This window comes from Pyxicephalus adspersus, chromosome 8, assembly GCF_032062135.1.
Source record: "Pyxicephalus adspersus chromosome 8, UCB_Pads_2.0, whole genome shotgun sequence".
NCBI lineage: Eukaryota > Metazoa > Chordata > Amphibia > Anura > Pyxicephalidae > Pyxicephalus > Pyxicephalus adspersus.
The window spans coordinates 36,684,222-36,747,843 of record NC_092865.1 but is presented as its reverse complement, the minus strand read 5'-3'; the positions used below and the strand labels follow the sequence as shown (position 1 = coordinate 36,747,843).

The 63,622-nt window shown below is 36.7% G+C and overlaps 2 protein-coding genes across 2 annotated transcripts; both read left to right on the top strand.

Annotated features, from left to right (window-relative positions):
- The first annotated feature begins 3,060 nt into the window (after positions 1-3,060).
- Positions 3,061-25,081, top strand: SLC25A24 (solute carrier family 25 member 24). Its single transcript, XM_072420034.1, has 10 exons — positions 3,061-3,372; positions 7,592-7,718; positions 8,422-8,509; positions 11,754-11,865; positions 12,954-13,112; positions 13,914-14,063; positions 15,403-15,510; positions 16,336-16,503; positions 17,966-18,116; positions 20,356-25,081. The coding sequence occupies exons 1-10, from the start codon at positions 3,190-3,192 to the stop codon at positions 20,529-20,531; spliced, it is 1,422 nt and encodes a 473-aa protein (XP_072276135.1). The 5' UTR covers positions 3,061-3,189; the 3' UTR covers positions 20,532-25,081.
- Positions 25,082-28,647: 3,566 nt separating this feature from the next.
- On the top strand, positions 28,648-31,994 carry LOC140336725 (C-reactive protein-like). The gene is made up of 3 exons (XM_072420033.1): positions 28,648-28,763; positions 30,319-30,377; positions 31,110-31,994. The coding sequence occupies exons 2-3, from the start codon at positions 30,323-30,325 to the stop codon at positions 31,670-31,672; spliced, it is 618 nt and encodes a 205-aa protein (XP_072276134.1). The 5' UTR covers positions 28,648-28,763; positions 30,319-30,322; the 3' UTR covers positions 31,673-31,994.
- Positions 31,995-63,622: the final 31,628 nt, after the last annotated feature.

Below are 63,622 nucleotides of genomic sequence, written 5' to 3'. Positions count from 1 at the left end.
GCAGCAGCAGAGGCAGAGTCAGAAGAGGAAAGCCAAGTTTCAGTGAGAGCCAGAAAGTTCAGAGACTTAGAAAGGAGAAGGTTGTGTATGGAGTACCAGGTTGTTTAAGGGATCTCAGAGGCACAGTCCTGGGACTTTATTTTTTATTTTGGTCATACATATTGGGATCAGGTCCTGTTCCTACCCTGCCTGATTTCTCTTCCTTTTATTTCCTTCCATTTCTCACCCCTTTTATAATATGTTGTTGTTGATTTTCCTTTGTTTATTTATAAATTAACCATTGTATTTATTGCTGTGTTATTTTTTAATCTAAACTTTACTGCTGTACTTTTATATCTTTTTTCGCACTATTTAATAAAATTTTACTGAAACGAAAAAAAGGCATAGTGCTATCACTTACCAATGGTCTGATGATTTCTCACTTAGACACAAAGATAAGTGGTGACCAACAACAACCTGGTACTCCAGTTACCTCACACATTCCAAAAACATGCAGTTAGGGTAATTAGCTTCCCCCAAAATTGACCTTAGCTTGTGTTAATGACATATGACTGAGGTAGGGACATTAAATTATGAGCCCCTTTGAGAGACAGCTAGTAACATGACTATGGACTTTGCAAAGTGCTATGTAATAGGTTGGTGCTATATACTGGATAATTATAATGGAAAGTTTGAATAAAAATGCCTCAATTAGTAAAAGTTGGCTTTTTCTGCCGCATTAAATCTTTATAGTGAATGAAAAATGTCCTGGTATTTCATGTTTTTGAATGCTCCAGGCTTTTAAAAGATCCATCCGATTAGAATTCCTTCTGATTCCTCTGCTTAGGTCATTTTGTAATGCCTGCTATTAGCAGAGATGTAAAAAGAGAGGTATGAGGATATGAGTATAAGAAGCAGGGTAAATGGAGGGGGTATAAGTAAAATGGTAAAAGGAGAGGGGTATAATCAGCAGGGTAAAAAAGAAAGGGGTATTTTGAGCAGGTAAAGTAAAGGAAGGAGGGGGGTAAAGGGAGGCAGGTATAAGCAGAGGTCTTTAAGCGGAGGTGTATAAGTAGAAGAGAAGTATAAAGAGAGGGGTATTAGCAGAGGGTGGTACAAGGATAAGTATGAGGACATGGGTATAGGGTGCAGGGTAAAAGGAGAGGGGGATAAAGATAGTGGTATAGGAAGAAGGATATAAGGAGAAGTATAAGAAGATGGGTAAAAGGGCAGAGAGTGTTATACGGAATGAGCACAAAGAGAAATGTATAGGAAGAAGTAAAAGTAGAGGGGTAAAGGAGGAGGCTTATAAGAGGAGAGGTATAAGGAGAAGGCTTTAAAGAGAGGTATAAAAAAAGAGTATGTATAGAGGGGCAAAGGTGGGGATAAAAATAGAAGGGGTATAAGGTTAAAGGACAAGACTTTTATGAGAGGTATAAGGAAAGGGACATATGTTGAAGTTACATAGTAGGTTAGGTTGAAAAAAGACAAAAGTCCATCAAGCTCAACCACTAGGGAAATAATCATATCCCAGACATGAAACCCTATAAGACATAGTTGGTCCAGAGGAAGGCGGGGTTCAACAGGAATTTGCTTCAACAGGAAAAAATCTCCTTCCTGATTCCAAGAGGTATTTGGATATTCCCTGGATCAATGGACTCTGTTATTTTTACTTTAAAGCCTTAATACCCAGTTATATTCTGTGCTTCTAGAAAAGCATTCAGCTTTTTCTTAAAGCAATCTATAGTAGTTGCTGAAACTATTTCCTGAGAGAGCCGATTCCAGATTCTCACAGACCTTACAGTGAAGAATCCCTTCCTTATCTGGAGCTTAAACTTCTTTTATTCCAAATGCAAAGAGTGCCCTCTTGTTCTTTGTATCGATCTCAAATTGAATGATGGGGAAGAGAGTTCTTCATATGAACCATTTATATATTTATACAGGGTGATCATATCCCCCCTTAAACGTCTCTTCTCAAGGGAGAATAGATTCAGTTCAGCTAATATCTCCTCATAGCTCAGCTAGTTGCCCTTCTCTGCACTCTCTCCAATTCCACAATGTTCTTTTTGTGAACCGGTGCCCAAAACTGGACTGCATATTCCAGATGTGGTCTGACCAATACTTTGTACAGGGGCAGGATTATGTCTCCATCTCTGCAGTCTATTCCTCTTTTAATACAAGAAAGTACTTTGCTAACTTTAATATTGCAGCTTGGCATTGCACGCTTTTATTAAGTCTATGATCTACCAGGAGCCCCAGATCCTTTTCCATTTCTGGCTCCCCCAAATGTATTCCCCCTAGACAGTATGAAGCATGCATGTTGTTAGTCCCCAAGTGCATAACTCTACATTTATCTATATTAAATATCATTTGCTTTGGCTGCCCAAACAAACAATACAACAGTACAGAAGCACAAGGAAGTGGTAAGGGATGGGGCTATAGGGAGAGAGGTATAAGAACAAGTCTTTTATGAAAAGTGTAAGGAGAGAGATATAAGGATAGAATTATATGGAGAGGTATCTGAGGGAGGGGGTGTATGCGGAGAGGTATCTGAGGGAGGGGTGTATGCGGAGAGGTATCTGAGGGAGGGGTGTATGCGGAGAGGTATCTGAGGGAGGGGTGTATGTGGAGAGGTATGTGTGAGGGAGAGGGTATGTGGGAAGGTAGGTGTGAGGGAGAGGGTATGTGGGAAGGTAGGTGTGAGGGAGAGGGTATGTGGGGAGGTATCTGTGTGGAGGGGGTATGTGGGGAGGTATCTGTGTGGAGACGTATCTGTGTGGAGGGGTTATGTGGAGAGGTAAGTGTGAGGGAGGGGGTATGTAGAGAGGTATGTGTGAGGGAGGGGGTATGTAGAGAGGTATGTGTGAGGGAGGGGGTATGTAGAGAGGTATGTGTGAGGGAGGGGGTATGTGGAGAGGTATGTGTGAGGGAGGGGGTATGTGGGAAGGTCTCTGTGAGTAGAAGTATGCAGTGAGGTATCCATGGAGGGCGGGGTGACAGGAATGCAGCCCCCCTCCCCTTTCGTACAGGGAAAGCCCTCGTGACCCCGCCCATTCTCCGGTAGGCCCCGCCCCCTCTCTGGGCGGTGCCCTGTCACTCTTTGTACATATTTGTGTAGCTGGCCTGCTCTCCGTGTTGGTGCCCAGCCCTCCTGTGTTGCCCTGTCCCCGGACATAAGTGGACATTTCCCCGCTCATCCTCATAGTTGCAATGTTTGTCCAAATCCGGAGATCGTTGCTGTGCTCGGCTGTGTGTGAGGGCTCCGACCCGCAGTCTAGGTACGCCGATCTCTTCCATACGCTGGACGTCAATAAGGATGGCAAGGTGGACATCCTGGAGCTGCAGCAGGGGCTGAAGGCGATGGGTATGGCGGTAGCGGCCGGTGCGGAGGAGGTGAGTGATCCTATGGGGAGATCTATCACTTTGCCCTGCTTTCAGTGATCTTGGAGGTCGGAGCTGTCAGGCTACTAATAGTCCGATCAGTCGTGTTTATCCCCCCGGTATATGATGGACCCCTAACCTGTAGGTGATCCCCGGGTTTTGGGGGTGTGAATGCCGGGTATAAATAGAGGAGCAGGGTCGGGGACTCATCTGCTCTGTATGGGGTCATTGCTGGGATCTCCTCTCTGCATATTACAGAGCTCCCAGTCCCTGCAATCCTCATTGCTCAGTGTATGGGGCGGGCAGGTTATACGATCCTGTGTAGGAGCAGAACAAGCCTGGCTTTGTGCCAGAGTTATAATGGAGATTGTGAAATGATCTAAATAACTAGGTTTGTAATTCATGTCATAGAGGAGCCTCTTCATTCTCAGGCCATGGCCTATATGGTAGCATAAAATCACTCTCATCCAGATCTACAGAACAATAGGTTTACAGAATCATTCTGCCCATACACACATAGATGCCGCTGAATTTTCATAGATTACAGCTGTGCAGCACATAGGACCAATCAGATACCAGCCAAAATCTGATCACATGATCAAAAATTGGAACACTGACAGCTTTGTACCACTTAATGCAGCCATCAGTCACCCAAAGCTTTTCCCCTGCGCAAATAGAACAGCAATTCCCAATGAACCTGATCAAATGGGTCAATTGTTGATTTTTGTTTCCTTCAACGTTTGTAGTCACATGTAGCCTCTAATCTATTAAACACATGTAATGGTGTTGGGCCTGAATAAGGCTGAACTGACATGGAGCAGATAGCTGGCACCACCTCACCCCCTTACCCCTGCAATCCTCAGCAGCAAGCGCTTAGCCACCTCTAACTTACCCTTTCACCTAGGTAGCGAGGGGTGGGTAAAAGTATGCAGACAGTGAAGGAATGGCCTCTAGCTTCTCTTAAGCTATGCAGTGAATTTTACTAAAAGTACATGCATTGGCTTTTGCACAGCAATATTCAGTTATCTCCACCCCATTCATTTGAATGGCCAGCCAAATGCAGTGCATTGCACACAGACATTGTGCAATCTGCAGTATCTTTCTGCTGTGATCTTGGGGTGCCATTAACAATATAAATATATATGCTTCATTCCTAGTTATTATAGCTGTCCTCAGCTGTTTCTAGCTGGCCTGTTGTCAGCTGTTCTTCCTAATTGTCCTGCGGGATCAATATCTGCAGGGAGTGGTAAGGATGGGCACATGGATGTGACTTTGTTCACTTTATGGAACTTATCAAGTTATAAATAAGTATGACGTACAGAAATGCATGTGTCATGTTATAATGGAGCAAAGCCTTCATATTTTTTACCAGTTGCTAAGGAATGATTTGTTAATGAATGAAAACCTATGTGCATTCTTTGCAGAACACATTATATTTACCATAAAATAATAGTAAGTTTACTATTTAGTAGGCCCAACAAATACCAACTCTGCCTGGTTAGTTTGTTTGAAATGAATACAGAATTGCTGTTTCCTTAAGGAATCAATAAGGATTGAAAAATAGAAGCTGCTGGCTTTGGGAGATCTATAATTGCCCTGGCTTAGAACAGGTATATGCTTATCAGATGTCAGGGCACCTAAAGTTCCTTTTACCCTCTTATTTGATGCCAGCATAGTTCACTTGGTAGACCGGCTACAGGACTCTCATTATGTTTTAGGTGTCTCCAAAGGATCCTCCACTGTAGTGGGAAACCTTTTATTAGCCACCAATTAAAAAATCTTTTATTTCAGTTGAGACTGAGTATTCTTTCTTATTATTATAAGGGTTCTTTATGGGTAAAACAGTTGAAAAAAGTTAACCTGCAACTGCAGAAACTAGCCAGTAATGGCTGATTACATATTATCATGACCGGTTCCCTTTATGTGCACCCTAAAATAATTATGTTATGTGCAGCTCACTAAGATCTCTGGCCAGGAAATAACCCCTGGTGAAAGGAAAGAAAGACTTGTGTATAACCCCCTGCAAGAGTCAAGATTTTTTGTGACCTCAAAATGATACCTGTGCTCAACCTTTTTCTTTACATAATCTAATTGCTGTGCAATAACACTGTTCGACCCAGAAATGTTTTTAAGCCATGTGAGAAGAAAATGTAGGCCAGTGGAAGCCCCTATATTGTGACCCAACTGCTCATCAACCACCCAAAAACCTCCGGGTGGTTACTAAAAAGTACCATGTGTCCCCATATTTACTAGAATTTGGAAGCAATCCCATAGTTTTTCAATGTTCATATCATCATTGTTCTGTGCAATGCTTTGCTTAGAAGTGTCCAAGAGAAAAGCAATCTGAGAAAAAGCTGAATGAATGATATAGTCAATGTAGGCATACTTTATTAGAGTTTTATTTATATATATATATATATATATATATATATATATATATATATATATTGCAGTTTGCAGAGACTAAGAAGTATGCATTATGCATCAATTTCCTATTTGAAAAATGTTGCCATTCATTGTAAGAAACTTTAACATTTTCTGTTCTACAAGCAGTAACCTGCCTCACACACCTTTTATATCAACAAAATGTATTTTACTGTTAATGTATTCAGTTTTCATGCAGCGAGTAAACAGACTTGCCTATCCCTGCATTGGGTTGTGATCTGATATCAATAAAACATAAAACTAAGGCCCTCTGGCCTATTGTGTGATATCAATCAGTGTTTTGGCTTCATGAATGTGCACTTTGTCATACAGCGAGCCACACAAAAACTGATAAGGAGCACAGTTATATACAATAGAAAAATATTTATTCCAAGTAGGTGGACAAGTTTTTCTGTAATTTTCAAACTAGAAAATTAAATTCATAAAATACTTAAAGTGGAACCAAAGTCCTGCATTGAACATTAGCAATTCAGGCAAGTGGTTATTGCAGTTAGGGACAGGCAATGTGCCTTCTGCTATTACATGTCTTACCTGTCTGATCACGTCGGGAATGTGTAAAAAGCTGAGCTGCACATGGACATTGGAAGCTTTAGTTGCCAGGGAAACTCGTCATTTCCGGCATCCCTTGCATGTGCTGGGGATGGATTAAGAGGTCCAAAGAATTGTTGCTGGACAGAAGAAGAAAGAAAGATGGTGGCACCCAGTGAATTAGCTGTAAAGTTTACCCTGTATTAAACAGATTAAATACAATATAACAAAAATGTTACTGTGTGGATGGATTAGGATTATGCCCTGTATACTTTGCTAAAGTTTCTTAGACCACAAGATGTGACGTCCCACACTAGGTAAATATACTTGTCTTGGGAGGAATACAGAGGCTGCTATGGCTGACATAACAATAAGGACTTCTGATTGTCCTAACCTACTTTATAGTTCTAAGTAACTGAAGTCAGTTTACACACAGAGATTTAATGTTGGAAGGCCAGTATTTGTAAAGCAAAGTACATTTATGTACACCTAACTATGGAAGACACATGTGCGACTAAGGCTACGTACACACATTAGATGATTCTCGTCCAATTATCGATTTAGGGCTGATATCGGCCAAGAATCTGATGTGTGTACAGCACCTGTCGTCCAACGCTGTTCATGGATTCGTCATGGCTAATCCATCAACAATGAACGACTGCAATACAAGTAAAGGGGAGAGAGTGCAGCGTTTTGCCTCTCGCTCGTTCTCCCCCCTCCCCTCTCCATAGATCACAACGGTGTTGTATGTACAGTGCTTGTTCATGCATCTTTGTCTTTCCTCATTGGAGGAAAGACAAAGATGAGATTGGACCAAAGTCTAACGTGTGTACACGTGATGAGCTAATGAAGAGGTAAGCAACGGATTTACTTTGTTCCTTCTCCTCCATACAGTGAATGAATTCTTATCTCTCCCTTATTTCATCACCTCTCTGTTCTGATGCTGGAAGCAGGAAAAGATGGCCGGTATGGGCTATAAAACGCTCAAGTTGTAGCCTTTGTAGGGTTTATAGATACTCTCCTTGTGACAGGATTGGTGCCTGCTGATTTAGCAGCGCTTTTGCATGAAGTGAGTCACATTGACCATAAAGTGCAGATTATTTCTGTTGGATTTTAGTGGCTGAATGGAGCAGATTTAAAGAAAAGGAGAAATGAGTATATTGAGGAGTGTAGGGGTAAACTAATACCTGCATTGTCCTTATATATTAAATATTTTAAAAATTAACTTTTTTTATCTCTCTGTTGTCTTTATTTTCAGAAAATTGTAGCAGCTGGTGACACAAACAAAGATGGACAACTTGACTTTGCAGAATTCATAAAATATCTAGAAGAACATGAGAAGAAAATGAAAATTGCTTTTACCAGCCTAGACAAAAACAGTGATGGTGAGGATACAGATAGTTGTATGCATCTTTAATATATGCATTTATTTAAAGCCCAGCTCCAGGTTTTTTTTTCTTAGGTTTAGCTTTTAATAGAGTGACGGAACAGCTGTTCCCCAATGTCATTCATCAGTCTTCTATAGGAAAACATAGTGGCACGATGCTGGCTCTTATTACCCCCTCCTTTGACCAAAACGGTGCTGTGTGTACAGTGCTTGTTCATTCTATTGTCACTGGGAACGACCACAAAGGATTGTTTCCTGATACAGAAATGGGAGGCTTCTATGGAATCTGTGTGAGACCTAACTGAGACATGTGTGGGTTTAATAAATGTTATTTAAAGCTCTATTATTGTGTTTTTGTTCTAAGTGTAAGTTATTAATTATTGGCTTTTCTTAGCTGCCTTAGGAGCTGTAGCAAATGCAGTAAATCCTAGCATCTGCACAACAGAGAAATCTTTTCTAGTTTTGTGGAGTTATTATATTATCGTTATCAGTCTGATTTATGTAAACTTGTGTCCTTCTGAACCAAACTGATTAGATGGGTTCGGGGTTTATGACGTTACATGGGAATGTACACTTTTACTAACAATAACAATGATTGCAGTTAGTTACCCACGATTTAACAGCTACCTCCCAGAAAAACTGCTCTTTATATAGACAGTCTATTCTTTCACTCATTCCTTATTTTACCTTTATTATTACAGGAAAGATTGAGGCATCTGAAATCCTAAATTCTCTTAAGGCTTTAGGTATAAAAATTTCATCAGACCATGCTGAGAAAATCCTCAAAAGGTAAGTTAGACAGCTTTATTGCAGCCTTTCCATCAGTACTGACAAATGACACCTGCAACATGACATTGAAAGTTCACCTGTACCTGTAGCCAAAACTTTTTTTTTTGCAATCAGGTATGTAACTAGAAACCAGTGGGCCCATCAGCAAAATATTGAATGAGGAACCCCAAAGAAAATAAATGATGCACAATAGGTCTCTCAAGACATAACCCTACCTATTATTATGGACAAGATGACCATAGTGCAAAATAATCTCCCTTCCTACACTAAGTATAAATTAATATTGGAAAACTCCTATTCAGTTGACTTAATTTGAGCAAGCACAACTCAACCGAATGTGGGCAACACTCCAATCATGACTGTGTCTATGCCAGTGTGCCTTGACTCTGACAAACCCTGCAGGCTTAGTGTAGTCACGTAACAACAGTCCCTATTGGAAGAGGTACCTGCATCTCCTATTGTGATGACCACTTTAAAATGTTGCATGTCCCATCATTTTCTGTCTGGCTGACTATGCTCACAAGGACAAATAGAATGAATCTTCCTAGCGGGAAGCAGTAAGTTAGGTTTTATATTTTCCTCTACTCCATCCAAAACAAAAATTGTCTATACATCTTCTTGGAGTGGAGCAGTGTCCTCCCAGCCCCTTTTAGCTGGGCGCACCACCTGGCACTTTTCAGCAAACACCCGGATGTTTTTGAATGGTTACTGATGAGTTGGGTCACAATACAGGGTTTGCCACCCGCCTACAATTTCTTACCACCCGGCTCAATAAAAATTCTGGGTCTTTCCAACTGAGGATTGAGGACTGAGTTGGAGTATGACTAACAAAAAATAAATAAACTGTGCAGTTATGCTGGAAACGTTTAACCAGATATCCAATGCATTTTATTTATTCTCCATTGTTATGCTACTGAATATTCCAAGACTTAGTTTTGCATATAACATTTTATTAAACCTTTGTCAGATGCCTTGAGGTACATATTAGTAATCATCAACCAAAGCTTGAAGTGCAATTTATTTCATATTTTGGCATTTGATATTTCAAAGGCAGGTGTTTTTTTTCCAAGCAGTGAATGTAACATTGTGGCAGTAATTGATTCCCACCAGAGAATGTTGGGGGAATGTTACATTCTCTGTTTTAAAAATAGAGCCTTTAGTGTTATTTGTTTGAATGCATTTTTCTGTTGGCCAATTTAGAGGTTTTCATTACTGTTAATGCCTTGACAATCACTTTCGTGATTACCACTACTATGTTTAACTTCTTCAGAATGCAGTGTTGCTACATATTTGTTCCCAAGTTCACATGGTAGGTAGCAGGAACTAAATATTGAAAACAATACATTCCGTGTCAGGAAAAAACACATTCACCACGCCCCTGCCTAGATATGTCATTGATGCAGAAAAGTAGAAGATGAAGTTGGGTTTTCTACGTCAAGCACAGGTCAAGAAATTATATTAAAATTCATATTCTTTATTTCCAATTAACTGGTTATTAAAAGTATGACAAACACAAATAAAAAAGCAACTCTCTGCTTCTAAACCACACTGTTGACCTAAATGGCTCCCTGAAAAAAGGGGATTGTGTTGATTTATATACAGACTAGGTCAGGGGTGCCCAACAGGTGGATTGCGATCTACCAATAGATGGCAAAGACAACGCGAGTAGATCGTGGAGCCCTGCCATTCAAAATAGACTCCACCGCGCACAGGAGTTAAGCCCAAATACCGTTTCACCATGACTGATGATCATTTGGAAGTCTGTTTGAGGTTGGCTACCAGAAACTACTGTCCAAACTATGCAACTTTAGCCGATTCCATTCAGTTTAAGACGTCATCAGAGTAAGGTAATGGCCAAAATGTAGACAATTGTGTTGTGCCATATATGTTTATGCTGTTATGCAAGGTAAACAATATATATTTTAAATATAAAGTATACTCGCTATATATATATAACTTATTGGTTATGTGTAAACTTGGTGATTCATTCTTATTTGTTATTAGCATACATGGTAATACCTATTTCATCTTTGGCAAACTTGGAACCTACCGATAATTGTGCTTGTGTTAAATACTGTGAGCATTCCAACAATATGTTCTTGTGGAATACTTTCTCCTGCAAGTTTAAGGTTGGGATTTTTTTTTTCTTTTGATGTTTTAGTGAAAACAAAATTGTTTTTTTTTTTTTTTTTTTTTTTTTTTTTTTTAATTATAATTTTTCTGAATGAAAAGTGTTAGTATGGTTTTAAAGAATGACAGACATACCCACAGAAAGGCTGTAGTAATGTGCTGAATATTTTAAGCTGCAAAATGTTGGTTTGTGACGGGTTCATTTTTTTATTTGTATTTTTTAACATTATGAAGAAATGGCCTTTTTACAAAAAAGTAATTAAAGCAGATCTACTGCTGAAAGATTATGTAAAATTTAATTTCTGAACTTTGCAGAGAATGCTAACTATATGGCTTACGTCTGACCTTTCCAGCTTTCAGTAATTTTCTGACACACCTAGAACAAGCATGCAGATCACTGTGTGACAATTAGCTGAACTCAATACTCCAAAATGGGTCAGTGATTCAGGAAGATAATAATGGCGGGGTATCAGAACCATAACCAAGGCAAGCTGCATATATCAATGGGTCAGAAATGGCATTTTATATAATATCTAAGTGAAAGAATTTGTAGGGTATATCCACGTTAGGTAATTAAACTACACAAAGGGTAGGGAGTCTGTGTGTGTAACTATAAAATATATACTAGTGGTTCTTTTGAACTCCCAAATATCCATGTTTTTCCCAACCTGATGGTCCCTATGTTTTAGTGCTAAGGGAATACCAGCAAAGTGTTACAGTGAGTTTTGTAAAGTTAATTTAGGGGACCTCTTTAGGCTGTTATTTTGCTGTTATCCATTTGACTGGCACTTTAGAAGGAAAGGTCAGAAATGACATCATCTATACTCCAGTGTAAAATTATCCCTTACAATGAATTTCTCCTGTTTTGTCCATTAAAAATGCAATTTTAAGCATGTTGTTACCTAGCTTTATGCCTAACTGCAGCTGAAAAAAATCAGATCACTAGACTGGCATAAATCTAAGGGCTTGATGAACAGAAATACTTATCATTTTGTCCGCAAAACAGATCATATACTTTATATGCAATGTAATTACCATATCTAAGATTATGACTTTAGAAGAGTGTTTCAATTTGGGAAAACAAATTTTATTTAGTCTTTCTTTCATCTTGCAGTATGGATGCAGATGGCACCCTTACTGTGGACTGGAATGAGTGGCGAGACCACTTCCTGTTTAATCCTGCAGATGATATTCAGGAAATTATTCGTTACTGGAAACATTCAACAGTAAGTAAAGGTCTACTCAAGTGTAGTCATTTATATTATCCTAATGTTTTTGTGACCTGTCCAATGCACTTTTGAAATCCAAAAAAACAAACTAGTACTGGCAAGCAAAACTAAACTTTCCTCTCCTTAAAACTTTGTGGGTGCCAGTATCTTTTCTTAGCCCTATTCTGGGTTCAGAATCTTCAGCCATCTAGATTTGGTCAGGCTATATTGATGCAGAAAAGTTCCATGCATGTGCACAGAAGTTTATTTGTTCCAGCCACCGAGGTATGTCAGCGTTGTACAGTGAGCGGCTTATGCACAGCTCATTGTACAATCTACAAAAGGTTACATTGTTTTATTGCATGATATATTTAATCTGAAATAAAGAGTATACCTGCTCAATTTGTTTTTAATTTTTAGTTCAACCTAAATAACACCAACCTATAAAACATCAAAAGCAAAGACTGATGGGAAATTGCCCTGTACAGTGCTGCAGAGACGCTAGCTATATGTAAATTGGAACAATAAATCAATTCCACTAGAAATGTATATTTCTTGGTCCCTTACAAATGTTTCACTTCAAAAGTTGTGATGGTAGCCAAAATCCTAGATGATCTGACAATTTGGATACCTTTCTTGTAAGAGGAGTACATGTATTGGCTTCTCCCAGATAATTATAGTCAGGTTAAAGAGAAGGCATTTCACATACTGGCCATTAGTGGCTTTAACTTAAACCAAGAACCAACCATGTAAATATATCTCCATATGCAACATAATAAACAGATCAGAGGGAAGGAGGCACCCAATATAGTAGATACAGATTTAGAAAGCAAAATAAGTACATGACTGGACAACACGTAGATAATGCAGTCAGTGTATGACATTGGAATAGCAGCACCCTTACTTTCCTCATGTTACATTTAATTCAGTGTTTTGATGTCTGCTTTATGAACTGAATTTATTGTGAATAGTTATTTTCAGAGGAGAAACTTTGTCATCCAAGTGTTAAATTTAGCTCTAGATGTCCTACCCATTTTATCTAAGTATAGAAAAATTGCTGTATAGTATACAATGCTGCATATTATACCATGTTTATACTTTTTCAGGTGTTGGATATTGGTGACAGTCTCACCATACCAGATGAATTTACAGAAGAGGAGAAGAAAACTGGTCAATGGTGGAAACAGCTTTTGGCTGGTGGGATGGCTGGAGCAGTGTCCCGTACAGGAACTGCCCCTCTTGACCGATTAAAAGTCATGATGCAGGTATTTAAGTCTGTCGCTGTTTTATTTCTGGAGGTCATTTGGATAAAATGTACTCCTATAATAAATGTTTTTGACTTTTGTGTATACATGCAGAAAGTTAATTATTCATTGCATGTAAGGTAGCTCAGTGGTTAGTGCTCTGGTCTTTGAGTCCAGGTTTGAATCCCAACCAGGATATAATCTTAATGGAGTTTGTATGTTCTTCCAGTGTTTGCATGGATTTTGTGCTATTCCGGTTTCCTCCAAAATCCTGAAAACATACAGTTAGATTAATTGGCTCCCCTCTAAAATTATCCTTCATATGTGTTATTGATATCACACTATGGTAGGAACATTAGATTGTGAGCCTCCGAAGTACAGTTAGTGACATGTTAAGTGCTGTGTAATATGTCAACGCTATATAAATACACTATTGTTAATAAAATTATTATGGTCTTGTATTGTTTGTACCAAACTGTTCAACCAGATCTGCCTGCAACCTAAACATTGAACTACTAAATTCAGGTAAATGACTTCTGGCACCCATCCTTAAAATGCTTTTTATAACCTGTATTTTGGAGTGTCATTCAGAAGAAAAAATAGGCATTAAAAGTTTTTAGTGATATTCTTAAAGTATAATTGTGAAATAACAACAATAATTCTTTCTTTCTAGTATTTAGGATATATGGAAGGGCAAATACAACAAATATTATTTTGCAAAATATTTTAGCAATAGGTATTAAATAAAAAAAAATGCATAGTTTTCACAAGGGATAGAGTAATGTTCTTTCATTCTAATGTAAAGTATACTTTTTTCCCCAGGTACATGGGACCAAAGGAAACTCAAACATGCTGGCTGGTCTGAAGCAAATGATAAAGGAAGGAGGTATCCGATCCCTCTGGCGAGGGAATGGCGTTAATGTCATTAAAATTGCCCCAGAGACAGCCATGAAATTCTGGGCCTATGAACAGGTAAGACAGATTGTATTCTCACACACACAGCATACAGTAAAGCCCCTTTTCTCTAATAAGTAAATGCTTACAAATATCCTACATACTCGTTTTATGTAAATTGTGGATCGCTTATGCTCAGTAACAGGGTCTGATTCATCAAAGGGTGTACACTCTAAATTACTAAAGCAAAGGTTACCTTCCAGCTCCTATGTGACCGACTACCACGGACGATATAGCCTGCTGCTGAAGCCTTCTAGGATGTGTGATCTATATCCCAGGAGGCTTCAGAACAGTTTACCCCCAATCTCACACATACCCTGTGGCACATCAACAATGGTGCTGCAGCACATCATCAGCCGGCTCTGAGAAGCAGAAAAGAGCAAGGCAAATAAAACAAACTTGGCCGGACATGACGTTCATCGGTAGAGCATTGAAGATGAAAGAATTGACATTGCAGGATTTACTGGGCTTGTAAAAACATCAAAGATATTCACAGTTGTGCAGTCTTCACATGGAGACAACAGGAAAGTCCTCTTTATTCTGTCAAAAGCTTTGGAAGCTATGAAAACATCTGTCCTCTCTGTTGTCTGTTGTTGTATTTTATAAATCTGTTGTTGTATTTTATAAATATTGGGGCATGATCCATTCTCTCCAGAAATTTTGTACAACCTTTTTAAAATATGACTCTCTTTTGCTACCTTGGATTTTTTTTTGGCATCTTATTAGTAAATAGTGTTTAACCTCTTATAGAAAGACTTGTCTAACAGCCCATAATCCGATTTGATCCTTTATTTCCCTCTTAATATCCTGAAAACTGTACTTGCTGAAAAAATCCCTAATGTTGCCAACACATCCTAAGTCTGGTAAGCAGTAAAAAAAGTATTAATAAATTATATTTCTTTCCTTTGTTCAGTCTACCCCTAGTCCTTATGCAGTAGGCATTGTTTTTCTGGTATTCTGCTGAAAAATGTATCTCTGCAGCAATTTCACACTTTCTAATGTTTTTTTATAGTTTTTAGTTCCTGACAAATACCCATTAACCTGCTACAAAGTCAGGGAGCTCCTGTAAGTTGGCCAACAAAGAGTATCTATTAAACTTCAAACTTTCAATAATGCCTTAACATACCCTTTGAAAAGTAACCTAAAAAAGTTTTTATGCAGTAGGTGTCTCTGTTTTTGTTACTTTGCCAGGAGTTTAGAACAAGCTCATATTATTATTTCTTAGCACAGATGAACTGACCCAGCATTAAATAATGTAATTCTTCCCATAGCTTAACAAGAGTTTTGTAAGGTTAGAGTTGTTTTATGCATTATGTAAAATTGTACACATAACATATCATTTTTTTTATTTTTGTAGTACAAGAAGCTGTTTACCTCCGAGAGTGGAAAGCTGGGTACGGCTGAGAGATTTATAGCTGGGTCTTTGGCTGGAGCAACGGCACAGACTTCTATATATCCAATGGAGGTACTAAAATCTGCTTTTTTATAATTAAATCAAATTCATGAAAAGTCAGCTTATTAAACAATAGTGATTGTTTGTTTTAATTAGATACTGGTCTGGTAAAGTTCCTTCCTTAGTTCCTATGCCTGATAAAAAGGAATACACTTAGAGGGGATGCAGTGTTTGGGGTACTGGGTAGGGAAACTGTCACTGTTGCAGAGAATTGTAATATGGAGAAACAAGGGGTTTGTGTTATTGCAGGATCAGAGCGATCCTGGGGAGCTGAGAGCTATGGTGGGGAGACCTGACTATTGGAAACACCAGCAGAAGCCAGAGGATGTTCCAGCCCTCTGTATACCAGTTATCTCCTTCAGGTTAAGCTGTTCGTTGAGGCATTTAGGTGCCAGGGTTTGCAATTCAAAAACCCACCTTCCTTCTCATTGTAAGAACACATGTCTGAGACCCCTTCTGGGAGGGACATGATCAATAGTGTAAATTTTCACAAATAGTGGTTTTAATGTTAACAGCTGACATTCAGATGATTGCTGTTCTGGTGGTCAGGGGGCTACCACCTCTATCAACCTCCAGCAGATTTGAACAAAGCCCAATATCTACATTAGTAATTCAAATCTGTCCCTTACTGACTACAAAGGGCACTGCTCATCAAACCTGTAGCAAACCCATCCTGCCCGAGTTTGTCCATCACTAGTCACCAGGATGAGTATTACTCTATCTAGGAGAACATGCCTTGTATTTGATATAAAGTAAATTATTTCTGAAAATAAGTTTAATCGGGGTAACATTTGTTAATTGTATTTTACCTAAAGGTTTTTTTTTTTGTGTCTGTAGGTTTTGAAGACTCGTTTAGCAGTGGGAAAGACTGGACAATATAATGGAATGTTTGACTGTGCTAAAAAGATTCTTAAAAAGGAAGGACTCCGGGCTTTTTATAAGGGATATATACCCAATATCCTGGGTATCATTCCCTATGCAGGCATTGACCTTGCTGTTTATGAGGTAATCTATCTCATCTTCGTAATCATTAATTCTTTTTGTCTTTATGTTTAATAAATTCAGCCTTTTAGATCTGAATAACTCCTGGTAACTTCATTACATGTAATGATCACATACCTTCAGACTCCTATCTAAAATATTTTGCTTTGAAGCAGAGCTTAATTTTATACCACTTTTGCTTTAAGAAATCAATCCTCTTCTTGTCGGTTACCTACAAAGAAATTTTCAATCATCTTTGCAAAGTCCTACCCGCTGCTGTATAGAAGATCAGAGTCTACTTCCTGTAAGGAGACATGAACAGTCCCCAAGTTGTAATTAAAGAAAATTAAATTAAATTAAAGAAAGGCTGCTTGGAACAGCTGTGAATCAATCACAGGATCAGGAAGTGTTTTTTTTCCAGAGAGTACTGCATGCCAACCATACAAAAGTCCATTATTGAGGCCATTTTTTTCGCAAATATATAATTGTATATAAAAAGTAATGTTTAACAAAAGTGAATTTTGAATGCATTCACATTGTTCTAACAAAATATATAATCATGCAAAGCTCTAAATCAGTGTTTGTCAACCAGGGTTCCTCCAGAGGTTGCTAGGGGTTCCCTGAGTAATGATCTATTTGTGCTTGTCAGGTTACCAATGGGACCAATGATCATTTTGGCAAACTGTAAGGGTGACATTCCTTCTAATGGCCAGCAGTGTTGGAAGTATTCTTCCCACTGACCACCACACTAATATACTGTCAGCTGTGGATAAAGTAATTAGCAGGGGTTCCCTGATGACCTAAAGCTTATATCATGGGTTCCCCATGTTAGCAAGTTTAAAAAACATCTCAATATAGTGCCAAGAGCAATAGTAGTATTTATAAGGAGCAGTGAAAAAATCAAATAAAATTGATTACTGATTGATATGGATCACTGCAGTCTGAATTACATTTCTTACCTTATTACTGCATTACGTTTCAAAAACTGTGCAAACATTCATTACCACTTACACTTGTTTTTCTAATAGTATCTAGTATTACTAACCAATGTGTGCCCATTCCAAAACTGGTAATGTTGAGGCAGTGTTTTCGGGCAGTTAAGAGGATATTTCAGTGGTTAATATGTGCAGAGAAAAAAGAGAAAGGCATGATCGTGGACAATATTGGCATTAGAGGAATGCAGAATGCATGATTCTGGTCTGTGTGAAGGCAAAAGTAATATTTAGTACATGCAGTGCTTGAATGTGTGATTTGTCAACATGATGATGGTCAAATGCGAAGGAAAGCGAGCATAAAGTATGATGGTGATAGGTATGTGCAGATGAGTAGTATAAAGGGGATCATGGTGGTCGGGATGTGCACAAGAGGAGTGGGCAGGGTATGAAGATGGTCATTCTGTACAGCAGAGGTGCATAGACTGTTCTGACCTTCAACTTGCTGGTTTCTAGCATAACTAACAGCTTTTGTCCTTGTTTGCCTTCCGCAGACTCTCAAGAATCATTGGCTGCAAAAATATGCTACAGATTCTGCCAACCCAGGGGTCCTAGTCCTGCTGGGCTGTGGTACTGTATCTAGCACCTGTGGCCAGTTAGCCAGTTATCCATTAGCTCTCATCAGGACAAGAATGCAAGCTCAAGGTAAAATGTTTTATCTGCTTTGTAATTTTATACCAAAATGAGGGATTTTAATTTGTGTATCAAGATTTTTTTGTTGCATATGTAGGGCCACAATTAGCTCTACTTGTGCATTTTCATATTGTATGTACCTGTGAAATGAACAGAGTTTCATGGCATAAATGCAGACATTTTGCAAGCAGAATACATACAGAGATTCCATATGTGTAAGCACCGCTTTCATCAGTAATACAGTCAGCTGCCTGTAATCTGGATGTCAAATGGGCAGATCTACATGATATGATCACCCTGATGTACAGCCAATTTGAATACTGGCCCTGGCAATTACCTTTGTTGCTGCACACCACAATTAACTCATTAGCAACAGAAAAACATTAGCATAAAGAGGATATATAGATATAGATATAGATATATATATGTATATGTGTGTGTGTGTATGGTTACCTGCAAATTAATATTGGGGTTTAATTGGCAAATTAATATTTAAATTATGCCATCTTCACTATTTAATTCATATGATCCGCATATGAATATTATTATGAGTCCATGCATTCAGTGTTGTTCATGGCTCCTATTGAACTACCGCATTCATGTTGATACAGGCTAAAGAGCAACTAAACTCGCCTTTCCAAGTTCAAGTTCCAGGTCTTGGATCAACATGGTTGGTTGTACACCATAAGTAACTCATCAGCAATGGAAAAATACATTAGCAGAAATAGGATTGATCTCAGGCCTTCTTGTATGAACTCCAGCACATGCACACCGGAGGTTATTCAGCCAGATGACCAGCTCTGTTTACAGTCAACAGAAAATTGCAGAGTCAGAACCTTGTTCTATTGCAGAAGAGACATAGTGCGTCCCTTCTGCAAGAAAAAGCTGCCTGGTCACACTATTTCATTTTTAAACTTTACATCCATTTTAAGTGAAGTCTTTAGCATAGTGAATATGGGGAAATGTACCGTAAATACAAACTGGTTAAAGACTGTTTAGATGAAGATGGCGTCAGCTTTTTTAATTAGTTGCAGTAATATTTTATTTTCATTAAAGAGGAACTAAACCTACCAATCCTTTACAACCAAAGAGACTATCATAGCCTGTGGACCAGCAGATGCACATGCGATCAGCTATGGCACCAGCTTTTTGATTAAGAGCTTAGGTTATTTTTATGGCATGCTTTAAATGCAATGGTTTGGGAAAACCATTTTATTTGTTTAATTACTTATATTTTTTTATATTCCCTAAATGTTTTTTATTGACATTGAGTTCAGCTGTTAAAAAACCCTGAAACTGAGGCAGGCAGAGTATATCCCTGAATAGGGACACGGTACTGCACTTTGCTGCCAACTAGGATTAGTTGTCAGTCCACATTACTTTATAGGTATTTTTAGGACAACCACTTACTACCACTTTAAATTCATTTAATTAAAATCAAGTATTCCAGATTAGGTGAATAAGTGGCAATTTATGGAAGGAATTGTAACTTGTAACTGAAATACATTTTGCATAGATAGGTGGTCAAAAATGTAAACACTGGAGAGAAGTTATACAAAATAAATCAAGAAACGGTAGTTTCTACTTAAGATAAGGTATACTGACGTATGGGGCCAAGAATGTACTTACATTTTCCACAGTACAGCATTACATCTACTGATATGTTTTTTAAAAAGAATGATTGAACAGGCATATTTTCCTAGTGCCTTTATTCAAATATATAATCTGTATTGAGAGGTTTGAGTTAGTTTTTTTTTTTTTTTATACATGACTAGGTGTGAAAAGCTGTGGAACATTCTGTTAGAATATTAAAATCCAGTCACCTTGTTGCCATGAAGCCAAGGACATGTTTTAATTATCCACTAGTGCTACTTTGTCAGGTGAACTGATCTTTTATTTGCATATGACACATCTGAAACAATGGAATAGAAGTAACAACTGGAAACAAAGTTGTCTTCACTTTCCTTGACCTCTGTAGAATCCTGTGCACACACAAGGTACATCATCAGATTCAATACACATAGACAAACAATGAAAATTCCTTTGCCCAAAAATGGGTGCAGCTGTTCCCCAACAGCCATTAGACATTACACACAAGTGTCAACCATTTAAAGACTTTCCACACATTGTTAAATGATCCTCTACTGTATATATGGGTACCCCTAACTTAAGGTGTACGCTTTTTTTTTAACGTAAATTTCAATTCTGTGAAATAACTTTTTTTTTTTTTGTTACACTTTATCTTTTGCAGCATCTATAGAGGGTGCGCCTCAACTTAGCATGGGAGGCCTCTTCCGTAAGATAATTGCTAAGGAAGGATTTTTAGGCCTGTACAGAGGTATTGCTCCAAACTTCTTGAAAGTTCTCCCAGCTGTCAGTATCAGCTATGTGGTGTATGAGAAGATGAAGGTTCGGCTTGGGATCTAGAAGTGGGGAACCTCTCACCTTCACACTCAGGAAATCCATTGTGTGCATACTTGTCTGTGTGTTATTCTAAGAGCTAAACAATGTACTGTGAGTATGGATTATCGTGAAAATCTCCATGGCTAACACAACCTTGCCAAAATGCATAAAATTAAAGTGAAACTCCACAATTGCTAAGAAAAAAAAAAACAAGCGGAACTTTATATATTCCTTCTGACTTTTCTTATTTGAAATCTTCCAGAAAAAATTGTTTCTTTTAAGGTGCAAAATATACCAGCTGATTTCTCCAGAAATCCAGTGAGGTTTGTACTCTGCAGCATTATCTAAAGCTTATTGGCTCTGTCCAGGTTTTCCTATGCAAACAAAACTATTATAAAAAAAAAAAAGTTATTACAAAACTGTGAGGAGCTTCAGCATTTTAGAGTAGTCCCAACCTCTCCAATTCAAGCGAATCAGAAATGTTTGGAACCATTTTTTGCACATGCCTGTGGCAGGTTGCTGTGTGGTTCCAAAAGCAAGTTGCCTTTGACCATGCGTTGTGGTTTAGCAAATTGTGCCGCAGCCACATGCAATTCTGATTATCTGCAGTACGGTTTACCGTTCCTAGCTCCCACAGCAGCAGTTTGCTATTTGCCCAGGAGCTGCCAACCGTGGGGTTTCACAAGATGGGTGTGAAAGAGCCCCAAGGCTTATAATTGTCACCCAAAATGAACAATCATGATCATCTCTGGCAAACCTCTAGCTTGTGTACAGCTACTTTCCAATGTGGTTCACTGATATGTTCTGCTGGATCAGTGAACCACTGACTGGGGAAGACCACTGTACTTTCCTATTGAGGAGGACAGAGAGGTACCACTCATTCGTGTGTGTGCATCAATTGTTTGTTCTATAAACAGAACCGATACCTATGGTATGCCCATTGCCTATGTGTTCATTATTTGGAAATGTCTCACTAATTTCAGGAGGTGCCTTAAATTTTATGTAGCTTTATGTAGAGTCCTTGGAACAGTGAGCCTGTCACCGAAATGGGAAGTTAGATTTTAGAGGCTGTCCTGTATACGATGCCCTCAAATATATTTACATTTGAAATCATACATACAGCAGATGTGAGAAAGTGACTTCCTATTATTGAATAAGAAAAAAAGCTTGAGTAACTATGATTTAACAATTACAATATGTTATTTTTATTTAGGAAGCATGCATTATTTATTGATGTGTTCAAAAGATAAGGATGTGCTGTAGATCTTGGCAACAAATCAGGTATTGGCATTTAGCAGTTTGGTATGGTGAGACCGTCGTGATAAGGTGAGGGGTTAACACACATAAATTAAAGTACCATTGCACTTTGTTATGGACACAAATATATGTAAAGCTATGCAAATCTTCAATATAAACATATTTTTTGATTTATTTTATAATTTTATATTTTCTTTTTTTTTTTTTTTTATATGGATACTTTTTGTAATTTTGGTATTTTTTTTTTGCCCTTAGAATTGCTATATACAGTCTGTTAAATAATAAAAAAGTAATATCCAGAAGCCAATACCAAAGGGGATATCTAGAGTTCTAAAAAGGTTTTTATGTGAAATGCAAATGTTCAAAATGTATATATAATATCACACAAATATTGTCTTCAACTATACTTTTGTTAACTGTTGTGTGCAGCCAGTAAAGGCAATGAAGTATATCCAAAACTTTATTTTTATTTTGGATTGGAAAAAAAAACATAACCCCCATTTTTTCCTGGTTCTCTTTGCTTTCCGTCCTCTTCACACAATGTAAACCAAAAAACGATTTTTATCATCTTGTCATCATCGTGTTTTCCAGGTTAAGGTAAAATTTTCAAACAAGGACACAAATAGCAATGGGAATCCTCACTCCACAACCAGAATCGAAATATTATTTGGGTATTTAGATACAGTTTTCCTCTGTGGATTGATAGATCTATTTTTAGAAAGCGGACAGACATATTTTGTTTTCTTCCACATTTTTTCATTCACTCCAGCTTAATGCAATCATGATTTGTTTCAAGGAAACAGAAATGCTGCTTTCATTATACCATGGTTAGAGAATCATTTCGAATGGCCATCCTTAACTAGGGTCCTGTGGGATCATAAAGATCCTCCATAAAGAGGTTGTTAGGGGTTTCTTGGGCTTGGTTCCAAGACCAACGCCAGTTGTAGTTTTTAGCTGTCTGTAAGGGTGATTTTCTGATGACTATTTTAAAGGTTGCATTCTTCTTATGTAAAGGGCATTTTTGACTTTGTTCTATACTTTTAGTAAGGGTTCTCCTAAACCAGAAAACTCTTACTGGTTCGTCGGAGGTAAAAAGGTTAACAATTTTTTTTTATTTTATTTTTGTTGTGGTGTTCCATTGGAGAGAATTCCCTTTACCTGTTGGTACACCAAGCAGAGAATGATTTGTCATAGTAATAGGTAAATAGAAGTGAGGACAGTGGTGTTTGCATAGAAACTGAAACAACAGGGACTGAGGGCATGATATCCAAGAGACTTGTCACTGCTTATAGAGGAATAGAGACTTTTCCCAGAGACGCTGGTGCTGAGTCAAGGTTGTGGGGGAGCAGTGGTATTTTTATGGCAGTACAAAGTAGTGCAAGGGTAGATATATGTCCACGTACAATGTGCTGCTTGACTGGGAATAGGGTGACAGTTCCAGGAACATTCTAATACTGAATATGTCATTACAAGAGACAATAGAAATTTTAAAATCTCTTGAATGACTCCTACTTTCTAGTAGTCACTAACATATATGTTACCTGCCACAGCCATAATGGAAGATTTACTAGTCAGGTTTTTATGGTATTTACTAGCCTTCAATGCCTGCATACATTTCCTTAAGAAATAGGTTTCCCAGTATTTCAGTGGATTTTTAAATTTTACCACATGATACAGATGATGGAACACTGACCAAAAAGTGATATTTGCAGAAGAATTATAGAATTTTTTTTTTTTTTTTTTTACTATCCTTTAATACAACAGCTATATTTTATACATATGTTTTGTCACTTGCTTTCATGCTCACACTGTTTTTATTTCTTTGATTAATGATATTCTGATTTTCCTACATGCTTACTGTGGGTCTTAGAAAGTACTAAATACAGTTTGGCAGAATAACACAGCCAGGATTTTCAGCATAAACGCATTGATATCACCTATATTTCTCTGATGACAACTTGGCTTTTACCTTTGACGTTTAGGTTTGGATTAGGTTTAGGCATCAGGCATATTTTATAAATTGGGTTAATGGTTAGGTGAATAGCTGTCTTTAAGAGATTTATCTATTATTATTTTCAGGTACATTATATAACATTTTATATGACATTTTAATGTTACAGGTCTTTATTGTTTAGATTTGGGGAAAGGGGTATAAATAACCTAGGGTTCTGTCCACATTTGTCTTCAGCATATATTGTAAAATGAGATACACGTTTACCTTTTACCTGAACAATGTACAGGATTGTAAAGAGGATACATACATTCATTACACTCCCCTCGACAATGCCATCTTAGCAAAAAAATGGATCTAATGTAAATCAGAAAAGTTGTGCCCAAATGTGTCATTTATTTAAGTGCCTGTGGCAAAGCCCTGGTGGCTGAAAAAAAAAGTAAGATTATGCCAGTAAACCTTTATCTCCAGTCAATTGTGTTTGTAGAGCTTAATATTGTTGTGAATTTACAACCCATCAGTGCCACTTTGTTGAAAAAAAGGTATTTTTTGCTAACCAAAGAGAACACTTGTGTGCATTTAATATACAATGCCTTTCAATAGCTGCTGACAACACCCTGCACTTTAATCCTGTGTCCCATGTGTTTTCCAGTCCATTTTCTGAACACTATAATCTTTGCCATCTGTTAGACAGAAAATATCTGAAACGTTTCCAATCCAATAAACATGAAGTCCTCTCAAAGATGGCAGCATCCTCCATGATTACAGACAATCATGTAACTCTCTTCTTAATGAGCACTGATAAAGATAAAGCTTGCTGGGCTCACCGTGGCTGATGGGGCCATGCTGAATAAATTATTATTGTCAACAGGTTAATTGGGAATCTAATTGCCCTTTTTAATAATATAAAATACATTCTCTTTTATGATTCTTTTGCTTCATCAACTATTATTTGGTGATGTAAAAGTAAGATTACGTGCCGTCCTTAAAGGAATGTACCATAATGCAGTGGTTTATGTTTTATATTTGTGCAAATGCTTTACTGTACTTTCATTTACTAATGAAACATGTTGATAGGTAATACCAAAAAAAACATATGGGTCTGGAAAATACTTTGGGAAAACATCGGACAATCAGTGCCTGTGTTGCAAGAAGTTTACATTAGTCCATCCACTTCTAAATGTTTGATTAAGCGTGCATGTAAATGGTAGAAAGCTGAAATTGTAATGCTGTGTGTCTGGTTTACAGGTTTGTTTACAGTACCAAATCATGGATGACATTATTTCATATCTTACAGAGAACATATTGTGACAATGCTATGTAAAACTTATTGTGAATTTATAAATAAAATTTTTATTCACTTTCAGTTATTTTTTTGTTTTTGTTCTAAAAGCCCAAAGTATACCAGAAAAATAATTGTATAATATGATGAATACAATGGAATAATCAGAGCCATGTTCACTATTTTAAGATTCAGTTAGTATGTTAGACTGCATTGTGTGGTAACTGTTTGACAATATTCCCTAGTTATAATAATACAGATAACACTTTTAGTAAATTTTTCTTCATTTGCAAATCCTTATTTAATATACAGTGCTGCGTAATATGTTGGTGCTAAATAAATCCTGTTTAATAATATACTAACTGACATCTGAATTCCTTTTTATACAAGCAATAGTTGGAAATGGCTAGCATACCAGTTCAGTATAGGCAAGATCAGCTAATGGGTGTCATGGGCCAGACTGCACCCAATGTTTGATTGTGTGTCCCAGCGCTCAATACCAATAATTGAAAGCCTATTCCTCTCCTGCTCCTGATTTATGTAATGAGGCTCTTCCTGCCCACTAGGACTTTGTGCTCCATGACTGGAAGAGGGTGGAAAGACAGGAGGAGCTATAAGGAACAGGTAAGTAATGGTCTGCACTAGAGGTCTCCTAACTGTACCCCTTTACAGACCTTCACACAGATGTCCATATACAGATTCATAAAGGATTATAAATGGAAGGCATGCTCATTTTCTCCATGTTCTTCTCCTGCTTTTACTTGCTGATTGGCAACACACAGTGAAAATGACAGTGTGAATGCACCCCTACCTTACAGTATTGGACCATGGGCTTGCATGACATTGTGTGGATGGGAGCCCAGTGATGTAATTGCACAGTAACAACCTAAGCATTACCCAGATTGGGCATACACTGTACATTCACACAGTTACTGCAGGAGGAGGCAGGACAAGACCAGCCGCCAGCATTTCATTAGATAAAATGTGTCGCTGTCCTGGCCTCTGCCCTCTGGTCATTACCACATGTGGGGCCAGCAGCAGCCACCAGCCAATTATAGAGTGTGTGCTAGGCTGCGGTCCTATGGAGCTGGAGTGACTGCTGCCATTGACTGGGTCTCTGGATGTTGGTTTAGGGCCATTCAGGCAGGAGTTCAAGGTTATCATAGGACATTGGAGCTGGAGCAGTCCTGTGATTATATATGTGTGTTTTTCATGGTAATGACCTTAACGTAGTTTTGATTTAGGCAAAATTAAGGATACTATAATGTAGAATTTCCAAATTTATTGTTAAAGATGAAAACCCTATAGCGCACTTAATTTTAATGGGCTTTTTATGCAAAAAAAAAATACCAAATATGAACTCCCACAAAAGTTGCAGTTGAATAATACGTTCTGTAATGATTTTTACAAATTATCTTTGACAATAAATGTAGAATCATGTTTTGACTACATAATGAATTCATATTGCTTTTCTGCCTGTCTCTTAGGAATTGGTAGCATTAACTGATACCGTGTTGGGTGTGGATGTGCCAAGATGGAGGGTTGTTGGTGTGACTGGAGGGAAGGGCATGGGTAAAGTTGCAAATGCAGTGTGGCCCTGGGCACTATCATACATACTGTTTTCTGTGTAAACTGGTCCTGGTCATCTCATTTTATAACAGAAAATGAAAATGTGATTCATAACAAGCCTCCATCATGTACAGTTAAGTCTTCCTCCAAGAATTCAAGCTGGTATAAAGGACAGCTTCCATTTTTTCACCTGTGTGGTCTGAACCAAACATGCACCATTAACAATGTCATTTTTTTGGAGACATGTTTTACAATGCCAGAATGTTCAGCTGTCAAATAAAATAGTTTTGTGCTCTATATATGTGGCTGGACAACCTTCAAGAAATTGTGAAATTGCAAATATTTGATAAACACAGTAAGATTTGCAGTTTTGCAAGATTGTTTTTAGGGCTAATAGGCATTTTTAGAGCTTAATAAGTAAAAGTGTGCTACACAGGATTTAGTGTGAATTTAGCAACATCACTAAAATCACTTTAAGCACTCAGCTGTTCATGAAAATCACTTATTTATCTATTTGGCCTTTCTCTTTTTTCCCTATATATATATATATATATATATATATATATATATATATATAATATATATTACAGAATTCAAGTTCCTAGTCAGTGAATGATCAGATATATCTTTTTGGGCTTCATTTATATATCTGTGAATCTGGCATTCACTGAAACATTTCCTGGTGTAGAATTTATAACTGCTATTGAAACACATGGACCTGTAAGATTCTTCACCAGGGAATGTTTCAGTGAATGTCAGATTTACTGCTTTATGTTTAACACATTTTAGAAATAAGTTTTACAAGATTGTTTATCACAACAAGGTTCTTGTTTGAAAATTATACAAATGTTGCTGACGACTTTCTTGTTTGGCAACGATTTGCCACACGTTTTTGCTCTAGTAAAAGAGGGCATATTATTCAGAGATTTGATGATTTAGTTACCTACTTCTAGGTATTTCAAACTTAAAATGAAGAAGCGTTAGCTTGTGTTATCTCATTAGCATTTTTAGTGGTAAAACTAGCATAAGTGCAGGCCCTTTATTTAACACATTGAAAATGGCATTAAAGGGCTTTTATGTGTGGAAAGAGTTCTGATATATATTGTGTTTTCTGTATATCTAAAATGATTAATTGATCCATTTTTAACACTGAAAATTTCAATTATAATGGACTCCTTAATCTATTATATATATAATTTCATGTTTTTTTCAAGTCATAAAAGTAAAATATATATATATAATGTACATAAATCACCATAATTAACATAACAATCTCTATTTATTGGTATGTTCAAAAGCTGTAAAACAATAGATATTACCGTGATTTTTTTTTCTTTTTTAGTAAAATAAGTGGAGAAAAGGGGAGCAATGGGTGTGTGTTGGGGGTTCAAGAAATGAAGGGACCTAGGGAAACATATAAAGAAGGGCAAAAATAAGGGGGGGTGGTTGGAGGAGCATCATAGCTAGTCAAGTGCTTCATGACATCAGAAAATCAAAATATCCACCTTAGGAATCATTGTCCATAGCATCTAAATATTCTAGAGAAGAGGTTCCAATAGAACCATCTCTGTTGAAAGGCCTCCCCAGTATCCTGTAAAGTGGCTGTAAGATCTTCCATGATGTTATTGTCGTGAATTCCAAAAAAACAATGTGCTATCTTAGGGAACTTCGACTGACCCCATAATACAGGAATCCAGGTATATGAACAGTTACAGATCAGCGATACATTTTATCACTATAAATATTATGAAGGAGGAGGAAGAACCCTGGCTCAAAAGGGATATATCTAAGAGTAAAGTTTCTCAGAAATTGGGAAAAATTGTCTCCCTATCTTCCCCACATCTCCAACATCAGGCTGAGACTACCTTTATTTATATATATATATATATATATATATTAGTTTAACCTTTACACTTACACAAAAAAATGTGATATTTAACTACATATAGACCTACAAAACAGGAATTAACATAAAGAAATGACACTGCAAAAAACATTTTTTTGTTGTATAAATGCCAAAAAACTGATCTGTTTATGGGAAATGTTTTGCAATATTTTCTGTTGATTAAAATGTTTTTTGCACACTAACAAATTTTGAACACTATAAGAACAGTTCTGTTTTTCTGAGCACAAGTAGAACTAAGAAGAAGCTGATGCCAGGAGACAATATTGAATATTTACCAGAACAGTTTTAAAGGTAAGGGAAACAATGTTTAATTTAAAAATGAACAGTATCATTGTTCCAAACATTTTGCTTTCAGGTCAACACTAAGGGCTAGTTCACAGGTTGTGGTGCAGGGAATGAATAAGGGCTGCGGTGATTGGTACTGGTACCACTCACTGTGGCCATCTGTCACATGTTCAGGCACGGGTTCTTTTTGAATCAGCGCTGCCAGGTGAGTGCTCAAGGAGCAGACAATGTGCTAGCCGCAGGGAGCCACGCAAAATTGTGCATTGATAAGATAGGTGTGAACTTAACTTAAGGGGCATATTTATAAATGAGTGAATTAATTATTCACAGTTGGTTAAAATTCCCTTTAATTTAAAACGCATGCAAGTAAGAGTCGACTGCAATGAATATTTGGCAAATGCCAAACCTTGCTTAAACCTCAGCATTTGTCAGCTATTTATTGGGGTCTTTTTTGTGCTCAGAAGGCATACCTAAATCATTATTTGGTTGAAAATTCACCTGTTATGCTGGCTTTAAAGATAGTGACTTTTGATTGAATCTGTTGGGTTGTATTTTTTAAATCAAGCTTACAATGGGCATAAAAATAGAAGATTGTGCCTCTCCTCTTTTTATTTGAAAATGGAGGTTCTTTCCAGGACACTGTTTTGGATGTGGTAGCCTCTACAAATAAACCAATAGGTATTATTCACCGGTACTTTAATGATAAATGACATAAAAACCTTACCATATTGCTACAATTAGTTTGAACTTTGAAAATAACTTTTATACACAATGGAATCCTACTGCCTGTCAAAGTGACTCATTCAATCCATTGTTTACTATTTCTTAGAAGCAGTTTTGATTAGAAGTCTAAACTGAGCCCTACTTTCCTAGGGTGACAAGGCTTGATCATTGTATTGTATCTATGGAGAAGCAGCAACACTTTAAAACAGAAAGTTTGTAGACTACATAACACTCCTCTCTTCTTGGCTTCAAATAGTGGGGTGTTCTACGGTTCAAAGAACTGTTACCCAAGCCAAAAGGGAACAAATAAGAGTTCACTTTTAGGAATAACTTACCTCTTTAGGTGTTCAAGTTTAATAAAGCAGAGTCATTTTGTTTAACTCAAAGCTCCAAAAAAGCATGGAGGAGCCAAGAAAATAACTGGACGTACGGCAGAAAGATGTGTTGTTAGCAAAGAGTCTACCTAAAATAGAAAGAAAAATTTAAAGCGGAAATTTTATTTAAAAAAAATACAACACACCTTTACTATTGAAGAGTCCATAATCCCTTTGCAATCCAGCCTGGCTTCCTCCTTTAGGGCGTAGATGAGACAGCGGGCATGGCCTTCATTCTTTTTCCTCGGCTTCTGCTGATGTCACCCAATCTCGTTCTGTGCAGGAGCAAGAGCAGGTGACGTGTTTTCCTAAAAAATGTTAAAAAAAAAAAGAAACATCTCCCTGCGTATGCAAGAGTTAGCCACTCTTTTATATACTGTTAAAATGTGATGTCTGTTTAATTATCTACATTGACATAATTTGTACAGATTTTAACTCTTTACTTGGTTATATATTTTGTTTAGGACAATGGAGATACAGATCATATTGCTGATACTCATCACAGGAACTTTTGCACAGAGTGGTATGTGCTATCAGATCTACTTCAGAGCTATTCTAAAATTCATCTAAATAGGTTTGCAGTGGGCAGTCATAAAGCCCGAAGCAAACCACACTTGCCCATCACTAATAATAATAAAAAAAACAGCTATGGTTACTTTATTATTTGTCAACGCAACAATAGATGCCAGACTACATTTTCCAGCATTCCTGCATTGCAGTGGAAATCATTTGTCTACATGGGGAAGGACTTTATACATGTGGTGGTGAGAAATTGTAGAACCTCAGTGTTTTAACAGCACAGCTAAAGCCAAACACAGTTTAACATTGTTTTTTAATTATTTATAATTTAAACTAATCAACATGGTTTATGAATTTGCTTTGTTTAACTTGGGTTTACTTGGATTTTAAAGATTTTAGCGATTAGATTTACTTTTGCTTTAATTACATACTATATAGGTACATAGTTCTGTCTTCTTGAAAGTTATCTTTGTGCTTATACATTTTATACAGTTCTTAGGTGTAGGAAGAAACAAATCAACAATCAAAACTAAACAAAAAGAAAATAAATGAAAAACAATTAAATATTGACGGTGGATATACAGCTTCAAGCATTTATCATATTGTAATCATGATCATGGTTCTGCTTAAGAATCTGAATATATGAGAGATACTGTTTAAATATTATTTTTTAAAAAAAACGTGTTGCTATGCTTACAATTGTCAGTAATAGACATTATTGTTTTCATTTTTCTAGATATGAAGGGTAAAGTGTTTCTTTTCCCAAAACCAACTGCGACCGCTCATGTGATTCTGAAACCCAACATAACAAAACCATTAGAAAAAGTCACTGTCTGCCTGAAATCCTACACAGAACTCACTCGGACCTATAGTCTCTTCTCTTTGGCAAAGCATTCTGAAGGGCACAACACTTTTTTAATTTTTCCAAAGCCACCAAATAATTGTCTTGTGTATGTTCAGGAGGTAGAAAACGTATTTAAGATAGACACAGAGGTGTTAGACTGGCAGCACACTTGTGTGAGCTGGGATTCCAGCACTGGAGTAATTCAGCTTTGGATCAATGGAAAACTCTACCCTAGAAGAGTTTCAAAAAAAGGTGCTACTATTGGTCCTAAAACAAGTATAGTTTTGGGACAGGATCAAGATTCCTTTGGGGGAGGATTTGACATTAATCAGTCATTTTCTGGTGAAAAAAGTGATGTTCATATGTGGGATTATGTTTTGACACCAGAAGATATGCAGAAAGGTATGGCTGGGGGTTTTAATGGAAATCTCATTAACTGGAATTCTCTTAACTAGGAAATTAAAGGAGATGTTCTTGTTGAACCCAAACTCCAATGCAGGTATATTGGGGACACAAGCTCACATATGCCATGCAACTAAATGTAAACTCCAAGCAAACAGATTATTGAAGCGCTGATATACGTATGCATGAAATGCTTTTTTTCCCCTAAAAGATTACTATCAACGGTCCTTGTATTCTAGGCACTTCTTGCCCCAATCACGTCCATGATCTTGGTTTTTCTTTTGCATTTACAAACATGTCAAAAAATAAAATGTAAGCAATATACTGTAATATGTACTATATCTATACAAGTAATAGAAATTTATATTTGATTTACTGGTTGTATAAATATTGTCAAAATGAATGTGCTACTGTGGTACTATTCCATATGCAGACCAAATGGAATACCGAGCTCCTGCTAAACTTTACTATCTTTCCTACTATCTGGCACAATAGACATCCCCAGCTGTATCGCAAGTTGCTTTTTTGCCCCTAACCAGCTAGGGGCCTAGGTATGCCAGATTTTCTTTATATTATGTTACCTCTCATTTAGCCCACGTTTTTGAGAGTTGTTGACATTCTGCTTTTATGGAGTGGGTGGAGGTTGAACAATCCCTAATAAAATATAATTAAATGTTACAGTATTCAGGATCCCTGAACTCAGATCTCACTCCATTGTTGGGACTACTTGGAGCATCTGTCTCAGGATATCAGGGTGGCCGTACCTTTCGCCTTCTTCGCCACCTCTGTTTTTAAGATTAGGGAACCCTTCCCAGTTATTGAGAACCCTGGTTTCCTTCATTTACTCTCTTCCATAAATATAGATCTCAACACTCAGAGAATAGAGATGATTTATGGCAATATAAATAGTTTTTCAGTTATATTGGGCCTGATTTATTAAAGACCTCCAAGGCTGGAGAAGATACACTGGGTGATCTAGCAAACCTGAGGGTTCTCCTGGTTGTGGCTCTATAGAAATTGCACCTGAGGGAAGAGAACCTTAGGAATTAGATAGTTGTATGGCTCTCTAAGAATCTAAACTGAAATAATGGGCCTGATTTATTAAAGCTCTCCAAGGCTGGAAAGGATACACTTTCATCAGCGAACCTGGGTGATCCAAAAAAACCTGGAATGGGTCTAGTCCAGGATTCAAAAGAAATAGCAAACGACTTTCCATTCCAGGTTTGCTGGAACACCCAGGTTCGCCGATGAACCTGTATAGTTTCTTCTGAACATAAATCCAGAAAGTTAATATGTTGCTCAATGTTGTAATGTATTATTTATATACATTACAAAATTATCCAGATGAGAGAATAGTGTGAGTAAAGGTTTTTCAGGCAATCCTGGGTTCTCCTGCGCGTGTTGGGAAAGAATGAGTTCCCATGTACCTGCATGGGAGTTACGTCTTCCTGTGCCACCCAGTCAAGATAGCCGAAGATCGTATTTAGGAAGATAAGGTGCAATTAAACAGAGATAGTTAGGTATTGCAGGTTTAGTTCTGCTTTACCTACTCTAGAGAAAAGTCTGGTCTACAACTTAGCTCTGCTCCTCTGGTTAGCTTGTATATATCTTAAACCTCAAAGACTGTCAGAATTGTGGATAGATAAAACAGCTTACTTATTTGTATTTCAGTAGGATATTAAGCCGTTTTACAAGGTTTCAGTAAAATTTAGCACAGGATGGTAACTCTTGCCCCATGCAGGTCAATCACTATACTAAACTGTTTTAACCAAGTTGGTTCTTTACAACTGTAATAAAGTGCTGGCCAGCACAGAAAATAAATACAGAAATCAAAAAATAGAAAGAATGATAAAACATTCAGCTTAGCAGAAATTTAATATTTTGAATTTATGCTTTAAATATCCTTACCCCTGTCATAATCTGAATCTATTTTGCAAAAATGCAACAACATGGACAGTAACTCTAGTTCTCAACCTCTGAAAAGATATACATACAGTATACTATTTTACTTGAATATTATTTCCGTTATTGAAAGTAGTAGCTTGGGTCGGACAACTTTCTGTTCTTGATATTATTGGTTTGGCCAATCTCATCCTGAATGCCACAAGTACTCATTGTGGTCTTACACATGTCACATTCATATCCTAAATCTTTGAGGCAGAAATAAGCATAGAGGTCCAAAATATATTCATATATTATTAACAAGCTCACTGTTGTATCTTTGAAATATTCTCATCTGTAATTTTTCTAAGAAAAACATGTCCAAACCAAGTATTCTTGTTAAAGTATTCTGCCATCTCCCTGCCTTGGTAGGTGTATGTGAGTTTAAAAAGGCCCTTCCTGTGATGTTCAGTTTAGTAAGCTGAACTGATGATTTCCCTTGTCATGCTGGACTGATTTTTGAGAATCAGTTAAACTAATCAAGCAAGAGATGAAGCCAAAATATCTAATATGGCATTTACAACACAAAAAGTGCTCTCACAAGAGGCATTTCTGTCTGCATAACCTATCACAACACTTATAGGTCTAGACCAGGGGTTGGCAACCTTTACTATCAAAAGAGCCATTTTGCCCCCTCTTCCACTAAAAGAAAAATAGTCCGGAGCCACAAAACATAACAAAGCTTAAAAACTTTTAAAAGTTTTAAGATTTTTTTAATTTTACTTGTTACAACAATGGAATACAACAAACAGAAGTGCAGTGTGCATGTACAGCCTACTTTGAAATACAGTAAATTAAACACTGAACTATGCCCCTAGTATCATGATTTGTTTTATGAATTTGTGCAGTATTTATTGTATTTCAATGGATTTAATATACTCATGAATAAAATAATCATCTCTTTCTTGTATATACTTTCATATTTTAAAGTCCAGCAATCATAATTTGTTTTCCCCAAATTAAGGGGTAATATATTTGATAATTGATAAATAGATTAATAAATAATTCAATATATATAATAATATTAATATAAAGTTAGGTAAATAAATTATTATATAGCCAACATAATTATGAATATATTTATGTTTACACAGAGTTATGTATGTTAAATATTACACTGTAGGATTAAATCTTAAGAAATTTACATTTGAATTATTTTGCCCATTAGTGAGGTTATGTGTCTCCAGCCTCTGTATCAGCGTTTCTGTGCCAAGTAAGATGAAGGAGCTGCTTCTCCTTATATGTATCCAGTCCCGTGTCCCATGTGGCACAATAACGCGCCTTGATGTTTGTTTTGGGGTAAAAACGTAAAAGCGTGAGTCCCCATTAGGGATGTCCCGTCGGCGGCCGAAGGGAGCCGGAACAAGGGGGGTTGAAGAGCCGCATGCGGCCCCGGAGCCGCGGGTTGCCTACCCCTGTTCTAGACACCTTTACAAACAATTGCATGTTTTATTATGCCATTTCCTCATCGAATGACTCAATAAATGTTTACATAAATATTCAGATGATTGATTATAAATACATATATAGAATCATGAAAACATCAATAAACAACATGTAAATAACAAAACTACCAAAAATCAATACTACTGATAAAATCATGACCACATCAAAAATAATATTATGAGAAACATTTTGAACAAATATTATGCAATGAAGATATTCAAAACAAACAGCTACAACTTTATTATGTATATATGTATTCAAGAAGCAACATTATTAATTGGAACTTGTAAGGCTCATGCTCTGGATAAATGTACTATTTGGTTTACAAAAAAATAGAAAAAATATATGCTTTAATAGTTACAATGTTGAAAACAACATCCAAGCAGAAAACAAACTGCTATTTCATATGTTTGTAGGTTGCCTCCAAATCGGACAACCAACTGCCTCAAACATCAATGAATAAGTAGCAGCTTAGGGCACATTCTTAGAGATATTATTAGAGTATACATACATATATATATAGTACCAATGAAAAAATCATGCGAAACAATTATTTTTAGAAAGATTTTTTTTACACATGATAAATATTAACAGTCCTTATAGCTGATACAACCCTAAAATATAAGACTAGTGATTTGGATAAACAGTTTTAAATAAACAATATTTTTGATAATTAATCTATAAAGTTGGTTTACCTTTAAAAATGGCTGTCTGATAGCTGATTTAGAGTAGTGATACTGATGGTCAGTAGGTGGCAACAAAACGCCATCCTTTTCTCACTCATTGAGGGATTTGCACAGCAAATTGTTTTCTGTGCGTTTTTTCGTCTCTAATTTTATGGAACTAATTTTCCCTAAGATGAGCAAGATGGCAAATGGGCAAATCTTGTTTAAAATGTAAAAGTGATTTGAATTTTATGTAACAAGTACAAAGAAAGGCTAAGATCCCTTCTATTGTTAAGTCTTGTGCTTCTGCCAACCCCAAGATTCAGATACATATAAGACCAAAAGTCTAAACTAATCATACATGTGTATGAATCAAACTGAAAAAAAAGATTTTTTTGGCAAGTGACATATATTTTTCCTATCTCATAGGACTTAACAATTATTACAATATGAAACAACAAAACAAAAAGTGACAAATTAACTTACTTTTCCTTTTTCACACATAATTACAACATATAAAGTCTATATAAAAATATATTCACTTTGGGGAAAAGATATCATCATTTTATGAAGGGTATAAGACATGGTCGATCACTGACACGTTTCGCTGTGTAGGCCCCTTTAGTTAAGTTAAGACAAGCAGTAGGTACTATACAACAAAATAACAAATAACAAATTTAGTTTATTGTCAAGACTATTACAGCACATAGTTTTTTATATATATATATTATTGCACAGTATTTATATAGCGCAAACATATTACAAAGCGCTTTACAAGTCCATAGTCATGTCACCAGCTGTCCCTCAAAGGGGCTCACAATCTAATGTCCCTACCATAGTCATATGTCTTTAACACAGTCTAGGTCAATTTTTGGCCAAATAACCCAGTATCTTCAAAAACTGTTTGAAAAAAATTGATATAACACTTGCAAAATATTCTTCTAGCCTTTTCCCGTGTATAATGGTCGTGTGGTGCAACCCACATGTCATAGACCACAGTATACATATCAGCTTAAGCAAATAATAAACTGCTCAGTGTTGTAGGTGTTTCCTGAAACTTAAAAAACTTTTTTCTGTCTGTGGCAAAAAAAAAAATTGTAGGTATGCCATACACTAAAAAAGTCGTGGAGATATTTGCTTGATTACAGTTAGGTGGCACCAATTTCACCATTTCCATCATTTTTAATGATAATTTCAGGCCTCTTGGGTAATACATTGCCTAAATTTGAAATATTCTGTAATATGTTTTAGTGTTCATAAGTAATGTGAAAGGGCCTGTAATATTTACTCAGTTTAGGAATAAAAAGTTCTCGTCCCTGAATCTCCACATATAAAACCTACCCTGATATTTGTTTTCATATATATATATATATATATATATATATATTCATATATCCCTTTTCAAGAATGTATCTTGAAAAGATACAGAATGAATGTAAAAAATCATGAAGAATGTAAAAATTTCTATCTTAATTTCAATCTTTAAAAAGTATTAAAAGTTACAAAGTTTGGTTCCCCAACTTCAACATGCAGACAGGCCCAAGACAAAAAAAGGGAGATGTAGCCACCAGGATGAGTCCGGAGAGAGACGTCTCCAGGAAACAGAAGATGCTGCCTGCAGAGGACTGAAAGCCATAGATAACAAGCCTGGGGCAGGAAAGTGTAAGCTATCTGACATCCACTAGGCTGCCAGGGAAAGTGAGTTTTGTGGAGGCCGGGATCCCCTAGGAAACAAGAGAACGGGGCCAGGACACCGCAATCTGCCTTGCATTTCCCCTATATAACCAAATAACTGTGGCTTACTTGCCAGCTCACCCCTAGTCCAAATAGAGAGAATGCATCTTACTTCTCTGTTTTTATGTATTTGTTTGTACTTTATATATTTTCATAAATCACATGCATAGGGATAGGGGTTGGGTGAATCATCCAATTTAATTTCAACTATAGGTTACAAAAATACATAGGGAATATTTATATAGTTCTGAACACTTGTTTACATAAATTGTAGGCCTATACCTAGTAGAGTCATTTCCCAGCAACCGGTAATACTAATAGGATGGATTTTCAATTTAGAGCACTGAGGTATTGGAAATATACATCCTGCTTCTTAGTTCACAGACAGATGCCCTGACATTTTCCTGCAGAATTTGTTCGTAAATTGAGTAAACTGTTTTTAATAAAATTATTAGTAGTCAGTAATAAAATGGAAATGTAAAGTACAGATTAATTGGAAATTGAGTACAGATGGGACTTTAATTATGTAACAAAGTTTCCCAATTATTTATCATATATACATATCATACAAATGCTTAATTTTAACAAACATGTAAAATGTGTGAATATCTACCCTACAACATATATAATTCAGGTATTATGGTCTCATTCTACCTACCTAAGGTCATTTGTCCATAATAAATGTAATAACTGTGTTTGTACTGTAGAGAAAAGAAAAGCAGGATGCCAAATTTAGAGAATATTTGGCAATATCTACTTCACCCTTGCCTGGAAAGGGGATTGCAAGGCTAGATAGGGCTATTACTAGTTGTATTGCTGCAGATTTGCGGACCTTTATTTGGGATCCAGGCCCTGAGTGTCCAGGAAGGAATAGATGGGCCAGGCACTCCATCATGTTTCCAGGCCAGAGATTGAGAATGGCTCTGAAGAACCTGGCTCATAATAAAAAGATCCCTGCCTTTGTGACAAGTGAAGTTGAAAGCCAGTTGTGGCTCAGGCAGAAAGGCTGTGTGAAGCCTGTATGCTCGGAGAAGGTTTCCCAGAGTTTAGGTCTGGTAGACCAGTGACACTATAGAGGGGGTCAGAAAGCTAAAATTTGTGTTTTTTTGTCATGCTATGATGACCCTGGAATTTTGTTTATTTTTGCTGTGTTTTTGGAGCCTTTTATAAATAAAAATGGGCCAAGCACCCTGAAATAGGAATAAACGTCTGAAATACTGGTTTATTTTTTCCCCCAAAGTGTTTTTTTCCCACAGTGGTTGCCAAATGGTTATCATTTTTCATATTTTGACATTTGGTATATTCATGTCACGCTCGAGGAAACATGGCCAGTAGGGGGTGATATGGCTTGCACAGAAATAGTGTGAGCCCTGAGAAGGGCCAAGGCGCCAAGTCTAAAGCTACGTACACACTTCCAATTATTATCGTTGGAAAACGAACGACGAACGTTCATGCACGATATATATGAACGATCGTATAGCACCGATCCTGCACATAGAGTTAACGACACGATCGTTCGTAGATATTGTACACACAATAGATACGATCGTTTAAGCGATAGAGGAACTATGTGCACGACAGGAAAGTGAACGAACGTTCGTTCATCACGCATGCTCTGAACATGGACGATCAACGAACGACCGTACACACGAACGATGTTCAACGATCGTCGTCCAATCCGATCCGTCGGTCCGGTCGTTCGTTTCCAGCGATTTTCCTCGTTCGTCGGCGTCGTAGGTTACTTTTTTACGAACGATTTTTTGCCCAATCGATCGTTCGTCGTTCGATTGGAACGATAAAAATTGGAAGTGTGTACGCACCTTAAGCAGTAAGCAGGTCTTCTCCAGAGCCTCTAGTGGTGAGGATGTTGCGCTGCTGGTTACTGCCAGGATGCGGTCCTTGGGCACAGGGTGGGCATACAGGTACATGGTACCAAATCACTAGGCAAAAGAATTGTTAAGGAAAGCCGAGGTCAATGCAGGCAGCAAGCAAGAGAGGTCAGGTTACAAGCCAGGGGTCAAATACCAGGGGTCCAGGAAATAGACACCAGTGACACGGGCCACTGTGGACACTGGGAACACAGGAAACACTGGAAGCAACAAGAGGCACAGGTGACACAGGAACAAACACATACAAGGAGGAACACTGGAACAGCACAAGGGAAAAGGCTGGAAATCAACAGATTGGGCAATAATGGGTTAACACAGGAGCTAGACAGGGCAAACACTGAATTAAGCAACATGCTCAGCAGAGCTAGGGGCTTGGCACTAGTGAAGACATGTTGCATGAATGCTGAGTGCTGTGTCTGAACTAGTTAAATATCCAGGGATGATAAAGAGGCTATTTCTTGATTGGCAGATGGGATGGGCAAAACTGATAAAGATTGGGAGTGCAGGCACGCCCAGAGTCAGAGCTGCCCGCATACGCAGAACAGAGAGGCGCCTGTGCTTTAGTGAAAAAAAGGTAAAAGTGATAATTCAACTAGTTGTTTAGGAAGAAGATGATTACCTTTCAACTCCCTCAAAAGGAAACAATGCATTTTACTAATACATAAAGAAAAAGATAATAAAGAAAAAGGATGGGATGAAAATAAAATTCAAAGTGTAATAAATACTACAGGACATATGTTTTTTTGTTCACAACTAATATATCCCAAATGTTCAGTGCAGCTTATAACATATAAAAATGAATAAAATAAAAAGGAGATTATATCAATTTGGCATACTGGTGACATCCGTATGCATTTATATGAATTCTTCCCTGTGATGGAATATATGAATTTCTCTTGTCTGATTGTTTCCTTTTTTCATGTATTCTGCTTTCCATGCTCTGTAACTTCATAGCATGATTCCTTTGGTAGATTTTTATGTTTTCATAATCATTTCTCTGTTGCCTATACAACACTTCTTGCAGTTGGAAATTTGTTTTGCACTGAATATATAATTTATATACCTCCATAAAGATATTGCTGATATTTGTGTATATGAAGTGCATAACAATTGCTATTGGTTTTCTTTCTGAATTAACAATTGTACTGCTATACATTCTAATTAAACCCCAATAAAACCAGAATTTAAAAGAATTGTGAAAAACACTTTTCCAAGAATTATATAGGTATACTAATCCTGTAACATTGCACTCAAGCAGAGACTAGCTTAGTAAACAGGAACTGGCACCATTACAAGTACATTTACAATACAGCCCAAAATGTTGCCAAAATTCTCTAATGAATAGTGGAAATAGTTGTGAATGAACTATGAGAAGGCTTTGTTCACACTTGTGCATATTCAAAATACAGGTCAGGCCTAATTTACTGGCATAGTAAAAGGTGTCAACCATCCAGTTTGTCCCTGTGTGAATTTGTTACAGCATTTCATCTCAATACTGAGATGCTGAGTATCCCACTGATAATGATGTTTTCATCTATAAGGTGCTAAAATACACAGGAATGTGTACAAGTTTGAACAGAGGCGTACTGTAAATTGGATTAACATACATTTTACAGCTGTAAATGTGTTCTATTTGCTGCAGATATCTATAGAGGTAATTCAGCTGATGCTGGTAATTGACAGAAATCAACAAGCCCCCTTTATGCGTGAATCATCTGCCATACCATCAAGAAAATATAGTAAGGCAAAATGAATAAACCATATACAAGTACAAAAATTCCTATTTTTCCTAAAGCAAAATCATGAAGAGCACTTTGTGGGTTAGTATTAATGGATGCATTTAAAATACATATTTATTAGACTGGATTACAATAAGGCTACTGCAGGAGATACAAATCTTGACATAGTATATTGTGTGTTTTCACTTAAATGATCTGCTTATGCGAAAAGCAAATTCATGTTTACTTGTTTCACCTGCATATAAACTGGGATTCAAAGTGTATATAAATTAGCTTTTACATAATTAACTTTATTCTAAATTCTAAACTCCTTGAGTAAATCAAGCCATCTCAGGGGCATCTCAGGCTTGTGCTGCAAAGTTCTACTGCAGGCTGAACCGCACTCTGCCATTCCTATTCAGCCGAATAGAAGCAGTTGGGAAACATTTGGTGCATGCTGCTTCAGTTGGTGTGGATTGTTATGTGGATCCTGAATGTGGCCAATTACTTTGGGCTATGTGGTTGTTGTTTTTTCTACTCTGGAGAAAGAACCGTTCCTAAACTGCACTCAGTCTTATTTAACTGTATGACAAAGCAGTCGTAAAACTCTGCAATTGATAACATAGTAGTTGAAGATGGGTGGCAGTGAGTCTAGCAAGTCTACAAAAGTTGATCTCAGAAGACATAATGTAGGGTTTGGTTTGGAAAACTTCAATGAAAGGTGGGAAACCAGGGATCTGACAAGTAGTGGTGGACACCAATAGTGGTCTACCACTCAGCCCACTGGAAACATAAATATTCCCCTTCTTATGTCAGTTTTTTTCCTAGTGATCTAGCGACAATTACTTTCAAATAAAAATCATTATATTAGGAAAATACTGGAGTTGCCCAGGCATTCTCTTCCTTCAAAGTTCCTGCAGGTCAAAGTCATTTTCCAGAATGGATAAGAGGAGCCTGCCAGCTATGCTGGGATAATTTATACATGGGCAGCACGGTAGCTCAGGGGTTAGCACTCTGGCCTTTGCAGCGCTAGGTCCCAGGTTCAATCCCCAGCCAGGACATTATCTGCATGGAGTTTGCAGGTTCTCCCCGTGTCTGCGTGGGTTTCCTCCGGGTACTCCGGTTTCCTCCCACATCCCAAAAACATGCAGTTAGGTTAATTGGCTTCTCCCTAACAATTGACCTTAGAGTACATTAATCACATATGACTATGGTAGGGACATTAGATTGTGAGCTCCTTTGAGGGACAGTTAGTGACACGACTATGGACTTTGTACAGCGCTGCATAATATGATGGCACTGTATAATAATAATAATACTTTGGGATTTATACTTTGTATCTTTTTTACTCTTCTGGTTCACACTGAAAGTTTGCTATTTGTTGCCCACAGTTGGGTGTAGGTTTGCTATATAAGACCAGGCTCAGACCTGCGGTGGGAGCCAGAAATTCAGCACAGTTCCCCATGGCAGTTCTGAACTGCTCACTTCCGCCACCATTTATTCTCCATTGGGCTTCTGTGAGTGGATGCTACATGTAGCATCTTCCCCAAAGCAGCAGTTCACCTCTAGGAGTAAGTGGTAACCACAACACAACCTTATTGGCAGTCTGAACAGAAAGGTTTAAGGGCATTAATAAGTTTAAATAAAGTGTAGGGGGGCAGTAGAAAACTGACACAATAATAGGGGTTACTGGGCACCTATGGCACAAACAATAGGCAACACAAAACCTGTTGTGTGTTACCCCACCAACTTTTTGACCCCCTGGCTACAGCTTCCCCCCACCCGGCTGTAAAACGTTTCTAGGGAGATAAAACACTGTAACTTGTAGCAGACTGCTCCACAACTTTGTACTTTTTTTTTTTTTAAATGTTGCAAACAGAGACATTAAAAAATGGTCTAGCTTAATAGAGGAGACCCTGAGCTTATTTAAGCTAACCGCAGACTGCCCCAATACCCTTACCCATCAACTTATCCAAAAGAGTAGGGAATCGGAAACCATTGTCATTTACAGCAAGCAGTCCCATGGTAGCTCCCATTCCACCAGCTCTCATTCCACATAGCTCTCATTCTGATTCCACCACTGGAAAATTTACTTTAAATCCAACAGTTGCTATGGAAACCCTTCCACCTCCTTTATTTTTAATAAATCTGCCCAGGAATGTTGTGCCTCTCTTACATATAAACACTGAAAATCTAAACATGCTGTATTCTTTTTTTTGTATTATTTTAGCTATTTTAGCAGAAATACAGTACAGACTTCTTAATGATGTATAATGTATCATTGCATTACTAAAATAGAAAGATTTGAAAATGATAAACAGTTCTTGAACAAATATTTTTCAGTTTTTGCTTGTACCCATAATAAGTCAGGGGTACTATTTGCAAATCGCATTTACTCTGCTAAAGCCGGTTTTACTGGTAGCATGGATAGAGTATCAGACACTGACAGAAGTCCAGCAATTCAACCCTCCGAGTCTAAAATACATCTTCAGGATGTGGGAATTTAATCTTCCCTACACACAGTTCCTTCTCCAGGCTTCTGTAATACCCACCATTGCTGTGTTAGCCACTGACATGGGGACAGAAGGAAGCTGTGAATCACAAACAAACACATGTTTTTAATGGATAAGTGTGGATAACTGTGAAGGTTTCCTCATTTTATTAGTGCCAATGTCCAACTGACACATTTTCCTGCCTTAGGAGACTTGGAGGAATAAGACATGTTTCAGCAGTTTATATTGTAGGTGGGTTATATATATGTATATATATATATATATATATATATATATATATATATACATATATATATATACCTATATATACTTTTTTTTAATATATATTATTTTGTTTTTTTAGGAAATGTCCACTTTAAATGGAAATCTTAGTTAGTAGCAACAGGTTTGCAGCAGTTCTAAATGAAGCAGCACATGATTTCCAGGAAACAAAAAAAAACAACAAAACAAATCTTAGCCCGGCTGGGCCACTAACTACCTCTTTGGTAAAACCTTCTTTGGCTAATAATACAACACAACAAAAGTCCTTCTACATAAATTTAAAGCTGTGTGTTCACTCTGAAGTGAAGTCCACTTGAGCCATTTTCCTATGATTTTTTTGGAAACCACTGAGCTCCCAGCAGACTGTTGCTCAAACTCAAATAGAGCTTTTGTCCTCTCTAAGTAAGGGTAAAGCCCTGCACATGGTGGACTCAGTGGTCAAGGATCCCTCCCAATTCTTTCCTGGCTGTTTCCAGGATCCTCAAATTCGGCCTATCCTTAAAGCCAACTGTGTGGCAGAACTATCACACAGTTTGCTGGAGCCTTCACTGCCTGCTCCTTTTTATAATTACATGTCTCATATAAAAAAAATGATGTACCAAACATTAACTGTCAAGTTCATATTCACCAGTCAGATTAATGCCTTGCAGTATGAGTATGATCGTTGTTACATCAGACAGACGATGATAAAATGACATGGCAAAGCTTCAAGAAGTAGACTCTGCCACTGCATATGTGAGAAGCACTGTGAAATTTAACTCCAGTCGATAACAGGAAATACAGAAATAGGTTAACGTCAGTTAACTGTCAAAAAACAGCAGTGTTCCCTGAATAGTATATATATCCTGCCTGATTTTATTCTTGTCATAGTTTTATTTAGCTTATACTGGTTCTCATCAATTAAATTATGGATAAGATTTATCAATATAATGCAAACAACTTTTAGCTGAGTCAGATTTTTATGTGCACAGATATATACCCATTTCTTCAAAAAAAAATTTTGAAAGAATTTTTGGCCACCTGCATAGATAGCTACATAAATCTACAGACCACTGACTATACAAAAATGACTCAGTGATGGTGAGGAAGATTTCTACACTGTATAAGGTATCACTGACAGGAAAGAGATTAATTTTATTTTTAAATGTACACTTACTCTGCTTCTTAACCCTTTTACTGTTTGGCCAAAGTTCTCATTTTTATCTCAAGTGGCTGAACCACGTTTTGCAATTTTTCACTATTTTGTTTTAACAACCTTTATATTTTGTAAAAAGTCATACCAAACCATATATTTTTATATAAACTGTGGTGCTAGTGTTAATCAAACCTTCAATAACTATAAAATATGATCAATAATAGCAAAAATGTTGTGCAAAATAAAAAAAATGGCAACATAGGTAGTCAGATAGCAGGTTATCTCCTTTAGGAATATATATATATATATATATATATATATATATATATATATATATATATAACATATACAAAGTTGTCGGTGCGCCCCCCAGCAGGGTCATGAGAAGTGGTTTAGGGACACAACCTGCCCACTCTCCCATCGCAGGTAGTGGACGGGTTCTGGCATCATGACGTCACTATGGGGGAAGTTTCTTCCCCTTTGAGTGAAACACGGTTCCCTGAGTGTGCACGGTCCGGATTCAGTGCATTTAGTGGTCTGTAGATCCAAAAAGGTTGGCAACCACTGGTTTATAGAGCCCTGGAGAGGAGCAGATTCAGCACTAATTGACAGCACAGGGCAGTTCTTGTGAACTTACAAACTGTGTAAATACAGCAAGTGTAAGGTTTACTGTGATGGCCAGCTGCAAGTAGTTCTTTTCCATTGTAAGGTTTACATCCTTGGCAGAAGAAGGGTAAAGAAACTTTGTAATGCGGAAACAATAAATTGTTGCAAGCATAAAGTTAGACCACCTAGAGGTGCCTGGTACATCTAGTATTGCAACAGCTTTCCAAACCTTCCTGTAACAGCCAAATGTTGAGCCGTTCGGACAGGCAAAGGTTTAACAATTTAAAGATAGTACAAATTGTGCTCACCTTTTACAACTGTTACACATTCCTGGGACTATACCTAATAAAACACATTTTTTAGAGGCTTAGTGTTATTTTTTCTTTTTGGGTCAGGGATAATATGCTGTGTTTATTTTTTCTTAATTCTGATTTTCTTTTAATGTAAAATAAGCTAAAACTGTCTCATTTACGGCTAACCTGTCAAAATTACAGACGTCTAGAGGTGTCTGATACACTTGCATCAGCTTACAGTCCCTTCATTCTGCATCCTGAAATGTTCTAAGCAGGCAAAATTAATGGTAGTAATGAAGCATGACTGTTCCAGCTTGCTTCATTTTTATTGTCCAACTGTCCTTACTGGAATATACAATGAGGGAACCAATAAAAGTAATGTGTGCAAGGTAGTAGAAAATGATCTCCTAAATTTTAATTGTGGTGGGTACGATGGAAAATTTGCTGAACTGTCCCCGGTTTATTATAGAAATTTACCCAAAATAAAGCTTATGTGAAGCTTTATATATATGAAATATATATATGAAAGCATGGCTACATGTGGACTGCTGTGGACTTGGAGCATCACCAAACTGACACAAGTTGAATTACAATTTATGATTATCTTTGTATGGTAATATTGGAATGACTAATTTTGGGATCATCAGCAGGATTTTATGGAGGACGGTACTTTGAAGAGTCACAGAACCTTTTGGCTGGGCACCATCTGCTTACTGTTGGTGGTTAGATTGTGGTGTTAAAATCACCCCAGAGTAATCTCTAAGTATTGGCAATCAATTTAGCTCCCTGAGCACTGTGTGATCTTATGTGATTTAGTACTACTACACTCCATTTGGAGCCATTTGTACCCAAGCAGTTTATTGCTAGTGCTAGTGATTGTTTCAGTAACACAAAGCACCCATGTGCTTCCAACCTTTAAATACAGAACCATATAGACACTTCTGACTAACAGCCAAAGTCAGAACCAAACATTAGCCAACCAACCAAACAGCTTGCCATCTGTCACACCTCTTTATGTGCAGCATAAAAACATGGGTAGTGAAAATAAGATTGGCATCAATAAAATGTCGTCATTTTTCATTTTACCCTAGGGGATGTTGTAGTTGCTTTGCATAGGACTCCCTTTTGTGTTCCTTTTTACAAACTATGATGAGCTGGTCCCGGGCATTCTTTGTTGGCGCCTAAGTGATAAGAAGAATTTAAATATATAAATGTGTCCTTTCTTGAAGCAAGCACTGTATAAATACAGAGAAGAGATTGTGTTAATACACATCAATGATTATCCAAACACATCCAAGACGTACATACAAACTCTAAACCCTGTTCTTGTCCTCTGTAAACTTCAGAAACACTGAAAACATATTGAGGTAGTGAGAGTTCACACTGAAAGTCTGGCACGATTCTTATTTTCTATTTGATACTTATTTATAGCATTTAGACATGAAACTGTTTGTTTTCAAGTAGCTAACAAGCAGAGGTTTGTGTAAAAAAAAAAATCTCAAACTTTATTTATATTCTGGTTTAAACAAGCGTGGTTTACCACCCCAGCTACACCTATACAGCATTTTTTTAAGCTACTGCCTAGAGTCTATTGGCCCGATTTATTAAAGCTCCCCAAGTCTGGAAAAGATATGCTTTCATCAGTAAAGTTGGGTGATCCAGCAAACTCGTAATGGATTTCTTCAAAGTCATTTGCTAGCAAATTTTTCAATCCTGTCCCAGATCCATTCCAGGTTTGCTGGGTCAATCAGCTTTACTTATGAAAAATACAGTGAGAAAAGTTCGGGTTTATCGATCACTTACCTGGTCCCGCTGCGATCATCCATCGTCTTGTTCCAGCGTCGTCCTCCAGCGTCGGGTGTCCTCTCCGGGAAGAAGAAGCCGGCTGGCTTTTTCTCCCTCCGTAGCGTGTACGTCGGCGCGTACGATGACGTTGGCGCGTGTGCGGGAAATTCAAACTGAAACTCATTCAAACACATTTTGTATTGGATTGGATACAGGAGTTTGTAATATTCAAAAATAATTCAAAATAAATACAAAGTATGCAATTGGTAAAGCTTACTTTATAGTAATAGGAATCATTACTGATAGATGATTGGTGATGGAAGACTAAGGAAGAGGATGCATTTAATATTTTTCAGTTAACATTACAGATAAATGTTATCAAGAACTGTTTGGCTAAGCCAAAGGGGGTGGTTTATAATGTTGTTACAGATAGCAGTAGAGTGCTTGTGTCTCTGGCAATAAACATGGGCACAGAGTGTAGGAAGTGATTTGCCTTCACCTTCACCATATCTTAAGAGGATGTATGCAGCTTCTAGATTCAGACCCAATGACCAGCACTACATGAACAAAACAAGTGTTCAAATATAAGGCTAAGGCAGGTCTTAGGAACCAGAAAGAAGGTCAGGGCAGAGGGTTGGCAGATGTAGAAAGGTGGATTTGACATAGGATCACAGGTTTTGATAGGACCTGTTTCTTGAGCAGCAATAGAGTTAACTAAGTAACTTGTAAACAGCCATCTTTGTTAAGTCTTAGGTGCACCATCAATGTTTCACTTTTGAGAGCTAGATTTAAACCAAAAAGTTGATCCATCCCAAGAATGAGTATGCTGACAAGAACATGGCCAACTCTTTGTAAAAAGGAACTTTTAGGCGCCCAGTTAATCCTCTTTCAATGGCTTTCGCCCCAAGTGAGCTGTGAGTAAACACTTTCTGTAAAATTTCTTAAACATGAGACTACACAGATCCTTGTCAGGGCCATGAGGACAGACAACGGCCCAATAAAGCTTGCAGCTTGGGTGGCCAGAAATAGGGGGGACCCCAAAAAAAATGTGGGGTTGGATTTTTTTCACAATTGTAAAAAAATAATAAAATAACAATATTTACTGTTATTGCTAAAAGCCTTGACTTTTTTCATTAGAACCTACAAAATTGTTAGCTTTTCTCTACACTGTCTTCATATAAAATATTTATGTAAAAGGTGGAGTTAAAGCAAAGTTTAACAGTTTTCTATAATTTGCTGAAATGTGGAAAATCTCCATATCTTTGACCCATTTTGGTTTGGAGCGTTTTTTACATAAATAATAGTGCTGTCGGTACTCGTGAAGCTGCCGAGTGAGTTCATCCGGGTCTGCCAAGTCCTTATTTGTATAAAACACATTGGTTTGTTTTCACTTTGAACACAGAAGATAAGACACAAAGATCCTAAGATGGTAATAAATGTTTTCAAGAAAATGTTTATGGTAACAGTACAGAATTATATGTATAATATACCTGATAAAGAAACAATGAGTGAACGGATTTGACAACATGAAATAAAGATATAACATGAAGATAGAATGTATGTAAAGCCAAAACATTTTTCTTGGTAATCACTAACGTGGTATATTCTTGCTTGTGTGTACTGCTGAGGAGATTTCCTTTCTCTTTCTGTTCTTAAGACAAAAAAGGAAACTTCTCCAATGTTAGAGAGGACATTTGTCCTCAGTGAGTAATTTACTGTCATTGCTATTTGGGCTAATAGAACATTAAAATGATTTGCCTTTAAATAAACCAGGTGCTTTCCCAATCAAATACACATACAAGATTTCTATTTCTATGTATTTTTGATATTTGCATTTTAGCTAAATATTACATAACAGGAAATGCTTGGGCAGTTCTTATTATGGGGTGACAGTGCGTTGTCACCCTGTTACACATTCTCCTGACCATGACCAATGGGAATGCCAATATACATTGTACTAGTATGATTCACCATTGTCATCACCTTTTAGTTCAGTTAGATGTTTAGATGTTTAGCTGAAAAAGTGCTTACATAGGAAGTGGTTAAGAAAAAAAAGAGGAGATAAGCCTTGACATGCACAAAATATGGTTAAATATAAGGAAGGTTTAATAAAAAAAAAAATAACAGCAACTGATAATGGCAAAGGTGCAAAGCAAATATGATTCAGTTAGGGTTTAGATTGACCTTAGAATGACTATAGTTTAACCATGCAATTTTTTACAGGCTGATACTTTTTTTGGTGCTGTTTGAATTGTATATTGCAATATTTTTTTATTAAAAATGATTTCTGAATAGGAAAGTTAACTAGTAAACGAGTGATTTCTCAATATTAAAAGCTATAGGGTTTGCATCCCTTTGGAAATGCTGTAGTGCCTTCACACTGGCACTCAGTGGTGCCACTATAGGTAGTCCCTGGGTTACATACGAGATAGAGACTGTAGGTTTGTTCTTAAGTTGAATTTGTATGTAGGTCGGAACAGGTACATTATAATAATAAATACAATTAGGACAGATGTTTGTCTTAACATAATATTAGGCAGTGTGGTGTCAGTTACTGTATAAAATCCTCACTGTGAGTTATTCACAAACAAAGCAAAAAAAAAACTGTATGGAGCATACTAATATTCACGTTCATTAACTTCTGGAGCAAGCTGTGCTTTTATATGCAAAAAGAAACAACTGCAGAGTTTGTCTTGGTCATTAAAAAGTTACAAGAGGCTGCAGAACTACTGCAAGTCATACAAACCACCCCTCCCCCGCCCCCTCAAGCCTCTCTCCTGCACACGAACGAGCAGGGAAGCCCCATTCATATCTAGGAGTCGTCCATATGTCGGATGTCCTTAGCTCTGGGACTACATGTACAGGGGTAAACAGAACAGGAGGATACACACCTACTTCTGTGTGTCTCTTTCATGTCAGCTGTATGAACAAGACATTGTGACAACCTACATTCTGCAGAATTTACATCTTGAGATGTGTCACCAGGAAAAAGAGCGACATATGGAAGTAGGCAAAAAGTAGGCAGTTCTTTGTGATTCTGTCATTGACTAGGCGTTACAATCACTAGACCACTTGTGCAAGGTATGACATGGTGTGACATTAGATTGTATCTGACCAAACCACAGTAGAATAGGATTGCCTGAACTTTGACTTGCATGCAGATAACTGTGGCAATTAGTTGGGTCAGTGATTTGTTTTTAGAGCCAGAAAAGTCAGCAAAGGCAGTTTGTTTGCATGATCTTTCAGTGTAGGTTCACTTTAGGAAAATAAAGTAATACATTATTTCTTCTTTTTTTGGTGGCAGGGGGTACACAAAACTTAATTAGGTTTATTTTTAATAGAAACTATGGACAAAATATGTTTAGTGTATGTTTTAAAAAAAAAGCCAGTTTTCACTAAAATTATGTTTATGGTACAAAAATACAAAAATGGTACAAAAATACAAAAAATTTAGATTGTTTGTGTATGTTTTAATTTCTGCAAAAAACAAGTAAAACATTAAAATGGAAAACAATAGTAGTAAAAAGAAATACCAAACCGGACAGTAATTGCTAGGGTGTTAAGGAGTTACTTAAGACTGAATTGGTTTAATTGAGGGTAAGTAAGAATACATTTTTCTAAAACAAAATCATAATGTGTAAAGTATCTTTAAGTGTTGTCATCTGCAATATTTTATTCATATTATCTACACGTGAGTAGAAACTACAATGAATCTGTTCAGTGTTCTTTTTTCAATTTCACTCATTGTGCCATTTTATGTATTTAGTGAGCACATGCTGGCAATCAGAGAACAGCACACAATCTTACCTGAACAGGTAGGAGGATATTCTTAGTCCACTGCTCTGATTCCTCAACAGCCGTTTCTAGTTTCAGAGGATTGCAGATTCATGTTCTGAGTCCTAAGAATACCCCTCCTATGGACAGCCGATATGAAGTATACACATCTACAAGTATACACATCTACAAGTATACACAACGAGCGATATAGATACCTGAAAGAAGGTTCAATCTTCTGTAATAAGACCAGAGTGGGCCTAGTACTTGAATAATCAGTCATAGGGGGCCAGGAAGCAAATGTGGGGGTCAGAAATCAGCTTTAAAGTGATCTGATGTAGCACTCCTTGGGATTGATTTATAAAGCAGTGAGTCCTACATTCAGTGAAACATTCCCTGGTGAAAAAATCACCCTTGAAGATTCTCCACCAGATAATTTTTCAGTGAATGTCAGATTCACTGATTTATAAATAGACCCCTTGTGTTTTGGTCTTTTTAAAAAGTTGAAGAGAGGGTAAATTAAAGGTAAATTAAAGGTTAGGGTTAGGTATGGTTGTACAATCTAATTGAACATTTTCAGATTATTTGCAATGAAGGAGTGATTCCATGATCACATATCAGAAAAGTATGCTGGGTTTTCTAATTATTATACATTTTATATAGTCCCCCCCCCCCAACTAAAACCTGTTGTAGTGATGAAGGAGAAGGTGTGCCCCTCCTCTGATTTATTCAGTAGTAGTCGAAGGATTAACGTACAGAAGTACATTCATGTTTTAATTTTGCATTAATTCATAGAAGTATATGACACAGCAGGGGAATTGATGTGATTATTATATAAATATTCATCTGCAACATTATCCATTGCCTGACTATAATTAAAAATATGCCAGGAATAAACATGCTTGTATACATTCCTTTTTTAAAAGCCTTGGGCATTTTTTGTAAGCAGACTCCTTTGAGATTGTATGAACCCAGCCAGTTTAGTATAGCTAGTGAGTGAAGTATGTTGAGCTGTAGAAAGAGAACAGCGTACATAGAGCTAGTAACATGACATGAGCATACTGACTGCATTAGATCACTAAGGCATTAGGGCAAATATCTGAGTCATGTTATTCCAAGACAAGTCAACACAAGAGGCTGAACTGACACAAATCTGCCTGGGATACATAATGAAACAATGGAACCTCATCAGGCCATTAAAGTGGATTTATCAGTGTGTTTGAAGGTCAGAAAAAATAAAGTATTAAAACTGAATGAATTATTATATATAGCAAAAGTTCAATTAAAAAAATGTTTTAATAATTAAACTACAATTGTTCCAAAATAAAATTACTGTATCCAGGCTGAGATGTCAGGAAAATGTTGACTTCAACCTGCTGCATGCAGGAGAAATTATTTCTTCAGTCTCCCTTCCTCCAATTACTACTATCATGTTTAATACAAGTCACTCAAGATAAAGGAGGGGGGTGAAGTGCATGACTTGTGTGCACAAATGCCAGAACATAAAAATGAATGTGAATAATGCTCAATTATTACATAATTGTTATTGTCTACAGTGCTCAACCCAGAAATTTTTTTAAGCTGGGTGGGAAGAAATTTTAGGTGGGTGGCAGCCCCTGTATGGTGACCTAACTGTTCAGTAATCATCCAAAAACAGCCGGGTGGTTACTGAAATGTGCCGGGTGGTGCAGGCGGCTAAAAGAGGCTGGGGAGAACACTGGTCTAGGAAGTAGATACCTACCTTAAATAATCCTTGAACAAAGATTGTACTAGTTTTTTTGGGTAGAGGGAAGTGCTGTGATCAATGTCAGAAATAAAGACCTGAAAGGTTATCACTCACATTTTACTTAGCTTGCATGTTTGGACATAACATCCCTTATACCATTGGTCGCCAACCTTTTTGGTTCTGCGCATGCGCGGGGAGCCGGGTGTCAATCAAAGGTGGTAGAAATCTCCAGCATAGTGACATCATCGTGACGTAGCCCCGCCCATTCTCCCATCGCAGATCTGAGCCTGCGATTGGAGATTGGGAGGGTTGTGTCCAGGCACACAACCCGCCCACTTTCCTAAGCCTGGGACTTGTACGGGGACGTGTTCCACGGTTCTGGCCAGTTCATACCCCCAGTGGAGTCCTTCCCCTGACTCCACTCGAGGGCGCACCGGCCAGAGCCTCGGACCCCCAAAATTTTTTCGCACACCACCAGTGGTCTGCGGACCACCGGTTGGCGACCGCTGCCCTATACTACATCAGCATTTTGCTTTGTGTTTTGATAAGCATTTTAGGTATCAGGCCTACTTTTTTCTCTAAAGGTACTTTACTCTCTTTCTGTCTCTCTGTCTTTCTCCATATATATATATTTTCATAGAAAACCATATTGACCTAATGTGCTTAAAAGTTACATTATAGTTTTTCTTTTTTCTTCTTATTATTATATGGGATCAGGAAGCAATTTTTCCCCTGTGGGAGCAAATTGCACCGGGGTTTTTTGCCTTCCTCCGGATCAACTTTGTCTATAGGGTATTTTATGTTTATTTTCCTAGTGGTTGAACTTGATGGGTTTATGTATTTTTTTTTACCGAACTTTGTAACTATGTAACTTTTACTAATATTATTAATCTGTACTTAAAAGCGTGAACTAAAATAAACTGAGGTTGCAAATGCAAGCTTTTACATGGTATCAATTCCTATGTGTTTTTATGAGTTTACAAGGCAGTGTTTATAATGAGTTTATAATTAGATAATAATTCCAGATTGCTAGCTATATATCTATATATACTATACTATACTATATATAAAAAAATGCATCTACTGACATGTACATAAAGAGTGATGAATCGGATAGAATGACACAAGGTGTGATGCTTCAGGAGACACGTGGGTTACAGATCACAGACACGTCACAGTAGAGTAATTGAAGACACAGGAAACACCAGCTGCTTCCTGCAACATACTAAACACGTTTCCTGACATCTGCGTTCTGCAGAGTATCTGCCAAATGTTAAAGCTGCTGTGCTACCTGTGAATCAAATTCATCTCTGTGCAGGATAAACATACACACAACCTTACAATCTCACTATATGGCTAACTCACAAATAAAATATTTAATGAGGAGGAAAGAGAACATAATACATGTTGCTACATTTAAATTAAGGGGAAGTTTTGCAGCTGACTTTTTATTAGAAAAAAATTAACATTTTTTTTTATGAATTATTGTCTACACGCCTGCCTGCATATTAAGGATTGCTAAAATAAATAGCTAAATGGCAATCACAAACAGAAATATGGCTGGGATTTAAGCTTTTGTAAAGTAAGGAAAGTGCCTCTAAAAAAAGTGGTGTCTGTGGTTACATAATCCAGTAGTTAAAGTGAATGCAAAGCAAATTTTTTTCTTTTTTACTTTTAGAAACTTTGGGCAAGGGTTATATCGTCCACTAGTTTATTTTAGTAGCATGGGAACACATATCTTCATTTCCTGACCTGGGGACACAACCAGAAGTGAATAAATCTCTACAAATGGAAGAAATCCCACTAGACAGGTCACCAGGTGCCCAAAGCGGAATTTTTACGTTTAACTCCAGTTCTGTTGACACTTGTCATTTTTCATCAGATTTTATATTTAGTGACGGTGGTCCTTGGGACAAAATAAAGTAAATATACCCACTAAGAATGCATAAAGCATTTAAAACTTGATATGGGTTCTTATCTTACTCTATACTATAAAAAAAACTAAACAATGGCTATAATTACTAACTACTATCCAACTGAACCCTGATTTTAATCAGCAAAATATGTTTCAGGTGCATCAAAATGTCAAGGTCTTGTTTGTTTAAAGAAAGACTGTCTCAGATTTTTTACAGTAAGCTCAGTTTTTTTTTGATCTCACTGGTAAAGTACATGTAAACTCAATGATAAAAAAATTCCTATTAGGGTAAATAAACTAATATTATCTAAACAAAAATTATAATGTCCTGTTTTCACTAAACAATACCTGGTGATCCTGCCATAAAAGTCGTTTGTCCCAATGTGTTCCAGAGTGATCTCCCTGTCATAGGGCTTCCTATGGAGACTACTGGTGATTGCTTGAATATACATTATGGGATATACATCATCAGAACAGATGAAGCAGCTTGGAAAGCTACAAAAAGTCTTCGTCGCAAGAACAAGTTCAGTTGGATGTAACTAACTGCTACTGAATATCTTAGGTTATATCATTGACCTCTGGCTATGGTAGAGACAAAAGGTTGTGAGCTCCTATGAAAGACAGGTATTTACATGGGTATGCTATGTTCTATATAAATGCAATGTAATACCTAAATTTGATCATCTACAGTATGTACCTCTTCTCCTTTTACTATATGGTGACAGGGTGGGAATATGGAAGGGACCTGAAATTTAAAGTGAAACTTCAGAAGAAAAGTTCAGGATCCTCCTTCTGCAAGGCAGAGCAGTGCTGTGTGACATCAATGTGTAAACCTCAGGACTGAATAGTGGACAGAAATGCTAATCCTTTGGGTAAACCAGATTGTCAGTATGTATGTTATCTGCATAGTTATCTGCTGGGAAATGAGCATTTACAATCCACAATGACAAACCTTAGTGTACAAAACATTTAAAGCTGAACTTTACCCTGATCTTTTGGCTTGTAGAGGATTCTCTCCTGTGCTGAAATACTTTATTTTGATTTTGAGTATTGTACATACATATTGTATAACATATATTGTACATATTATATACATATTGTATAAATATTTGTATGCGTTCAACTATTTTTCTTTGATCACCTGTTAATAGGATTTTTTATGCGTGTGTTTGACTGTGTAAATAAAATATAAATATTCTATGCAAATAAATAAACTTTAAATTGTGCCACATTCTAATTCTATAAAAAATACCACATTTTTAAATTGTGAATAACATTATTTGAAAATATGTTAACAAAAATGCATTTTTTGCATTTTATAGATTATTATTGGATAAATTTAATGTCATTCTACAATTCAAAATAAAAAAATTACGACTTCCAAATGAAATGCTACAATAGAGTCAAAGCATTAAAAATGAAAGTTGTAAATGCCTTAGTTACTGAACAAATTAGATTTTTACTAAAGGAGCCCGTGTCACCACGATGGGCCTGGTTGTCAAATGCCACTAATTTGCAGTGAGAACCTGATACTATAATGCACCATATCCTTGTTAACATATCGGATATCTTACACTAATATGACATCATGGGAGCTGATCTGTTTTTTCTGTGACACACAATGGAATACGACTTAAAATTTCCCCATTAATCTATGATATATGACAAACAGGAATGTTAAATTTAAAATAAAAAATGTTGTTGGTTTGTACATGTTAAAAACCCACAAGAGTAACTTTGTTATCATTGTATACAAAATAAAAAAAATATATAAAGCATTGTTTGCAGTTCAATTTTATTATGTACAATCAAAAGTATGGCCCTTCCTTTTTCCCATTATGGGGGTTTTACAATCACTACAGGTTGATCAGAAAAGAAACAATTGGGTTGACTGTGTAGAGGAGTTAATGTACTTTGTAAAGTGAAAGCAGAACAAAACCTTTGGCTAATACACATATGCAAATCTAAATGATTATATGCATGCTCAGCTCATATTTTTCTGCCTGATGAAATGCTGTCCCGTGCTCAATTTACTCCACCCAAAAAAAGGTCCTTAACTTCCAGACTGAGACTTGTGCCTCATAATGGTCATGTTTATACAGGTACTGAATAATTATTTTTTGGTGCCTAGTGCTTAAGTTTATTAACGTTCATGTGTGCAGAGGAGAGTGGCTACACAAGGCCTACAAGCAAACTATGTAGGATAAATGTAGCCACCTTAATGGGGAAAGTATTTTTCAAACGATTTTCTAATAAAAAAACATGGCATGTCTTTCTTTTCATATATACATGTTTGTAGGTAAGGAATATGGCAAATTATATTCAGTTTCATTTTATGGGTTTAGTAACTCTTTAACTTAGCTTAGTAGGCAAAGTGAATTAGTGAAAAGCTATTTTAATAAGGCAGACTAGGGTAGGACTCTTTTTTTATTTTACAGTAGACCTATCCTACTAGAAGGTTCTTTTCCTGCCAACCTCCCTCGTTCATAAAAAATAGTCTGTGGCAAGTATCAAGTATCACAATATATATATATATATATATATATATATATATATATATATAAATATATATATATATATATATATATATATATATAGATATCTATTGAATCTAACAAATTAAACCCTATATTAACCTGTCTTATGAAAATGTATTTTACATTAGAATACACTTCATATTTTCATGCAAAAGTGAGACAAAAAACAAAGACATTTGACAGGCCCCCAAGATCTGTCCTTTGTAGAAAATACCAGTGTCAGTTCTTTTTAAACTTATTTTACATATAGAGATAAAGTGTGACTTGTTTAAAAGTGGAAATAAATCCAAAAGGTCCTCACTGCTACTTTAGCCACACCAATAATACTTCAAGGAACAGAATCCTAATAAAAAATGTACTTGAAATGAATTGAAAAATTAGATGTTGCACTGATGTTGCACTCAGCTCACTGTTGTTAGGAAGACTTTCATGTATAGAGAGCAGGACATAAGCTTCTAAGTAAAGAAACCAGGTAAACTTACTAGATGAATTTACAGTAGGTAAAGCTCTTCCTCTGAACAGGCTATACCCCAACCACTTATTATGGCTGCCACTAGTAGACATTACTTTGGGATGAATGCGAGTAGGGTAACTATTGGCAGACAGATTTTTATTGTATGATATGCCAGACTGTGAAAGTGCACAATTCAGATACAGGTTCACTTTAAATTTCTGGCTAAGACTTCGAAACTATCTCAGAGGAAGCAAGCAGTCACCACTTTTCCAATTTCCCCTGTGCTAGAGAGATTGAGAAATTACATTTTTGAAACTATATTGAGCTGACAAACATAATATATATTCATGACATTAGAAGTCCTAAACAATCTTTAAAAGTCATGAAAATAAGTTCCTCTATGCATTATGGAAGCAGGAATAATTATTACTTGTTATGTTTTTACCTATTTATTCTAAAAAAACAATTATCTCTTGTGCATAGTCGTGTGTAAAATTTAAAACAAAAGTGTTATTCTGGTAATGTATGTTGTCATGAAAGCATATGTAAACCATCAGTGCCTTAAACACCAGTATGGAGACAGACAAAAATTCAATTTCATTTTAACAATTCATATCACTTCAGTTGAAAAAAATTGGGAATAAATACCGATTGTATTCTGTCATCTTATAGACCGAGGGTGAGTTGGGAGCCTAAGAACAGAGCCAATGTTAATAAAGCACTTTTTGCCACTTATGGAGGGCAAATGAGAATAAGAGAGGAAAGCAAAAAGACAATGCAGATCTCATGAGATGTGCAAACAGGGATGAGATCACTACCCTAGATGAAGCAGCCAGTGCATAATGTTGTCTGCCTATTCTGGGAACAGCAAGAAACTGTCAGGATCAAAACGTATGTTAACAAAAACTAAAGCAACTGTGCAAATCAAATGGTAGAACACAATTTCAGTTTGTCATGGGAAGCCAAAGGCATACTTTTACTCCATGGGTTTACAACCACATTAAGATTTTTTAAACTAATTTTTATGGCTTTAATTATTTACTTGTTCACTATATTTTTTCTGAGGATGCAGAAAAATGGTTTGACTCAAGTATAAACCTAGGGACAACACCACTAACATTCAAAACAGTAACCAATAAAAAATGACAATAAAGTTAATGCAAGGTGTGTTTTTTAACATTTATTTAAAAAAACAAAAAAAAAACAAAATCACATGGGCTAGTTTTTATACAAGACAACCACAATGTTTGAAAACTGCGTCTATGGTTAGTTTTAAGTGTTTGATAAAACCCAGAAAACATGTGAAATAATGGCCTGCATCAGGTGCCCAATGGATGAAATTTGGCATTCTGTAAATGGTGTTACCCAACAGGGCTGCTTTAAGTATATCAAATTAATTCTTATGGAACAATGTTAGAGGTATGAAAAATATTTTGGTATCAAACTGACATGTTGTTAGGTAATTTACAAAATGTTTTTGTTTTATCTATATTAGAATTATATACATATATACATTTTAGTGAACAAGTGAAAACAAACATGGGGACTAACAGTGCTATCCAGTATACTCAGAAACGTTGTCATAAAATTCACTTACTCTAATTTACCATAAACTGAGTTCTGTAATATTTTGTAAAAATCCTCTGCAGGATAACCACACACACTACAATGTGAGGACAAGGGCACCTGCACTAACAATTGTTATTACTTTTTTTTTTTGCCTCCTGCAGCATCAAACTATTCATATTTTAGTACAGCTTTCATCCTTATTGGTGGACGTGAGAATCTTCTGAAAACTTTCTTTCGGAGAAACACCAAGGATTAGCTGATAAGATGGTTAGCATCTCCATTGATCGCCAGATAACAAAGACTTGGATAGTTCATACCAATGCCTACACACAGATTGTACCTGTATTCAAAGTTTCTTTTTAAAAAATAATGTTCCTAAATTTTAAATGCAGTTTACCATTAGGATATTCAGGAAACACACAATTTCTCCCTTGAAACATACATTATAAACTCACTAATATAAAAGTATTAATTTGCAAGTTTGCTAGCTTTCCTTTAGCTCCATACATTCTATTGGATGACTGTTTCAACATTCTTCATCAAGGAGATTTTTACCATGTTGGTTTTATAGACATTCGTGCTATAAAGAAAACAGATGAAATGACATATGGGCACTGCTCATATAGACATAATTGTCTTACTGTAAAAATAACTGTTTATAAATTCCAGACACACCTGATTAACTCCATGGAAGCTCTGATATGTGATTTTTGTCAGAATAAGAGAAACGAGAAAGTGATCCTTCAGAGGATCACAGAACAAGACTCACATCATTATTGTATTACTGCTTGGGTTTTACAAAGCAAAAAAAAAACAGTAAAACAATTCAAACTTTTAAAACATTTTAGGATATGAATCTGTTTGTATCATGTTGTACCCATTGACTTTGCTCCATCTGTAAAAAGATAATGCATCCCTCCCAATACAAATCAACAGCGGTCATCTATGTTAGTCATTTATCTGGCAGCACAGACAGTTGTACAGATGATAGAATTTCACCTGAGATAATCACAAACCTTCTAGTGTCTGTAAACGGCCTAATGTTGGGTATCTCCATCAGAACCAGTGCACCTTCGCCAACTGTTATCAACTGTATCAAGCATACCAGTTGGGATAGCCAGTAATATAAATATAAAAATTCTAATTTCCTAAACCAATGCATCTTTACAAACATCAGGAGGTGAGGGAGACTAAATCATTTCTAACAATGTATTATACAGTTTTTCATTATGAAATTTAGGAATGCCTAAAAATATATGTTTAAAAATACTACTATATGTGATGTCCAATTATAAAAAAAAATGACATTCAGAAATTTGTTTCTGCCATGCTAACTGCAATTGTTCTTCACTTCATTTTGAAAGGATTGGGGATATAACAGCAATCCTAGAGAATTGGAAAGTTTGTCTTTAATAACTAGGACAGGGGTCAGCAACCTTTACTATCAAAAGAGACATTTTGCCTCCTCTTCCACTAAAGAAAGCCTCCAGCTTCTAACGTATCATCCTGTTACATTAGAAGCTGGAGGCTTCTAACATAACAGGGTAGATTTTTTTTAATGGGCAGAGTTCTTTATGTTCTGACGATGCCTTAGCGATGAAATTTTAAGGGGTGTTAGCCACAGGTGTCCCACATTTGCAGCTTTAATTTTGTTCACCTGTACCCCCCAATCTTGAGTAATTGGGGTTCAGGTGCTAGAAGCTTGTACACGCCCCGTGGTAGATTTATTTCACTGGTAGATTTTTTTCATTAGAACACCGGATAGGGAATCCCCCTCCTCCGCAGTGTCTTGGGAGGAAGGGGATCCCCCATCAGAGATCTCCCCGCGGCAGCCGAAGGGAGCTACAAGAAGGAGGCTGAAGAGCCGCAGGTTGCAGACCCCTGAACTAGGATAAAATTGTACATGTGGAAGAAAAGTCAAACTACATAGTCGGAACAAATATGAAGATGGAGAGAATGCATTAAAAGTTACCAGGTACATCAATATCACATTTATGAACTAACCAAAGACTACTTACATATAAATGTTTTGTAATATTTTTTCTAAAACATCAAATGTGTACAAAAACAGTCATTCAAACCTTTATAATTTTTATTGAGGGTATTACAGTTTTCTTACAGTCATTTAATAAAACAGTTATGTCCTGTTTGATGGTAAATATGCTATACAAATGATAAATATACTAAACAGAGTGATAATATTTTGTATCCTGTAAATTGCTTATAAAGGTAAATGTACCCTGGAGAAAATTGCAGAGTTGCTGGAAGGTAATTATGATATTTATGCAAAAATTCTGTTCTAAGTGAGGATTCAAGTCACCTGTAATACAAAAAGCTTAAACCCTCATTTTTACTTTTCAAAATCATATTCCAGTATGTAATATAATATGACTGCTCATCAAGGTCCCATTTAGGCTATGTTCAGACTTGCATAGAAAACTTCCAGCTGCCCACATCACCGCACCGACCCCATTCATTCGCAATGAGCTGCCTCGGGTGAGACGCTACACGCATCTCAACCTGCACCACAACCCTACTGCCAGCCTGAACATAATCTAACGAAGGATAACAAACAATCCATGTTCTTTAGCAACCAGTCCAATTTCTCCTATAATTCTCTCAGAGAAAGCTGCTATAGACAGCAGAGTACAAAAATTATAGATTTTTTGGTAATCATCAATCTATCCTTTGTTAAAAATAAAACAATAGCTATACAAAGAGAAACTTGACTATGTATGTATTGAGTTTTGTCGATGGCTAGCTTGCAGTTACCAGTTTTTAATGAAAGAACACTGAAAACACGCACTCATATCTTGGGTTATTTCTTGGTTTACAAGAGTTCTTGATAAGGCTTTGTCAGGAGTTGGTTATATTAGGAAGTCCCTACAAACATAAATCACATGAAAATGTTTATGCTTATATGTGATGTTATGTGTTTGGAGTTATGTGATGTTATGTGTATTCATTGTCTTTGCTTAGCCATCTCTGTTCTTTATATGCTTACTACCAGCAATGTAAGGAGAGGGCTGGAAATTATGGAGTTGCAGTGGCCTTTTTCCTAGAAAACCCATAAAGCATACCTAGCAATAATCAAATGCCATCTGTTTAATCACCAACAACAACAAATATGTGGCTAAATCACCAGTTTCCAAGAAGAGAATGTATACAGTGCAGGGTATAAAAGGACTAGGATTAGGTTTGAAAGGGGATCTATATAGGTGGGGTGCTTAAGGCAAAGAAGGTAATGGCAGCTGCATGGGGAATGGTAAGGGTTGAAAATATTAGAACTGAGCCCCAAGGTGCCTGGTTTATATCTTTGAGGGATGTACAGGAGGCACCGGGAGAAACTATTGTAATAAATAGTTTAGCATAGCTTGAATACATTTAGCTTTTTTCGGTCATCATATTTATGCTGGTGGTTTAATAATTTATTTCAAACCTGGGAGTTGAAGGCACATGGCATGCATTATACCTAGTAAGCACCCCATTATTTTGTTTCTGTATATTTAGCCTCATTTGTAGGATACTTACACCTAAAGAAAGGAAAGAACACAAACTGATTTTTCTTTTTCTTCATTAATTTTTTCAAGGCTATTTTTTTTTTCACATAAATCATAATTTGCTTATACTATTACTATTTCCTTATGAAAATAGTAATTGAAAAATAGAAAACTTTTACTTAAGTTTTATTTATTAAAGAAATATATTTACTGTATAAAGGAACTGCTACCCACTAAATAGTCACTTAAATAAATTCTTGGGGATAATGTTACTTATAAACATGTTAATGTTTAGTATACATGGTGAAAAGCTAAATATAAATATACCGAGTCAATGTTTTTTTGATCCCTTCTATGCATATTTAGTTTTTGTAAAAAGCAGTGGAACGCACCATAGTCACCTGATGCACTCCACCAGCTTTGGGACTCTGGAAGTTAGCAAGTGCAAAAAATGAATTAAATATTAATGTATTTACAAAACAAAACTAAAAACAAACAAAAACAAAGGTAGGAGTAGAGCAGGGGTGTCAAACTCTGGTCCG

Bases quoted from the DNA above. Each gene is read 5' to 3' on its own strand.
- SLC25A24 (XM_072420034.1), top strand. From the start codon at position 3,190: ATGTTTGTCCAAATCCGGAGATCGTTGCTGTGCTCGGCTGTGTGTGAG. The intron at 11,866-12,953 runs GTAAGTAAAGGT...ATACTTTTTCAG, and splicing joins GTTACTGGAAACATTCAACA to GTGTTGGATATTGGTGACAG. The intron at 18,117-20,355 runs GTAAAATGTTTT...TATCTTTTGCAG, and splicing joins GACAAGAATGCAAGCTCAAG to CATCTATAGAGGGTGCGCCT.
- LOC140336725 (XM_072420033.1), top strand. From the start codon at position 30,323: ATGGAGATACAGATCATATTGCTGATACTCATCACAGGAACTTTTGCA. The intron at 30,378-31,109 runs GTATGTGCTATC...TCATTTTTCTAG, and splicing joins AGGAACTTTTGCACAGAGTG to ATATGAAGGGTAAAGTGTTT.